At 34.6% G+C, this 65,009-nt stretch overlaps 3 protein-coding genes across 3 annotated transcripts; all 3 read left to right on the forward strand.

Annotated features, from left to right (window-relative positions):
* Positions 1–8,005: 8,005 nt before the first annotated feature.
* Positions 8,006–9,313, forward strand: LOC109017682 (epoxide hydrolase A-like). The gene is made up of 3 exons (XM_035692762.1): positions 8,006–8,465; positions 8,679–8,922; positions 9,031–9,313. Exons 1-3 carry the CDS (start codon positions 8,006–8,008, stop codon positions 9,311–9,313), a joined length of 987 nt encoding a protein of 328 aa, XP_035548655.1.
* A 30,215-nt stretch (positions 9,314–39,528) lies between these two features.
* LOC108998617 (epoxide hydrolase A-like) lies at positions 39,529–41,483 on the forward strand. Its single transcript, XM_018975218.2, has 3 exons — positions 39,529–40,070; positions 40,229–40,467; positions 40,927–41,483. The coding sequence occupies exons 1-3, from the start codon at positions 39,531–39,533 to the stop codon at positions 41,171–41,173; spliced, it is 1,026 nt and encodes a 341-aa protein (XP_018830763.2). The 5' UTR covers positions 39,529–39,530; the 3' UTR covers positions 41,174–41,483.
* Positions 41,484–52,753: 11,270 nt separating this feature from the next.
* Positions 52,754–56,135, forward strand: LOC108998618 (epoxide hydrolase A-like). The gene is made up of 3 exons (XM_035693545.1): positions 52,754–53,218; positions 53,469–53,707; positions 55,889–56,135. Exons 1-3 carry the CDS (start codon positions 52,754–52,756, stop codon positions 56,133–56,135), a joined length of 951 nt encoding a protein of 316 aa, XP_035549438.1.
* The last annotated feature ends 8,874 nt before the right edge of the window (positions 56,136–65,009 follow it).

Raw genomic sequence — 65,009 nt, forward strand, 5'->3', positions numbered from 1 at the left:
ATGAGGAAAAACAAGCTCGTCCCGTATGCAAAGAGTTGAGGTGGAAGGGTAAGAAAAATATTCCGGTGAAGATTTTGCATTATTTCCTGCTGAAACCCATATTGCAAAAGTTATACATGTATAAAATAACAGCTCAAGATATGAGGTGGAACGTGGAGAAAATGGTGAAGTATAATGAATATATGAGACACCCAGCTGACTCACTTGAGTGGCAAAGGTTTGATGATCTAAAGTTTGGCAACGAAGCTCGTAATGTGCATCTAGGACTAACAACGGATTGATTCAATCCCTTTGACAATCTAAGTACAAGTTATAGCACTTGGCCAGTAATGTTGATTCCGTATAATCTTCAACCATGGAGGTGCATGAAGGCGCCAAACTTTCTATTAATTTTACTTATCCTCGACCCAAGTTCACCTGGGAATGATATTGACGTATTCATGCAGCCGTTATTTGAAGATTTGAAAGATCTGTGGGAAACAGGAGTCGGAACTTTTGATGCATATAAGTCGACATCTTTTCAGATGGATGTTGCAGTAATGTGGTCGATAAATTATTTTCCAGCATATGAGAATCTTTCCGGTTGGAGTACTAAAATGAAGTTAGCATGTCGCAAGTGTAATAAAGAGACTGCAAGTGAGTGGCTAAAATATTCACAAAAGATGTGCTTCATGGGCCATCAACGGTATTTGTCAGCAAATCATGCGAAGCAAAAGGAATGTGCTAAATTTGATGGGAGAGCTAAGGACAAAACTGCACCAAAGGAGTTGACTGGAGACAAGATAGTTGAACAGTGACTGGAAGTTAGAGCAAACAATTTTGGCGAAGGTTGAGGAAAGAACAAAAGAAAATGAGGTGCTGCAGAATTAAATTGGACAAAGCATAGTATTTTATTTGACTTGTCGTATTGGCCATCATGCATTTGCGATATAGTTTGGATGTAATGCACATAGAGAAAAATATTTGTGATAATATTCTGGGGACATTGATAAGCATAAACAAAAAGACAAAAAAGATGAAGGACATTATTAAGACGAGGAACGATATTGAGAGAATGAGAATTCAACATAATTTGCATTTGCGAATGGAAGGCAACAGGGTGGTTATGCCCCATGTATGTTTTACGATGACAAGGGATGAGAGGATGGATTTTTGCAAATAGTTGCAAGGTGTGACGTTGCCAGATGGTTATGCGTCCAGTCTTGATAGATGCATGAGCCCTGATGACTAGAAAATAACTAGATTGAAAAGTCATGATTGTCATGTATTGTTGAATAAACAGTTACCGGTGAGAACTCGTGGCAAACTGACTTCTAATGTACGTGTCGCTGTAACCAAACTTTGCATGTTTTTCAAGTATTTGTGCTCTCAGATAGTAAATCGAGATATGTTACGAAAGATGGAAGAAGACATTGCTAATATACTATGTAAATTCGAGCAGATCTTTCTACTATCATTTTTTGATGTAATGGTCAATTTAGCAATACATTTACCTTGGGAGGTATTGTTAGGTGGCCCGGTGTAATTCCGTTGGATGTATCCAATTAAAAGATATTTGGGTAGAGAGAAGTGCACTGTTGGGAACAAATCCTGAGCTAAGGGTTCAATAGCAGATATTTATATACACGATGAATGGTTGACATTTTGCTGTCTATATCTTCATGGTGTTCAAACACCATTTAATTGTGAAGAGCGGAATGCTGATTTTGCTACTCCTCATCCTTGTGACCTATCAGTGTTTTTCTAGAATGTATGGCTCTTGTGTGCATAAACGGGATACGACTTATTTGGTGGAGAGTTAGGAAAAGTTCGGTGATACGTGTTGAATAATTTTCAGGAGATTGATGATTATCTCAAGTATATTGCTGCATACTTAGAATTATTCTAATTAAAAATATTATTATATAACTCATATGTTCAAATACTCTATTCTTTTATACTTTCATATAGTATGCATATGGACAAACTTGGGAAAAAAGACGTAGAGAATTTAGAGGCAAGACACGAAGAATAATTTCTCGAATGGTTTGAACAACGCGCATGCATTTTAAATGTCTCATGAATTAAAATCACTTTGAACCATTTTAATTCTTGTTTACTTTTAATAATTTTGTTACTATTTTAATTGTTAGATTTTGGAACAATGTGTTAATGATCCCGTATCAGTTTCTTCTGAATTGTATGCATTGGCCCGTGGTCCCTCACACAGAGCACTTCGATACACTGCATGCACGGTTTGAGGTTATAGATTTCATACTATGGACCGTGAACGTACTCGAAAGATGCAAAACTGTGGTATGTCGGTCACGGGAAGTCATGGAACAGATGACATTGATTACTATAGTGTCATATGTGACATTATTGGATTAAAATACCTGGATTGGAATATGACATATGTTTTTAAATGTGATTGGTAGGATATACGCAGTGGTTGGGTTTCGATACATAGGGATAGTCACTTTACGAGTGTCAATACTGCATGTAAATGGTACGAAGATGATCCATTTGTATTGGCTTGTCAAGCTACCAAAGTCAAGCTACCAAAGTCTATTACCTGGTTGATCCAATGAAAGGGGCTAATGAAGATAGTGGAGAGATAACTTGGCGAGTCGTACAAAATTTTATGCCTCAGAATATATATGATGCAGGAATGGTAGCGGATCACGATCATAGTGGAGATGAAGATAACACTCTGGTTATAGAGGCCTACCAGGAAGATGAAGAATGTATTAATTTATTTGTTGACCTCGAAGCACTTGAACTAATCCCCTTGTGTAGAGATGACGTCCCACCCATACTTCTAGACCCATCTGTATTAAATGATCGTTTAGTTTATGAAGTAAGTGAAGAAGAAGAGTCCAAAGATGAAGTCGATGAAGAAGACAAAGAAGAAGATATTGTTGATGATGAAGTTATTGAAGTCGATTCTGAAACAAGTATGGAAAATACATCTGGAGATGAAGAATAAAAGTATTAAATACTTTATTTACATAGGTGACAATACAATACATTTTTTATAAATTATTCTATACTACTTTTTTTTTTTTAAATATTATTCATTTCCAAGGATGCTACCAAAACGACAATGAACAAATGTGCCTCCTCCTCCAAGTCCCGAACCCGTTCACGACTCCCTAACTGAGGATTTCGCTCCTGAACAAGTTAATACACAAGAGACAGACAGCCAGTTGACACCTACCAGTAAGAAAATTTTGTTGATAATTAAACATATTTCAATACTTTGGGGATTGTATTTAGTAATTTTAAAAATATTAGCTGGTGTCTTATCACGTATCGGACGTGTCTACACATGTGGCCGTGCTATGGAAAGAAATAAATGGCACGAAAAAATAAAGTCAACATTCCTGATAACTTCATTGGAGAAATTAACAAAAGTGCAATATCGCTTTCCTCCAATGTCAACACACTAGTTCGAGCTTATGCCACATTTTATGTGCGATCACAGAGAGATGTTTCGAATGAGGTAAATGATCACATTCGGAGTCATGTACTAGTGAGCTTGTATATGAATGTAAATTTCTTTTGACATGTTTTGATTTCATATTTTCGATGCAATTCACTTCTTAGGATGAATTCGAGCTCAATTTTGGCTGTAGCGTGGATGTGCGAACTATGAACGAGTTGATGACTACATTATTTTGGCGTCATAAGGGATGATGTCATGACCACTTCAAGAAATTCGAGACATTGGAAGAGGTTGTTCAATCCCCTTTTCAAAAAATGAAGTTAGATGATTGGAGGAAGTGTTGTGATCTTTTCGCAAGTTTAGATTATCATGTATACCATATTTATTTCCTATAAGTTTTTTGACATCTATATTGCTTTCATATATTATATTTAACATTGTTAATTTCTCCTGCAGTACTTAAGTTCTATTAATGTACAAAATAGAATGACTTTGACAATCCACCATCGCACCGGCTCAAGGTCATTCTAACGTCTTATTGATAAAATGGTAATTAATAACTTATTAATTTTCACTCATTTTTAACATATTATTTTATTTAAGTACTAACATTATTTCTTAAAATTACTAATGTGGCTTTCTTACAAACGTGATGATCCAGAAAATTTCTCCCACACTCATGTCTATGCTACTATTTACACCAATGAGCACAATGAGTGGGTTGATCCTGTCACTAAAGATAATTATGTAAATGAGGTTATTTTCTGTGAATAAATTATGTAACATGTGAATTTATATTATGTTTGATTCCTCATTTCTTTTAATATGTTACTTATTGTGTATTTTTGTTGTAATTGTAGGAAAAAATGATTGAGATCCAATCAGTCTCTGAGGAATTCTCTTCTAGTGACATAGATATATTCACGTATGGGCTCGAGACCAAATCTGGTTTGGTAAGAGGTTTGGGACGTTATTTCAAGTGTGTCGGTTCAGCCTCCACGACCTCGGTTTCGAAAGTTAATAATCTTACTAAAGATTTAGATGCAACACACCAAGAAATTGAGCAGATGAAGTCGAGACAGCAGGAGTTGGAATTTCTTATTGTAACAGTCTGATTTAGAGACGCGTTTGCAGAAGCAACAAAAAGACCGCGATGAGAAAATACATATTGAAGTCCAAGAGAAAATACAGAGGGAGATGATGGTCTAGATGGAACGAGTTATGTCAATTCAGCAGGATCGCAGTGGGGGAGGAAAGGAGAAAAATAATCAATATATCATTATCATTATCATTATTAGAAATCTTTATTATCTATTTTTGCAACTCTGTAAGACATTATTAGATGTTACATTTTTGGTGTAATATGAAACAATTTGTATGCTTTTTAATTTTATGAAATTACTATTTCTGATCATAATGTTTGCATGTAAACAGCAAACGTTCAAACTTAGCTTCATGTTCGAATCAACGTTTGAACAAATACCAGAGAATTTGAACCAAACATTCAAACGTAATACACTACGTTCACACATTTTAATGTACAAACAATCTAAACGTTTGAATGATTACAATAGATATGTGCAAACGACAAACTAATATCCAAACATTAAAAATTTTACGTTCAAACTCTTCTCCTTAAATATCCGAATGCTACATTCAAACATCTCCGTGTTAATGTTCGAACTTAACATTCATGCGAAGCAAAAACAACAAATGCAAAAATTTTTACGTGTGAATGTTAATCAGTCGAGTTAACGTTCGAACGTCAGTTTATAAGTGCGAACGTTACTTTTTGTGATAGTTTTTAACTGTCACAAAAAATATCACGTTTGAACGTTAAATCTCATGGAGGATTTGCAATCATTACTAAAAACAAAAAAGTGACAAATTAACAGTAAACCATCACAAAAAGCATTCTGTAACGCATTTTAGGTGACGATCGTGGTAACTGTCTCAAACAGTCACAAAACATTTTTTGTGATGGTTTGCTTATTTTTGTAACGGTTTCGTCCATCACAAAAGCCAAATTCTGTTGTAGTTATATAACTAGTTGAGTTAATGTCAATGGATGAGCACTAAGCAAGTGATATTGTTGGTTAACTAGTTAGTGATATTGTTGCATAACTAGTTAGCACACACTCTTGAAACAAATATACTACTCATATTCTATGAGACAATATACAAAAAGGAAATTCTTCAAATTTGTAAAGATAAAAATACAATGCAACTTTCTAACCTTATTAATGTATTTAAAGCCTCACAATTATAAAGGGAACCATTCTAAGTGAAATGCAATAAAAATATCATGCATTTGTCTTCCTGGAATATGCACTTATCAGAGTCCTACCACATATGAAAACAGAGCACATTATGTTGCTTTCTTTCTAAGTGGTGTATAAGGCTAATTCAGTCCAACCACACAGAATTATAATTGAGAATTTATGGATTTATATTTTAAATCTATAAGTATAACTAACCCTTCTACATAGCTGTAGATCGCACTAGACATCTTGAAAAAGAGCTTTTGTTGCAGCCCTTGGCAGAAACCATCTTCCCAGACCAATAGATTTATATATTAAATCTATAGCATTTACATATTCAAACATTAAGTACACCTAAAGCCAAAGATTAAACATTAAATTTGTCCAAATTCATACCATCCACTCCATTGCAATCCAAACCAACACATCTAATACATGAAATCTGCCCATACAATTTATTCACGTACATCACACAACCACAAAACTTTAATAATTTTGTACTAACTAACATCATCTCACCCCAATCTTTCATATACACAACTTAAATTCATAAAAAAATACTAACATACTTGTTGCTCATATACATTCATCCAACACGAACAACCTACCAATTTCTTGCATACTATCAATTTCTTGCACATATAAACTCAATATCCAACAACCTACCAATTTACAAAACTTTGCAAGTTCAACTACAAACTTCCTCAGTTCATGGAATTAGTACCATATCATGCAACTACACACATATAATTAAACCCGTTATCCATTTAATTAAACTCCATATACAACACTAAAGACGAATCGGTGCCAGTTCTAGGCCATGGATGCATCGGGTGTGAAGGAGTGGCTTGCGACGGCACTCTGTGTTTGGGGAGATTGCAAGGGAAAGGTAGAAATCTAGATAGAGGGGGTTTGAGAGTGAGGCGGTCGTGGTTGATGTTGGTCTGGTGGCACACGGCGCAGGGATGGCGGCGAGGGAGAAAATAGAGACAAAAACAAAGTCGAAGAGAGAGAGGTTGGTCGATGTTCGATGGTGACTACGTGGAGGGTGGTTGGTCATGCATGAGCCTTGCGGTGGCTGCTTTTCATGGCAGCTCGGTGGCTGGTGGTGGTGGTGGTCGGTGCGAGAGAATGGAGGGAGAGGGTGCAGAGCACGGGCTGGAGAGGACAGCGCAGTGGAAGGGGGAAGGTAAAAAGAAAGAGAAGAGAGGAAAGAGAAGAAAGAGAAATTAGGGTTGGGAAATTAGATCCTAATCCTACATTTGGGATTGATTTAAATCCAATGGTGGAGATAAATCCAACTGAAATAAAAAGATTAATAGAAAATAAAGAGTAGAAATAATTGTAAGAAAAATACACTATGCCTTTGAGAAAAAGCGCTTGTAATTATCTTCAAACTATTTGTTGCGATTCATTCTCGCCACAACACAGTGGCGGAACCAGAAATTTGTTGTAGGGGGCCGAGCAAAGTTAAAACTATAATAAAATATTATTTATTCTATTTTTGAGTCAAAATAATTTATAAGATCAAAATAATTTTGTAAAGTAAGCTAAGATAATTTTTTAGAGAAAAAACCAACACAATATGAGATAATATAATCCTATTAAATCATAAAAGGACTAATGCATATTATTTTTTTTCAAACTTTGGAGGGGCCATGGCCCCCCTACCCCTGTGTAGGTCCGCCACTGCCGCAACATCTAATAAAGTTGGGCTTCCACTTTTTCGGCCGAAAAAGTTGCCACAAAAAACTATTTTTATTGATGAAATTTCGATCTTCGGATGTGATCTCGTTGCAACACAACCTAATTCACTTTCCACGGACATCTTTTGTGTGATCAACCCTAAATTTTCAACTATGGTGTGCCTTGGGAAAAATATTCATAGCAAAACGCCAAAGACTAAATTTATTGTAGTAGAGGAAGTCATAAACCCCGTTAATCTGAATAGGAAATGAATTGTCCAAAGGCTGCTTTACCCAATTAAAAACTTGACTAGTAATAGAACTTGCTAGAAAACTTCGCCCCATCTCATATGAAAGAAAAAAAATGTATAAAAGAAATAGAGTTAATACGAATTTAACTAGTAATACGAATTAGACTGAGCTGGGAGTTGAAAATTAAAAGGATTGAAAACAGAATAAACCTTATTATTACGGCTGCCTTTGAAGTCAAATTTGTTTCTGTTTTCTTTTTCCACTAAAAAGAAGATAAGAATTTGAGAAGCGCTAAGGCCACACTAGTTCACTATACAAAGGAACAGAAGCTAGCAATAACTTGAGCAGAGTGAAAGTCTGACATATCGTAGACTTTAAAAATGGAGAAAATAGAGCACACGACTGTCGCCACAAATGGCATAAACATGCACGTAGCGTCGATAGGGAAAGGCCCAGTGGTCCTCTTCCTCCATGGCTTCCCTGAGCTCTGGTACTCGTGGCGACACCAGCTTCTCTACCTCTCCTCCCACGGCTATCGCTGTATCGCCCCCGACCTTCGTGGCTATGGCGACACTGACGCCCCTCCCTCCCATGCCTCCTACACATCTTTACACATCGTGGGAGACCTGGTCGCCCTTCTTGACCAGCTTGGTATCGACCAGGTCTTCTTGGTCGGCCATGACTGGGGAGCTATGATGGCCTGGTACTTTTGTTTGTTCAGGCCGGATCGAATCAAAGCTTTGATCAACCTGAGCGTGCCATTTTTTCCCAGGAACCCGGCGTTTGATCTGGTGGATGGCTTCAGGGCTTTGTTTGGTGATGATTATTACGTTTGCAGGTTAGGTACATTAATTTGCTTTATCTTTTTAACTCCATTTTTTGGGTGATTTTCGTCTCATTGATTCACTTTGACAATGATCAACATCGATCAGAGTTTATATATTGGATTGTATTTATGAGTCGATCGAGGGTAATACGAGAAATCGTTTAGATCGCCGTAATACAACAAATTCGAAACAGCTCGTTGCATTAGATTAATTAAATTGTGGTGCATCCAGGAACATGGAGAAGCCGAAGAAGATTTTGCTTGTGTCGATACCGCACGACTAATGAAGAAGTTCTTTTCAATATTCGGTCCAAATCCTCTGATGATACCTAAAGAAGTGGGAGTTAGAGGATTGGCAACACCAGATGCATTGCCTTCTTGGTTGTCAGAAGAAGATATTAATTATTATGCCACCAAATTTAAGCAGACAGGTTTCACCGGAGGATTGAACTATTATCGAGCTATCCACCTGTAAGTTTCAAGCATCTTTGTATTTATAGAATTTAAATTAAATAATTCTTTCTATTTATAAGGAACCGTAGATTTACTTGGGAGCGTAAACTTTATCTTAAATGGAAGAAACTGGGAGCTCACAGCGCCATGGACTGGATCACAAGTCAAAGTGCCAGCCAAGTTCATAGTGGGAGACCAGGATATCGTCTACAATATCCCAGGTGTCAAGGACTATATAAGCGGCGGCGGCTTCAAGAAAGACGTGCCGTGTTTGCAAGACGTAGTTGTAATAAAAGGAGCATTTCATTTTATCAATCAAGAAAAGGCAGATGAGATTAGCGCACACATATATGAATTTATCAACAAGTACCGAGTGTGCGAGAAAGTATTTTCAGGTCGAGGACTATGAGCTGCATGGGTACTGTTTACCGTTTAGTTCCCATGGATCATCTATGATAATGGATCGAGCCAACGAATTATTAAATAAGCATGTAATGTTGATTGTGTGTACTGAACGTACAAATCAACAACATAATGGTGTTATTTTCTTATTATGTTATTTATGCCTTTTGCATATGCTTACTTACAGTTAACAGCAACGTACGTAAGCTCTGCCATGACGTGCAAGTAAACTAATGTCCTTTGTCATTAATCTTTTCGTATCAACTTATAAGTATAAGTTTTAATTTATAAAAATAGATGTATAAATTGATATAATTTTATATGATACGTTAGATTTATTTTATCAAAAAATAATTCTAAAATTTAATATAGCATATCAAGTTACTAGTACAAGAAATATGAAGAATTATTTATAATGAAAATGATTATTTATAAGGAGAATAAATTTATTTTAATAAAAAATAATCAATTTAAAAAGAAATAAATCAATCCAAATAAGTCGAGTTCGTTTGCAGAACGGTAAAAATAATGTAGGGTCTGATAACGTCAGTTGAAGAAGATTTTGCTCGCCGGGATGATACTGCAATAATAATAAAGTTGTTGATAATGCCTAAAGGCTAAAGATGTGGGTTCCTTTTCTCTGTCTATTTAACTTTTGTGTAGTATTTTTGTTTTATTTTGTGTTTTTAGGCCGAATAAGGGAGGATCACCGTTCGAGTCTTTCCGGCCACCACATCTCTACATGCGCCCCACCGGTATGACGCCCTGCCGCCGATCCTCAAGACCTCCAAATCCGGCATCCATTGGAGTGGCGTGTAGCCCGCACGCGCGGGACGAAATTCTGGACAGCGTTGGCGCGTGGCCTTCACGCGCCACCGAGGAGCCCTCTCCCGACACCACGCTCGGTTGCTGTGGAACCTCTGACTCCGGGTCTTCCAAGTCTGACCCTCGGCTTTCCTCCCAGCGTGAACAGTTTCTGCACGAAACAATGCCGACCATTGTGTACTGTTCATCCGTTTTGTATTTTTTGTTCTGTTTTTTTTTTTTTTTTTCGTTTCTTTGTTGTTGTCCATTTCAGTGTTTTGTAGTTGTCTTGTTTCTGATGTTGGTGTTGTTTTTGTTGACCCGAGTGAGGTTTAGGCCTTTAGATCGGACGTAATCCGGGGCAAGGCTTTTGAGAGTGTTGGGCGATGCCACGGCTGGTGGTTATACGGTCGGGCTGTTGTGGTCCGTATGTACGCTGGGTGCTCGTTCCACCAGAGCTCGAGATGACGATGCTTGCGGTGGGCGTGACGTCTGGGGTCTAACCAGAGCTTGTGGTCTTGTAATTGTTAATGTGGTTACTTGTAGTTGTTTGTTAGTTTAGTTTTAATAAAATAGGAATCGGCTATAGGATTTGATGTCCATAGCAGTGTCCCGTACTCTTCTTCCCTGGGAGGATAGAGAGGACCATTAAGTTCTGTTTTTACAAAGCGCTTTCTCTGTTACGAGAGAGTTTGATTAGAAGTTAAAGACAATGTCCGCCACAAATGTATTTGTGTGTGGGGAAGCCCCAGAGCTGTTGCGTTAGTTGGCTTATAGACTAGATTTCCTATATATTGGAACTTCTTGTATTGATAAGTCACATTTGTAACTTCGGTTTATTAATGAAATGAGTATGTTTCATTCAAAAAAAAAAATTGACCATTCCAAAATTCCAAATACTATTCCACCAAATTTAAGCGCACAGGTTACTGGAGGAGTGCTCAACTATTCTCGAGCTAGCCACAGTGCATTTACATTGGTTTCTTATAAATGTTTTTAACATTTATTTAAAAAATATAATTCTTAAGATTTTATTATAAATTTTAATCATTTTTAAAAAATTTTATACATCTCATTCCCTATCACTTTTCTATTGTATTAAAATAATATTTCTCTATTATCTATTTATTACTTTTTTTTATCTCACTTCTATTTACATACTTGACTACTCACTCTTTTCTCTTTTTTTCTTATGTTTTCAACTACCTTCTACTTAATTCTACTTAATTTTGTCAACACAAATCCGATTTTTTTCCCGGATACAATTTTGGACTTTTTCCTAATGGCTATATTTTTTTAAACGGTATAATTTTTGTGTATAAGTAAAAGGACTTTTGGTTCCATTCACATCTCTAGCAACCTAAGTCTCATTTCATGTTAAGAAAAATTTCTCATTCCAACCTCATTTTCCACTTGTTTCTTAAATGGATAGTTCGTTCTTCCGCAAATTGCTACTTAACTAACCCTCTAGAGATGAGTTTGAGGCTGTTCTTAATGAAGATGGAGGATCAATATTGACTCATCGTGGCAATCGTCAACGTCGTAAGTATATTCGGTGTGATCATATTCAAGGGCATGAATTGCTATTTCGCAACTATTTTGATAGATGTACCAGTATATCCCTCGAATTGATTTCGTATAAGTCATACTCTATCTCTTCGTATTCAACATGAGGTTGAGGCTTACGAGCCCTATTTCACTTAACTTACTTAAGGGCATGCTCCTCCATTAAATTATTTAATTAATGGCAATAAATACACTATGGGATACTACCTTGCCAATAGTATTTATCTGAAGTGGTCAATCTTTGTGAAGACTGTTCCATCTCCATAAGGGAATAAGAAGAAATATATTGCAACAACAAAGAAATCAATAAGAAAGGATGTAGAGCGTGCATTTGGTTTCCTTTCAACAACGTTTAGCAATCGTTCATAGAACTGCTCGAATGTTCAAGATCAAGGATCTAACAAATATAATAAAAGGATGCATTATTCTACATAAAATGATCATCGAAAACGAGCATGATGATAATGGGGGTCTCGAGTTCGAGTATGCATGATCAACTTGATGAGGATCTTCCTCAACTGTTGCACAATCCTACAACTAAATTTATGGAGTTCATTCAGTGTCATCATGAAATTAGAGACACTTCAACTCATCATCAACTCCAATCAAACCTAATTGAGCATCAATGGAAATTATTTTCCCAAAACTAGAATAGTTACAATTCACTAAAATTTATTATGTTATCAGTAGTGACTCAATATTCATGCTTGTTCATTTTCATTCCCTAAAAAATGCTGGCAGATCAACATTGGCCAAGTAAAGCTGTAATATTTCTTTACCTGTAATATTATAAGCATTTTTAATGTTTTATTTATCATTTTCTATCCATGCCCAAAATCATTGTCCAAAATATTAAAATTTTCATCTAAAATAAGAATATGTTACAAAGTATAAAATACTAATATCTCCTACCTCAGCCTCTTGTTCTCTTGTTGTATTTTATACCCCTCCCTTTTTAGATCATATTGCATCTTCTCCTCTTTTCAGACGAAAAAACTATTTCTCCTGAGCGTATGACTCCTCAAGAGTATACTTCATTTGCCTCTCCAACTAAATAACATAATTGTCTAGAACATTCTCCACCTCAAGATCATTTACTGAATCTACAAATTTGCTGAGGTACGAGTCAAGGTTGGGGTCATCGTCAATCTTCGCTTCGGACCTTCCTTTTAGCAATGCAGAATTCATTTTGGTTGGTCTTTCAATAGGTGCCAACAATCCTCGAACGAAAACGAGGTATTCTGTAGCAATTGGTACATAATCTTCGCTTTGTCAAACTTCCAAAAAAGTGACAAACAAAAAATAATTACCAAACTCAATCCAAAATTATATAAGAATAGCAATCTACAAGAGGTTTAAAGTAGTGGATGGTTATACATTGTCTTGCTTGGTCATGCCACTTTGATTCAACCCTTTGACTTGGGCCGGTTTTGCACAACATTTGTTGGTCACATTTTGAATGGCTGACCACCTATGTATTAAGGTCCCAACATCCGCTCAGTTGTACTTTGTTTATACTCATTGAAACTAATTTTATCCTAAAGTTGGGCGTGTTTTTGGTTTGTTCCCTAGATGGCATCTATGCTAGTATTCAGCCATGTCGAGACAAGTAACTTATCTTCTTCTTCAGTGAAGTTCGTACCCCAAGCTATTTTTTTACAGAAAGATTCTCTATTTGGGTTGGCGGTGGAGAGTCTTCAACTATCACTAGAGATTGTTGAGTTTGACTAAGGTAAGTGTGATCAATGCAAGGGTCCTGGCTGTGTAGGGTCGTGATTTACATATGTCCATGATCTTGGGAATCCATCTCTAGCAAATTCTAGATGTAACAATAGGCAGACATGTTAGAAACTCAAGAACAATAGAGATGAGATTTTCCACACCAGCTCAAGAAAGGAATGGAAACATATAGGAAGTGACAACATCTTCAATGGCTACAATAATCAGTTGCTAGTAGTGATTGGCAATCTGTATTACCCTATCATGGAGTACATGCCAAATTTCTTATGTCCCATTCAACTTTGTCATCATCACAACAGAGGGAGATAGACAAGGAAAATGAAACTAAAGAAGAAACTAATCCAACCAAGAAAACAGAACACTGGACTCCCCTCCACCGTCTGACCCTTCTAAACCCTTGGTACTGTCACGCAGTCTCAAACTCATCATCCACTCTCAATCACATCCTCAAGCACTACCCATTGACGTCAGTAAGTCCCTACATTGATTGAAATTTAGGGTTTATTACATGTTATGTGATTGATTACATGTTATTTTAGTGTTCAAGTCAAGCAAGACTTGGTTGGTGCTCACTGTTCATGATAATACTTTAGATTCCATTGGGATAGACTCCTTTACATTTAGATTTTGAATAAATCCGTAGATAGCTATATGCTTTATCCTGCCTTCTCAATTACCTTTTCTCTTGTCTGTTTTCACACTTTATCTCGAAATATGTGTTTGGATTTAACAGATGGCACAACTCTGACTATATATCCCTAATTTTGGTGAAGACTCAATAATACTTTCCTCCATGATATTATTTTCCAAGTCATGTTCATGTAGAGAAGCACATGATATTTTTCTTCCATGTCATCTGGAAGAACATGATATAAGAGACCACATATATTCCTAAATACAAACCCAAGTTCCTAATACAATATATACACATGAGAAAGAAGCCATTCGTTTTATATCTCTGGTTTCAAAAAGGAGACTTGAACACAAGTCTTTGGAGTTTGGTATAACTACAAATTAAATTAATGCAGAGTCCCAAAAACTTGTCGTACTTCCATTACAAGATTTAGTCACACTCTAAGTAAATAGAAAAAAAATAGATGATGTTTCTTCAACAACTAGAAAGTTGTTGAACACATGTAAATGAAGGTGATAATAAAAAGTGTCTTCTTACCATATTGTGAGCTTTTAAAGTGGAAGTTTCCAAGAGGTTGGCAACCCCCCACACCTCCAACTACAAGTTATTTGACTCATTGGCAAGAGATTCTTTTCTTGCTCAAGTAACTCTAATTCCTTGCTTGACTCTTGATCAATGCATTTATGATCAGAGCCTTCTGAAAGAAAGGAAAAAAAAGCTTAGTCCTTAATCCTCCTGAAAGAGAAGGTTTATGATTGGGGAGGATTGACAAATATCATCCACACTTTGGGAAGCTATAAGTTTCATTAAGAATGACATGTAATGCTTGTAGGAACGATCAAAACAGCTGAAAAATCATTATCTGATCAACAAGGAAAAACAAAAAAATAAAATAATTGTTTTTTCTGGTTGATGAGAGAATGATTTTCATCTATTTTGGTAGTTCCTATAAGAATTACATGCCATTCTTAATCTATGAAAGCATAACACTCTACCATCCTGCAGTGCTCTGTTCATTTTTGTTTGATGATGTTTGTGCTAGTGAAATCGAACTATATTTAATAAGCTTTGTCAACATTCATGAATAATTATTTTTACGTAGCCATTGTGGCATCACATTTAAATTTTGGAGAAAACACTTCATCTAATTTTTTGCTATATACCTCTCTGATTTTATGGGGCTGTTTTTGTGAGGATGTTTTGAAAGTTTTGTGGGGAGTTAATATTTATGTTGGGCTATGTTTATGTCATACTAAGTAAGTTTTGAATCCTTGGTTGTGAATCTAATCATGAAGTATTTTTGTTCAGTTCTATTGTGTTTTAGTTTTAAATCATGAATGTTGAAGGTGCAAGCACTCCTACGTCCATCTTTGCATCATGTTTAAAAGGACCACAACAGCATATTGAGGCTTCCATTATCAAAGAGTCTACTGAGCCATTAGACTCTTCGATTGGCACTCCTAATACCTTTCGTTCTACCCCCCTCCCTCCACTAGGTAGTAGAACCCCCAAGAATAGGTCTGAGGTGTGGGATCACTTCACAAGAGTCCCTGACTGTGATCCCAATGAACCTACAGCCACTTGTCACCATTGTGGGAGGTTGTGGAAATGTCATCCCAAGAGGCAGGGCACTTCAGCCTTGAAAGCACACATCTCCCTTTGTCCTAAAACCCGTAAGAGTAGATCAGACAAAGGTCAACAATGCTTGATTCTGGAGGCAAGAGCTGAAGGCCGGGACATGTAATGGCACTAAGGATGACGAAGTATAACCATAAACAAATTAAGGCTGCCCTTACTAGGATGGTGATAGTTGATGAGTTTCCTTTTACAGTTGTTGAGGGCCAAGGATTTTGGGACTACACTAAGGCTCATTTTGGATTGAGAAACACTATCAACCAATCTCATGCCATGTCATCTTATCATTACAATTTTCACAAATTCTCATATAAAATACTATAAATAATTCAACTTTTTCAAATATCAAAACAATAATAATATTAAAAACTAATATTATAACAATATTTTATTCAACTTTTAACTTTCATCTCAACCCAACTCATCTCATCTCAACTCACTATCCAAACCTAAGCTAGATCCCTTGATCCTAGGTTTCCTATTCATTCTCGTTTTACAGTAAGGAGGGATTGTATGAGGCTATTCTTGAGAGAAAATGATAATCTGAAAAAAATGTTTTTGACTACTAATCAAACAGTGTGCTTGACATCTGATACTTAGAAGTCTATCCAAAACATAAATTACATGTGTGCCTTTCATTTTATTGATAGTAGTTGGAAGTTGCATATGCGGATAATTTCATTTAATCGAATTGGTCATCACAAATGAGCAATGATTAGGAGGGCATTAGAAGAGTGTATGCTTGACGGGGGAATTGACAAAACTCTTACAATAACAACGAACAATGCTTCCTCTAATGACTCCGCAATTGATTGGTTGAGAACAGTTGAAGTTGGTAGATTGGAGTGTGTTGCGGATCACGACTTTATTCACATGAGGTGTATTGCGCATATTTTAAACATTATTGCCCAATAAGGTTTAAAACAAGTTGATGAGTCAATTACAAAGATCCGCAATCTGATTAGGTATGTGAAGTCTTCTCCCCAAAGACTTGAAGTGGCAAGTTTTGTGTTGAGAGGTCAAAAATTTCATATAATAGTTTCTTATGTCTTGATGTACCTACTAAATGAAAGTCGACTTTTCTTATTTCGGATGTGGCTGAGAAGTATAAAAAAGTCTTACAACTTTGGTTTGATGAGGAACCGTACTCACGGCTTTATTTGTTTGAAGATGGGCATGGGAGAAGAGGATTAGGAGCACCCGTACTTGTTGATTGGGAGGCTATAAGAAACTTTTCGAAGTTTCTAGGATTATTTTATAATGTCACATTGCGCATTTCTGGTACATTATATGTCATTGCGAATCTGTATTTTCAAGAGCTCATTAATATTCATGCCAACTTGAATAGTTTTTGTGACAGTAATAAATGATACTTGAGTGCAATGGCCTTTAGAATGAAAACAAAATATGATAAATATTGGGGGGATCTTGGGAAGATAAACAAGTTGTTGTTTGTTGCTACCATCCTTGATCCATGGTACAAGTTGGTTACTCGAGCATATTGATTCAATGAAACATTGGGCGATGAAAACCATGAGGAATTTGTTGAAATCCTTAAAAGGGATATGAAACTTGTGTATGAAAACAGTATGTTACATTTTGTGGTGAGTACAAATATGAGTCTAAGTCAAGTATTTCTGACACTCATAATGAGAGTAGTATTTCTGACACTTCAACAGATCTCTAGTTTTTTTTAAAAACATCTATAAAGAGCAGAAATCAGCAAACTTGATGGACTGTAAGTCAAAACTAGAACGATATTTGTTGGAGGATGTTGAGATCCCTATAGAGAGTTTTGATATTTTAATTTGATGGATGGTCAACTCCACCGAATATCCAATTCTTGCTATAATGGCGAGAGATTTCGTGGTCATTTTGCTCACCATCGTAGAATCTGAGTCAGCATTTAGGACAGGAGGCCATGTCCTAGATCCGTTTCGAGTTCTTTGGCTCATATAACTGTGGAGGCTCTTGTATGTACGCAAAACGGGTTGAAGTCCACTCCCATATGCTTGAGTCAAAATTGTTTGTATATAAATGATGATGCAGAGAACTATAAGTTAGACTCAGGTAATATATTTCAAATTTAATTAGTTTTGTTTTATATCTTGATTTGTCATTTTTTTACACTAATTTCTTATAATTTAACATCTTAATGTAAAATTGACCACCAGTATAGCAAGTTTACTACATAAAGACGATTGAGGTTTCAGGTGCATTTGTGAAATTGTGTAATTTGTTATTTGTTCAATTTGGTTTTCTTTGTTTTTATAAATTTATGTGGTATGTTATTTCCTCACTAATTTTGTTCTTTTTTCTTTAGGTACAGCTTGGAATGGCACTCACTTTATTGGTTCCTTTGTTGGAATGGGAACAACTTAGTTGTTTGTTTTGTTTTTTTTTTTTTTTTTTGTTGGAATGAGAACTTCTTGTTGATGGATGATGGGTTGGTTGGATAATTTAGGATGATAGATGATGGATGATGAATGGGTTCATGGATGGTAGATGATGGATGTTGTTGGCTTTGTTTGGTTTTGTTTGTTGTTGGAATGAGACAATAACATGGAATTTAAATTGTGTTATTGGTTGTAGTTGGGTTTTAGTTTTGGCTTGTAAGTTTGTAACTTCTTGTTGTAGTAAATTATAACGGATTAATTCTAGATTTGGTTATGTTTTTTCAACTTGTAGTGAGTGAATGATTTAGTTTTATAATTTTGGTAATGTATTTTTAATTTGTATGAATGATTTAGCTTTGTAATTTTGGTTATATATTTTTAATTTTTATGAATTATTTATTTTCACAATTTTGTTATGTATGTTTACTTTGTATGAATTATTTATTTTTACAATTTTGGTTATGTTTTAATAAAATTGAAACTTGAAAAAATATTTTAAAAAAAACTAAAATATGGAAGCTCAAATTTGATTAGTAGGAACTCAAATTTGTCAAATTAAAATTCCAAATGGGCTAAGAAAAAAGAAAAATAAAAAAGTTCAAATTCTACTCCACTCTGACAAGTCGTAGTCAGAGTCGGATCAAAGGCTATAAGACTTGGAGTTAGAGTCGGAGTTGGAGGTAGGGCACTCTGACTCCAAACATTAAAAATAAGAAAAAAGAAACATATTTTTATATGCAAAAACCACGAATATAGCTAAAAATATTGCATATGCTATTCAAATATGAAAAAAAAAACTTTTAAATATATAGTGGACACTTTCCCAACCATAATAGTGCCAATTTAAATATATATTAAGCTCTGACTTCCAAATCAATTAAAAACAATAAAATGATTGTTCAACCATCTCATTGATGAACCAATCCCATTACGCGTGTGAGACATAGTAGACCTACACCCACTTGCGCACTCTTCACCAAACATAACATACTATTCATACGAGAGCTTCATATCCCTCTTAAAGGTTTCAACAAATTCTTCGCCCTTTCCATTGCCCAATATTGGATTAAAACAATATGCTTGAGTAACCAACTTGTATCGTGGATCAAGATGGTGGCAATAAACAACAAGTTGTTTATCTTTTGAAGATCTCACCAATATTTATCATACTCTGTTCCCATTCTATAAGCCATTGTACTTAAGCGTGGATCATTATTGTCACAAGATCTATTCAAATTTCCATGAATACTAATAAGCTATTGAAAATAAAAATTTGGGGTGACATATAGTGTATCAGAAATACGCAATATGACATTCTAAAATACATGTAGGAACTTCGTAAACTTTTTGATATTATCCCAATCATAAAAAAAGGAGCTCCTAATCCCTTTTTCCCAGGCCCATCCTAAGACAAATAGACATATATAGGTACGGATCCTCATCATGCAGAAGTCGGAATGCCTTTTAATATTTCTCAGCTATGTTCAACATAAGATAAGTTGAGTTTCATATAGTAGGCACATCAAGATACAAGAAACTACAATATAGAACATTTGATAGATCAATACAAGACTTAAAAGTGGCAAATCTTTGGGGAGAAGGCTTCACATACCTAATCAGATTGTGGACCTTTATGATTAAGGTCTCGTTTGGGAACCCATCTCATTTCATCTATTTCCATATCATCTCCATCCCAAATATCACTAAAAAACAAACACTTTTCAATTTCAAATATTCAAATCTTTCATCTAATTATTGCAACTTTTCTAAACTTCCAAATAAAACACAAAACACAATTCAAAATTTCAAATTCCAAAAAAAAAATTATATTCAAAAATAATATTCTAACAATATTTTAATTTTATAATATTTTTATTCAACTTTTTTCTCTATTTCCCAAAACTCAATAAAACATTTTAACTCAAACTATTTCACTACCATTCAGAGATTTCTCAACTAATCTCATTTTCCAAACAAGGCCTAAGTCATCAACATATTTTAAACATTCACTCACAATAAGGTTTAAAATGTGTGCATTACAACTCATGTTTAAAATGGTGATCCCCTAACACAATCTTCACTTCCTATTTTCTTTTTTCTCAACCAATCAATAGCGGGGTCATTAAGGTAGCATTGTCTACTGTAATTGTAAGAATTTTTTTAATACCGCAATGAAGCATACACTCATCCAACTCCCTCCCAATCGTTGCTCCTTTGTGATTGATAATCTAAGTAAATAAAATGATCCACTTATGCAACTTCTAACTACTATCAAAACCCTTAAGCCTCAACAATCATAAACAGTAACTCATCCACTATCACCATCCTAACAAGGGTAACCCTTATTTTTTTTTTCTCATTATACTTGGACATTCATAAATTCTCCTCCCCTTTTCCTCCAACTATTGTTTCCGAGACCAAGAATTGTTGACCCTTGTCCAATGCAATTTTAGACTTACTTTTTTAAGACAAAGTTGGATGTGTATTCTCATGGCTGAAGTGTCTTGCCTTTTGGGATGGCATTTTCACAACCTCCTACAATGGTGGCAAGTTGTTATAGTTCATCAGGACCACAACCAAGCACTCTTGTGAAGTGGTCCCATACCTCAAACCTATTCTTGGGATTTCTACCAGCTGCTGGAAGGCGGGAGCTAGAACGGAAGGTAGCGGAAGCGCCTACCAAAGAGTCCAGTGGTTTACTAGGCTCTTCGGTTATAGGAGCCCTGACAAGCTATTATAGTTGTGGTCCTTTTAGACAAGATGTAGAGGTGGACATAAGAGTGTTTCTACCTTCAACATTCAAGATTTAAAAACTAAAACACTACACACAAACGACAAACAAAATAGCATGGTTAATCATACCGCAACTCATTTCTTATTATCTAGCAACATATAAAATTATTTGGCATGCCAACCACCACAATAATTATAGATATCTCACTAGGATTGAACCTTTATCTTCATTTTTAAATAAGTAGACTAATTAATTAAATGGATGTGAAATTCTTCATAAAAGCCTTACACCACACATCTCCACCTAATAAACATGTGATTTATCATTTTTGTCCTTCTATCTTAATGCTTAAATATGTGTGTGTTTAAAAGAAATGACAAAAATGACAAATCACATATTGATTAGGTGGAGGTGTGTGGTGTAAGGCTTCCTTGTAGGATTTCTCTAAATGGATGGGGAAAGATTATCCATCCTTGTGTGTCCCATGTATCCATGACTGTGTTCCCAAACCAAAATAAAGTCCTAAAATGATTAAAATTCAAACGCCAACATGTCCAATTTTTCCTTATATTCTTGAATAGAAGAAAGGAATAGAAAAGAAAGACAAAACAATAGAAGGTACATCTTGTGCAGAGTGGTTTCGAACTAAACAATATAGCACGAACGCCTAAGATCTTCTTGTGCAAAGGAGTATAGAGAGGAGGTCACAAATTTGTTTAATTTTCCCAGGCATTTTAACAAACTATCTAAGTATATTTCTCAGTAGTATAGTAGATATTGAAAAAATACCGAGAGGGGAGACGTTAGGGACACCTGGATGAGAAGGAACCGACGATGAGTGGCAGTGGTGGCTGGCGACTAAATGGTGAGTACAACTTGGCTGAGGCAAAAGAGAGGGCCTATGAACGTGTAGAGAGATGAGATGAGATGAGAGGGAGAGGGAGAGGGAGAGAGAGAGAGAGAGGTGAGACAAGTCTGAAACTCTAGGGACATCGCACTTGGAGGGGGGGTGGCTTAGAAGTTAAGGTTACATTTTAGCACTACTATAAACAATGCCCTTTTTCATCTAAAAATGACACCTTTTTACTTTAAATGGGTTGGGCAATGGATATATTGATCCAAACTACGCCGTTTTAACCATGAATTTGGGTTAGGTTGGGCTTCCATTGGGTTGTTGTGGTTTTAGGCTTCTAAACCCTCTTTATTTTTCCTAAACCTTGTTTTGGGCTTTTATTTTTTTTTCCATAAACCCTAAACCAAAACTTTTTTCTTACCCTTAATTTAATCTCAATCTTCGTTTTAACCTCAAGTATATTATTTCTATACCGGATTGTGTATTGTAGTAATACTATGATGTTTACATGTACTAGACTATTAGTCTATTTATATTATAGTATAAGTATACTATTTTATAATAATTACACATACTAGTATAGTATTGAATTTAACTATATAAGTTCTAGTCATTTTAAATGAGTAATCATGATCAATATATAAATAATACATATTCTTATAACCTATGTATACTAATAATAGAGTCGAAGGTATAAATACAAAGTTGTAGTCAGACTCGGAATTGGAGTTAGAGTCGAAGTCAAAGCAGAGTCAATCAGAAAACAGCTTCGACTTCAACTCCGACTCCGACTAGAAAAGCAATAAAAACTTCGACTCCAACGGTAAAATCGAGCAGAATCTAACTCAGACTCTGATTTTGGAATTTTTGCACAGCCCTGGCTTCTGCCCACTTTATCCACTACAATGGCGTCATCTTCCTCTATTTCTTTGAGTATTGAAGATTCTAGCTTGTATCACTTGAAAACTGAAGATTCATCTAGTTATGTGTTGGTTTCTATTGTTCTTACAGGAGATAACTGTCATAGTCGGTGCAAATCAATAGAAATGACTTTAAAAGCCAAGAACAAAATGGGATTCATCAATGGAGTGATAACTTAATAAGTCAACATGTTGATGCAAATCCCTTGTAAGAAGTGTGGGAGCATTCCAATAGTATGGTCTTGTCCTGGATTCATAATTCTATCTCTAAAGATATTTGAGGAAACTATCATCTATGCAAAAACAACAAGAGAAATGTGGGAAGATTTAAGAGATCAATTCTCTCAAGGAAATGGGCCACGAATATTCCACTTACAGAAGGAACTTTTATCTATAACTTTAGTTCAATTGTCAGTAAGTATCTACTATTGAAAATTAAGTGTTTGTGGGATGAGCTACTTAATTAAAATCAAATACCTATTTGTACATGTGTAGAATGTAAAAGTTATACTTGTGGTGATATGCATATGCTCTTGAAGTATCAACAATGTCAACATATCATACAATTTCTTACGGGGTTGAATGAGAACTTTTCACACATTAGGAGACAAATCTTGCTAATGGATTCATTACCACCAATCACCAAAGTATTTTTTTAGTGATTCAAGAAGAAAAAGAGGGGGAAGTTGGGTCTATGAATGGAACTAGAATGGAGACTACAACTTTTATGAGCAAGAAAATAGAGAATCCAAGATCAAGTCTTAGAAGACAACAAAATAAAAAAGACAAGCTTTTGTGCACCCATTGTAGAATGACTAACCACATAGTGGATAAATGCTATTAACTACATTAATATTCTCCTAGTTTCAAGCAAAAAGGGAAAGTCCCATAAGCAAATCAAGTAATGGCCCAACCTACAAGTACACTCGTTGAATTTCAAGGTTCCATACCTTTCTCTCAAGAAGAATATCAAAATTACTTCCTCTAATTTGCCCACAACCATCTAATATAAATGGTGTCAATCATCAAGCTACAAAATATTCTAGTTTCTCATACAACACGAGTTTCTAGATCTTTCTTCATCTACTTTTTATAACACATACAACACGAGTTTGTAGACCATATCATTCATTCGGTTAAATACTTCACTATAGTCACATAAAACCTAAAGACATTTGTCAAACTTCCAAATGGTGATAATGTCTCTGTCACACATCTTGAGACTGCTCAATTATATGATAGTTCAGTCTTGAAAGATATACTATGTATACCCATTTTTTCATATAATATTCTTTCAGTCACTAAAATTAATTTCACATCAAAAATATTGTTTTATTATTATGCCTGATATTTTTTATATTCAAGGCCTTGCCCCATGGAAGATTACTGGAAAGGGTACAAGAATAGTTAGGCTATATGTTTTGTAACAATCATAAGTTAGTGCAGTTAGTGACTTGGTTCTCTGGTTGTCAATTTTGTATCATATTCGAATTTCAATCTTTGCCATAGTAGATTAGGGGTCATCCATCATTGTCTGGTTTGTTTGTCCTTGCGAAGTCTGTTCCAGAAATTTTTGTTTCAAATAAAAATGCACATAATAATCTTTGTACGGTATGCCCATTAGCAAAACATAAATGTTTATCCTTTCAAGATCATTCATATAAAACCCACGTTTCCTTTGCATTTAGTTCACTATGATATATGAGGCCCTATTTCAACATCTACTCACGATGGTTTTAGCTATTTCCTTACAATTGTTGAAGGTCACTCTAGATCAACTTGGGTTTACTTGATGCAATCCAAATTAATTTAAGTGAAACCTATTTTCATCTCGTTTTATAATCTGATTGATACACAATTTCAGGCAAAAATACCATATGTAAGGACTGATAATGGTTTAGAATCCATAATAATAGATTTTCTTTTCTTCCAAGGGTATCATACACCAAACTTCTTGTGTAGAAACCCCTCAGCAAAACTCAATTGTCGAGCATAAAAGTTAACACTTACTTAATGTAGCAAGAGCCTTAAAATTTCAGTCCAATGTACCTTTTCAGTTATATGTTGAATGTATTCTTATAGCAACATACATAATCAATTGTATTCCTTCTCACATCCTAAATAATAGATCACCACATGAGATTCTCTATGGTAATATTCCATCTGACAATCATTTTTGTTGGTTATCCCTTTGGAACTAAAGGATACAAGTTGTTTGATCTTGACTCACAAACATTTTTTGTTCCTCGGGACGTTATCTTTCATGAATATATATTCCTATTTCATTCTAAGACATAACCTCTTCTTTTTTACCATCTGATCTTGTTTTGCCCAAACCCATTCCAGATCTTTCTTCTAAGCCTCATAGTTCTTCCATCCATGTTCATTCTTCATTAGAGTCTTTATCTTCTTCATCTACAGGATCTACTATGTCTTCTTCATCTGAAGATAATATTCCTTCATTACAAGATAATGTTCATTTTCCTCCTCCTCGAAAGTCTAGTACATAACACAAAGCTTCTGGCTACTTGTAAGATTATCACTACAACCTAACATTCTACTTCTATCTTCTATGGGTCCAAAGTCTACACAGATAGGTAATAAATATGATATTTCTGATTTCCAATCTTACGAGATACACAAATCTATATTCCTTTCATCATCCCTTCAGTATATCCATTTCATCTCATATAGAACCTGAGTTTTATCACCAAGCATTTCAACATCCTCATTGGAGAGATTCTATGTTTGTTGAATTAGATACATTAGAATCCAATAAACACATGGATCTTCATTGACCTACCACTTGACAAAGTTCCCATTGGTTGTAAATGGGTCTATAAAACTAAGTTTAAAGTTGATGGGTCAATTGATAGCTATAAGGCAAGATTAGTTACCAAAGGGTATACTCAAATGGAAGTCCTTGATACTAAGAAACATTTTCTCCTATTGCAAAAATGTTTACAATTTTATTTTCTTATCACTAGAAACTATTTATAATCGGCACCTCATCAATTTAGTTGTCAATAATGATTTTCTGTATGGAGAATTGGAAGAAGATATCTATATGAAACTATCTCTTGGGTACCTAGACAGGGGGACACTAAAGTTTGAAAATTACAGAAATTTCTATATGGCTAATAGGCTTTTTGACAATGAAACTCAAAATTCACTTTAGCGTTGTTGGGTCTAGGTTATACTCAATCTAAGGCCCCATTTGGATGTTGGAAGCATCTTAGTGCAATTCAATTTTAAACCTACTTCAACATCCAAACACATGGCCAAACCTTCACTGAACCTCACTCAAGTTAAGACCGACCAAACCCACGGGACCCACAAATGACAAAAGTAGCACAGATGTTTGTAACTTTTTCTAACTCATTGCGTGTTGTTCTATCTCTCTATTTATCTTTCCCCTAAAAAACCATCTCCTTCCCCAATCTCATTATCCCTAACAAGCCCGCATAAAATTGAAAAAAATGTCCTCATGAAACTGAGCTCGACTCAAGTTATTGTAGACACCAGACTTCTCTCTTGTACCAACCCAAGTGTGGGTGAGATTTTTTTTTTTTTTTTTTCTCCAGTACAAAATTTTTTATACTAATTAAATAATATGTACACAAATAATGGAATAAAATGTGGGCATGATAATCTTGTCTTTTTCTTGATAATTGTTTTATTTTATTTTTTATATTTTGAGTAAGACCAAGAGGGTTGTTCATTTCGACTTTAAATAATCATTTCATGTGAATAGACTTAGGTTTAGTCAAATATTTTTTAGGCCTAGGGATTGCTTGATCTAAAAAGGGCATTTCTTTATGTCAACGGAAGATAATATTATAAAAACCACAAACTTGAATTGAGACAAAAATAAAAAATAAAGAAAAATAAAAGAGTAGACAAATTATTAAAAATAAAGATATTTAAAAAAAAAAATAGAATGAGGGAACATATTTCAAGTTAAAAGAAATTAGGATTATATAAATACCTTTTAGATTTTAGAATTAATTAAATACCACCTAGATTTGAAATTTACAAAAATATCATCCAAACTCAAGAAAATTACAAAACTGCCATTAAAACAATTCGGAACGGAATAAGGTCCAGAATGCCAATTTTGGCTGGACATTGGCCGAAATAGATGAAACATGTCAGAATTGGCTGGAATTTGAAATGAAACAAAAGGTATAGTGTACCTGGTACTACACCAAAATAGAAAATTCCAGCCGAAATCTCCAAAACGAAAACGGAATTAAAAACTATGTTTCACTGCAAATTGTCTAAAGATGATGGTGAATTACTTGAAGATATATCCAATTACAGAAGACTCATTGGTACGTTATTATACCTCACCAATACTAGACCTGACATTACATACTTAGTACATCATTTGAGTAAATTTCTCGATTACCCTCGAATCTCACATATGCAAACAAGTTTTAGAATTTTGAAGTACATAAAGATGGCAAGACGATAGGGTCTGTTCTTTTCAGTCTCATCTCCAATCCATTTTAGGGCCATTGTTGATTCAAATTGGACCAGTTATCTTGACACAAGATGATCAGTTTCTAAATATTGCATCTTTCTTGGTAAGCCTTTCATATCCTGGAAGTCTAAGAAGCAAACGACAATATCTCAATCTTATGCTGAAGCAGAATATATATCCATTGCATATGCAGTTTGCAAACTCACTTGGCTTCAATCTTTAATTTGAGATCTTCATCAACAACATTCTCAGCCTTCTTTCCTCTTTTGTGACAATAAAGCTACTCTCCACTTGAGAATATTGCCGGTGGAGAAGATCGTCGGATGTTGATGGCATCAATCTACCCGTATGGCAAGCAGATGCAGACGACTAGGAGTGTGGGCAGGGATGGGGTGCAAAGGTCGATTTACCCATTCCGCCCAGGAGGGACGGGGTGCAAGTGGCACATTTACCCTCTCGTATAGGGCAAATAACAGCCCTATATTTTTTGTGTTAAACATTATGTAGATAAATTCAACCAAATATTCCTTTTTTGAAAGAGAAAACAGAGAATTAGCATTCAATAAAATTCCAATAAATTCAAAGAAGATACTTATTCATACACCGTTGATATAAAAGTGCTATTAATGGTGAGACATTGCCCTTGTCTTATATCTTTTTTTAAAAAAAATGAAACATTTCCATTAATCATAAATCAACAAAGGTCAAGAATACAATTGGGAACATTCCCCACATTAACAAAAGAAATGGGGTTTAACAAAGTATCCCTAGCAAGCGCTTGAGCAGCTTTGTTGCCTTATCTTCTAACATGTGAAACTGACCAATCCTAAAAAAAGCTCAACTAGTTCTTGAAATCTTCAATAATCCTACATGTAGTTGACCAGTTTTCACTACTACGAATAGCTGTTATGACGTCTTTTGAATCCCCTTCTAGTATGATCCTTATAATCCTCATCTGCAAGCCAAAACATGAAGCTTCCATTGCCCCAAGTATCCTTGATGTTGCCAAAGTCCTCCCACTCTAACCTCTGATAATTATGCCTATGTCAATCATGCACTGTACCTTGTCAACTTCTGCTTCCCAGTTGAGTTTATAGACATTCATAGGGGGGATTTCATGTAGTGATCACATTCTGCAGTAACCTTTGCTGATCTGATGCAACTGTCGAAGAGACCCTCAGCTCCTGCAGAGTATCCTTAGAAAATTTAGGTATTGAATTGGGGCACCTCAACTCTTGCTAGAATAAAGATTGGTTTCATCGCATCCAAACTCCCTTTGCAACCACTGCAAATTCCTCCACGAGTTCCTTACTACCTGCTACATCAAATTCCACCATGAGGTCCCCAATGGCAGTTTCGAAAGAAGAACATTTCTAGAGTTTTCTTAAGCACTGGTGCCACACATCTTGAGAGGCAGGACAATTCCATATAGCATGAATCACAGACTCTTCTTCCTTCAAGCAGATAGGGCATAAGGGCTTATCTACTACCTTCTTCTTGTAAAGATTTTGGTAAGTTGGCAAACTTTCATGACAGGCTCTCCAAATGAACATTCTGTTTGTAGGTGAAGTTTGTAATTGCCACATTTTTTTACCAAAACCTTCGTGGATTTGTGCTACTTGAAGCCTGACCTCTATCAACATCCATAATCTCCATATCAAGTGATAGGCACTTCTCACAAAGAATAACCCTTGAGTTGATCCTATCCAAATTAACTTATTTGCACAGTTATTGTAACTAATGGGAATCTGCTTAATCAACCTTGCTTGCTCGAGTGAGAAAATTTCCTCCACCATACTAGTCTTTCACTGTCTTGTGGTTGGATCAATTAAGATATTGACAGTAGCCTCAGGACCCAAACTACTCATTGGACTCTTAACTTTATAAGAAGATAGCCTTAGAATCCATTTATCCTTCCAAGTTTTAATTCATTCACCATTCCCTACCCTCCATCTATTGCCATTATTCAATAGCTCTCTTGTAGCCAAAATACTTCTCTAAATAAAAGAAGATTTACTTCCCAATTTGGCCTGAAAGAAATCACCATGAAGGAAGTATTTTGTTTTCAGTACATGAGATGCTAGAGCTTGAGGGTGATGCAATAGTTTCCATCCTTCTTTAGCCAACATTGCAAGCTTAAAGCTATGTAAATCCCTAAAGCCTAGCCTACCTATGTCTTTAGACTTTCCCATGGAATTCCAAGAGATCCAATGGATCTTCCTTTCATTCTCAATCTGGCCCCACAAACAATTCCTCATTACTTTGTTTATTTCTTTCAAAAGGGACCAAGAGAGCTTGAAGACTACCATACTATAGGTTGGCATTGCCTGCACCACTACTTTAAGAAATATTTCTTTTCCTGCTTGAGACAAAAGCTTAACTCTATTGCTGCTCAATCTTTGTCTAATTGTATCCAAAATGATCTTGAAAGACTAAAATCTTGACCTTCCTATTAACGCAGGAAGGTCAAGATATTTCTCATAAGGTTGACTTGACCTCACCCCTGCAATACTCAAAATAATATCTTGATTCTCCTTTGAAGTGTTTCTACTAAACTGTATGGAGGTCTTCTCTTTATTCAAACGTTGTCCTAATGCACTTTCATATGTATTCAGCAAAAAAAATCATTCTTACTCCATTCTACATAATTTGCTTTACAAAAGAAGAGGCAATCATCTACAAAAAGCAGATGTTGATATGAATTATGCCTCTTGCAATAAGATCACCCGAGATTGCTTTGGTCCTTTCAGCCTAATTCAGAATTGAGCTCAAAACTTCTGCATAGAGGATGAAGAGGTATGAAGATAATGGATCTCCCTGCCTAATCCCTCTAGTAGGCTCAAAGGGTTCTTGAGGTATTCCATTAAGTAAGATGGAATAGGACACTGATTCCAGATACTTCATCACAAGCCTGATCCATTCCTTAGCAAACCCCATTTTTCTCATCACCTCTCTCAGAAAAACCCATTCAATTCTATCATACGCCTTGCTCGTATCCAACTTCAATGCCATGTAACCCTCTCTTCCTTTCATTCTGCTACTCGTGGAGTGTAAGGTCTCAAAGGCCACTATGATATTATTTGATATTAATTTACCTGAAACAAATGCAGATTGTGTAGGAGAAATAATGTCTTGTAGGATAAGCTTCAATCTGTTTGCAATTGCTTTGGAAACAATCTTATACAAGACATTGCATAGGCTTATAGGTCGAAAGTCAGACACTTTTGAGGGAAAATTGATCTTAGGAATGAGTGCAATAGGAGTAGCATTTATACCATCAATCAGGCCATCAGAATTGAGAATGAAAAGGACAGCTTCACATACCTCTTAACCAACTAAGCTCCAATGGTTTTGATAGAAAGCTAGAGAGAAACCATCAGGCCTTCTGAGTTCATCCTAAAGATAGCTTCTTTAACTTCCTACCTCGTGAACTTTCTAAGAAGCTTGGAGTTCATGTCATTAGTAACCTTTATGTCTAAATGCTATAAGCAAACTGGTATGTTATCAGGACAGGAAGTAGTGAATAGCTCCTTGAAAAAAGCCTGGAATTTTGCACTGATATCATCATTTGTCACTACCACAGCACCAGTCTCATCAGCTACCTTCCTTATGAAATTCCTCTTTCCTCTTTGAGTTGCACACTGGTGGAAATACTTAGTATTCCTATCCCCCTCTCTCAACCATCTCTGCTTAGCCCTTTGCCTCCATTTTGTGTCATCCTCCCCTACAAGCTTATCTAACTCTTACTTTGTGACCCTAATTGCTTCTGTCAAGTCCCCATTGTTAGACTTTTACAAATTAGACAACTGATTCATCTTAGCTTGGATCACCTTTTTAGAGTCACCAACTGCTGCTTTACTCCAAACTCTAAGCTTATCTTGGCATCTAATCAAGCCTACCGTTGCCAGTTCCAATTTGTTCATGGCAATCCTTGGTCTTTTCCAGGCCTCTTCCACTACCATGTGACACTCCTTCTTACTTGCCCAGCAAGCCTCATATCTAAAAGGCCTCTCCCATTTAACAAAAAATTGGCCCCCTGAGGAAATGGAAATGACTAAAGGTCTGTGATCAAATTTGTAGGCAACTTCTAATCTCACTAGGGTCCCCGAGAACATCTTAATCTATTTTGCATTGGCATAAGCCCTGTCCAACCTTTCCTTTGTGAAATGAGACCCTTGTCGATTATTGCACCAAGTGTACTTGTCTCCCTTGTAGCCCAGGTCACTCAAACCATTGTTAATTAAAGCTTGTCTGAAAGCTTCCATTTGAGAGTAAGGTATGACCCCACCTCCAAACTTCTCTCCATTGTGCAAGATTTCATTGAATCCCCTACACAAAACCATGGTAAGTTCTCCTCAGATTTGATTGCTTGTAAAAACTCCCAGCTATTTTTCCTCTATGAGGCCATCGGATGGCCATAGAAAACTATCAGGATCCACTCTTCCTTCCTTCCCTCTTAATTCATTTTGAGAGAAATGTGAAATTGAGAGTAAGATTCCAAAAACACATTAACTACATCAGTCCACATGAAAGCCAGTCCACCACTAGCACCCTTGCAGTCCACCACAAAACAATGTTGCATGCCTAGCTTATGTTTCACTTTCTCCACCTTATACCTATTGCATTTAGTCTCAATTAAGAAAATGAGACTTGGGAACTTAGACTTCACCAAAAGATGAAGTTCGTGAATTGTCCAAGGGTTCTCAAGCTCTCGACAGTTCCAGCTTATACAATTCATGGTTGTTGGTGGTGCTGCCTAGCAGCCACCACCAATTGTTCTTTCTTGACACCCCCAATTGAAGGCACATTAAGTTTCTTTTGATTATGAAGTTCAAGAAAACCTTATACATCTTGAGCAATATGAACCTCCCTCTTCAAAGGAGTTAAGACCTGACCCTTCTTTCTTTCGTCACAGTCACTATCAATCAGTTGCAAGTGATGTTCCCTTTCCCTTCTCTTCGATTTTGAGTTCTTCTTAGCTAGAGATAACTGTTGAATTTTATGGGATATAAATTGGTTAAAAGAATTGACCTGAGAGGCTATCAAGGACCCAAGTGCCACTTTATGAGAATCTTTTTTACGACCACTAGATAGCATAACCACATCAGCAGAATCACCGGAGGGCCCACAACCCTTATTAGCAGCATTCAATCTTGTAACAGCTTCTCCCAAATTTCCTCCCTCAGAATATTCCTTCTCAATCACCTTTCCACTAATTGGGACCCTTCCTGAAAAATAGCAGAAAATGAAATCTCTGTAGTCTTATCCTCGAGGATTTCTTTATATGGAAAGTCAACTTGCCTTTTCTGTAAAGGAACCTCTTTGAAAACTGAGCATTTTAGCTTAACAAAAGGAGATTCCTGATAATTAGAAAACTAATTAACATTGCCAAAAAGGCCTTCCGCCTCTGCCTGTTCCTGTTGTTGTTGTTGTTGTGGCGGCTCAAAATTTCGGCCACCTCTCGCATACCTCTTGGTGGTAGTGCTGCCTGCCTTTGGTGGGATTAACTCGAAGCCAAGGGCCATATTCATTGCTTCTTCCTTGAGGACCCTTCGAGCAGCCTCCATCTTTGTGTTTGATGACTTCACATTGAAAGCAAAAAGAGGGGAGTCTTTTGTACTTTATTGGCAAACAAATCTGCTTATTATCAATCTTCAACATCCTACCTCGAATTAGAGGCCTTGTGATATCCACCATCACTTTCATATGTAAGAAAGGTCCACATGCTCTGCCAGTGCCATCAGTGTTTATCTCTAGCACTTTTCCAACTCCAAAATCAATCTGCATTCCAATGTCACGGGACATACTCACCCATTGCATATTGTGAACTTGGATCCAGAAAACCTCAGAAGAGAAGGCAATCTCTCTTGGTGCTATAGTCCCATCAAAATCCTCCATGCAAACCAAAAATATATCAAACATCCAAGGTCTTCCCAGAATGACCTTAAACCTATCCTGTTCACGTTGAAATTCAACCAAGAACTTGTTATTGCCCATCTCACTGAATTGAATCCATCACGCAGTGTTCCAAACCTTTGACATAGTCACGCGAAAAGCCTCTTTATTGATCATTTTCTCAAAAATGACCAGTGCCATAATGCATAGTTTCCCTTTGCCTATTCCTCTGTCAGCATCAGTTTTTGGAACCTCCTCTTTGTCTCTCTTTATCAGTTAACGAGAAGCCTTGCCACAACCTCTCCAGTTTTGTCTCCATTGATCACCACACCACTCTAGCCAAAGACTACCTTTGCTTTTGCAAAGACAATACCTCACTCTCTAGCCGACCGAGAGGACCCAATTTCATGGCCTTGTCTTATAAAGCTCATAGTAATGATACTAAGGATCTTCTCACAACCAATCAAAATTCCAATATGCTTAGTGCAACAAAAATAACACACACATATATATATATATAAGATCTTTAAAAAATAATGATCACAAAAAAAGATATAACATTTTAGATTTACTTTATATAAAAAAAACTTTATCATTTCATACACTACAATTAGATCAATTTTATATAAAATATATTTTTAAATTTACTGGGTCCTGATACAATTTTTTTTTATTTAATAATTAAAGAAATATTTTTTAGTAATGTTGTGATTTTTATAAAATATTTAAGGGTATAAGAAAAATGGTAATAGGGTTACTACCCATTTACTCCTTATAATTTATTTATTTATTTTATTATTTTCTTTTTAAGTATTTTTTTAACATATTTAATTATTAAAAAAATTAAAAATTAAAAAATAAATATAAAAATAATAATAAATAGATAGTAAGAGGATATATAGTAAGTCAAATAACCTTAAAACGCCATCATCAGCAGCCGGCTCATTGTATGCAGGATCAGGAACCTTCATAGACCGACAATGACAGGATGGGGAAAGAGTAAATTCACAATTCCACTCTGATACTCTCCTTGTATTCTATATTAAGAGCTATCGCCTCACAACTCACAAGGGTTACTACTTAACTAACAGCGTAACATTGGGCACTGACTTGGTCCTAAATTGACATCATGAGTACCCCAATTCCTGCCGCCCCTCTCGTCTGTAGCCTTTGTCTGCTGGCGTGTAGCCTTGGAATTCCAAACTGTTTGCTGGCTATTTTTTGTCGCATTCCGAACTCAACTTGTACGCTATTATAAGTTTTTGTCGCCTTCTTTTTTTATGGATTGTTGTGTTTTTGGAACCATCAAAATCCTTTCATCGATCTTTTCATCAGGGTAGCAGACAGTAGGAAAAGGCGGTAAGGCAAGCGATAGGCCTTCCGGTAATCGGACATTGGAATTTGGAATTCACATTCCAACGTATAATATTTACATCTGAACGATAAATAATTTAACAAGGCGCACAAGTGAGAATTTTTTTTGCCTTAATGAGAGAAGTTTTAAGTGAGACAATGACATTTCGTGCTATTTGAAGTTATTACAACGACATTTTTTATTGTAATAACTTGAAAATTTTAAAATTTTACTTCAACCTACAAAACCCCTTATTCTCGTTCAAAACTTCAAAACGTCTTCTCCTTCAACCCCAGCGTCGTCTCCCTCATTTTCTCTTCCAAAATCTTTTATTCTTCTCCTCACACTCATTCATTCTTCTTCCATTTTGATTATATAGAGAGACAAAGAGTGAGGTAGAGATATAAATAGAGTGAATTAGATTGAACTCATATGGCAAAGACTGCACATGAATTTTTCAAAAGTATGTTCTTTGTTCACTAAGTTGTTTGGATTGAGTTGTTCACTGAGTTTATTTGTTTACATATTGCGTAGGTGTTTTATTATGGGTTGAGTTGTTTGGAATTGCATTGAAGGTAAATTTCGTATTTTATTGTTTGTAGTTTACTCATTATAATTGATGTATTTGTGTGTTTGTCGATATTCTGCATGATTTACAAGATTGTATTTGAGGATTGTAGTTCTTGATATTATTGTGGGAGTGCGTCTGGAATCTGTATTAAATCCATTTGAATGTATATATGTTATCATTCGAACGGTTATGTTTTGTTCGAACATACGTTTTATACATTTGGACATTAGCTCCCATTGAATACAAATTACATAATAATAATTAATAGTTAAAAAATAAATGTTAACATAATAATAATTAATAGTCAAAAAATAATAGTATAAATAGTTAAAAAAATAATTAATAGTTAACATAATAATAGTTAACGTAATAATAATTAATAGTGAAAAAATAATAGTATAAATAGTTAAAAAATAATTAATAGTAAACATAATAATAATTAACATAATAATAATTAATAGTTAAAAAATAATTAATAGTTAACATAACAATAATTAATAGTGAAAACATAATAGTATAAATAGTTAAAAAATAATTAATGGTTAACATAATAATAGTTAACATAATAATAATTAATATTAAGAAATAATAGTATAAATAGTGAAAAAATAATAGTATTCAAAATAGTTAAAATAATTATAGTATTCAAAATACTTAAAAGAACATTAAAAAATACTTAATACTTAATGATACTTAATACTTTAGAGAATATTAAAAAATGCTTAATATGCGAATCTTAGACAATGGACTAAATCGCCTTAACTATTGAGCGGTCTATGTATCACGTAGCATAATGAATGTTAACAAAGAATCTATTGAGAGTCTGAAATGGCAGTGCTTGTTTAACCGTGCAGTGCCTGTGGACATTTTCTTTTGGTGTTTTTCTTTTTCTTATTGTTGTATCTGGCCTATACTTAAAAAGCGCCTATAATTTATTGTTTATTAATGTTTATTGTAAACAGTAAATTTAAATCAGTTTTTTTTTTTTTTTTTTCGTGTGAATGCAAATGTGCGATGTAATACCGCAATCGTGCGTAGAGAATGAGAGAGAGGAAGAAAGAAAAAGTAGAAAAAATATTGATTTTTAAGTTTTAAATAAATAAAGAAGCTGTTTTTTTTTCTTCGCATGTTTTTTTCACATAACTTATTACTGTTTATTATATCATATACTAAAAATTAACTTTAATTTATAAAATACTAATTTTTTATCATTAAATAAATGATGAAATTTTACTGTACAATTTTAAGAGAAAAAAACTATCTAATTAATTTGAATTTTTAATATAATTTAAATTTCATAATAAATGATGAACATAAATAAATAATAATTTTATTCTTATACATTAGACTATTTTAATATTTGAAATTACACTTTATTTTTTTCTTCAATTTGACAGATATGACAAACGTGCTTTTTTTTATCAATTAGAAAATCTTACGCCATACAGGATTTTACACAAGTACCACTAATTTTAAAATAACCAAACTATTTATAAAATACTAATATTTCATCATTAAATAAATAATGAAATTTTGTTAAATATTTTTAAAAAGATATAACTATATAAATAATTAGAGTTTTAATATAATTTAAATATGATAATATTCTTAATTAACTAAAGAGAACTGCTACAACTAATAAAAAAGTAACCTGAAAATATGTCATGAATGTGTATTTTATTTTTTTATTTTTATTTTCTTTTTTTCAGGTATTTTTTTTAACCATCATAAACCTTTTTAAAAAAATAAAAAATTTACAACATCATTGGGTCAGGAAGGAATTGACAATCTATCCATTCCCAAACAAAATTATTGAGTTCGAGGAAAAGATTAATAGATTCTTAGGTTTTCAGAAATTTTTATATATTTTTTAAAATATTATTTAAATATAAAATATTTTTTAATTTGTTAATCTAATCATTACAATTTTCTTAAATATAAATTTTTTAAATTTTAAAACAAAAATTACATTAAAAAATTATATTCCAATAATATTTTAATTTTTATAATATTTTTATTTTAACTTGTTTTCTCTCATTTTCTAAAATCAAATAAAACATCTTAATCCAAATAATTTTATATATTACTATTCACAAACCATGTCACTACTATTAATACATCGATCCAAATCATATCTAAGGATATGATGTCTACGTGTGTTATTTTTGAAGGACGAGGCTGCTGCTGGTACATTAAAATTTTTAAGATTTAAATCCAACCCTTCATTTTACCACTTCTCATTTTTTTTTTCTTCAGTTAGATTGCTTCGATTTATGTAGTGAAGTACTATCACTATCACAAAAATTCTCTATATCTCTTTTCACTTGTTAGGTGTAGAAATTGAGTTCATAAAAAATTCTCTATATATTACTTATTTTACTTATGATTACGTTTTTTTTTTAACCTAAAACATATTTATATTTAATAAAATAAGTTATTTTTTAACCGGATAAATGTGCCTCGCACATTGCCCATCCGCTAGTATAAAGATAACTGCTTCTGCCCTTCATACCAACCTTAATGTTAAGAAACAACCTTAATGTTCACGTGTTTGTGAATTATAGACATTGGACACAAACTATTACATGTAACATAATTAGCAGTGCTACTCTGCATCTCCCACTGTCTTATGTTTCAATAATTCCAAGCCACAAGTCGTAGAGCGTGATGCATATAAATTTGCATTCGGTTATGGAAACTAATTACCTTGAATGATAACTTTTCATGTGTACTCTCTCTCCCAATCCGAAATTCTAAAAGATCGAAACCTTAAATTAATTTAAAATCCTTTTCCCGTATGATGTCGGGCGGTGTACGGAAAAATTTTTAAATAGATAGTATGCCAAATCCTGCCACTTATCTCGTTATTAAAGAAAATGAGATGAGATGGTAATTTTATAAATAATAATAAAATAATTTATTAATAATAGATAAATAGTTTGAGTTAAATATTTTTAAATTTAAATAAAAGGTAAAAAAAAATTTGAATAAAAAATATTATAAAATTAAAATATTATTAAAATATAATTTTATAATATAATTTTTATTTAAATATTTGAAAAATATTGAATTATTTTTTATTTAAAAGTTTAAAAAAATTATAATGACTGGATTTCAAAAATTGTAATTATTAGTTTGAAAATTTTATATTTAAATTATTTTTAAAAAAAAGATAAAATGAGATTAGATAATATAATATAAAAATTTGAGAATGAAATCTAGTTTTAAAGAAGCTCTAAATCATTTTTGTTTTTTTTAAATTTTGTTATTGAGTGGAACTGTGGAAGATTAGAAGACGGTGAGCTGCCTCACGAGTCTCAAAGCCCATCTCTAGTCACGAAAGTGATCTCAGTCAACCGGAATACTTTATCCATGCCCCTGCAAATACAGATCCCCTGAAAGTTGAAACATATGGAGGTAGAGTCAGAGAAAGATACTTATTATTGGAAGCTAAAATCAAAGTTCAAAAGTTTTTAAACCAAAGTGGTTGGAAAAGTGTCAAACCTGATATTTGACAATTGACAGTCTGCCTGCGAACCATATAACCCTCAAATTCCTTTGTCAAATTCCTTGTTTGAATTTATAGAACATTTCAATTTATTTTAATTTATTTTATTTTTATTATTATAATTTTTTTTAATTTTTACATAAAATATAATAAATAATTTAATATTTTAAAATTTTAAAATAATTTTATTAAATTTTTACATAAAATATAATAAATAATTAAATTTTTTTAAATTTTAAAATAATAATAATATTAAAAAATATTATTTTAAAAATATTATATTTTACTATTTATAAACCATCTCAATTTATATTTAAATCTAAACGGGTTCAATTTTTTTACCCTTTGAAAGTCAAAACATCAACTCTCAATTAAAGAAAGAAACGTTATTGTTTGGAAAATATTAATATATTCTTAAATTTGCTCATTTTAATCGTTTATATATTTTATTTTATTTTTTTATATTTTTAGATTTAATAATTAAAAAAGTAATTTTTAATATATTGTATATATTTTTTTTAATTTTTAAAAATATTTAAATATGTTAAACAAATATGAAGAAAATAAAAAAAAAATTGATAAAATGGAAAAAGAAAAATATTACTATTACCGTTAGTTTCTACCGTTATGAATTTTTTCTTTATTTGTTATTATTTTTTTACTTAATAATTAAGTAAATATTTTTTAATAATATTATGATTTTTTTATTTTTTTAAATATATTTAAATGTGTTAAAAAATATATTTAAAAAATATATTTAAAAAAAATATAAAAAAAAAGTACATTTTAAAAACACTAATGAGAGCTCCAACAAGAACTTTCAATGGTGAGAATAGCTCCGCTCATAAAAAAAATAAAAAGGGAAGCCTAGCACGACTCTTTTTGATATAAGGAGGGAGATTCATCTTGATTCTTCAATGAGAAATTAAAATATTATTAATTGATTTAAAAATCTTGACAACACGATTTTTATTGTTTATTATTCCTCTCAATCTTTTTATTAAGTAAAAATTTAATAGAATTATAATAATAAAATATGATAAAACGAGATAAATTTATATCTCTTCAATCCAAACGCACCTTAATAAATTGGGAGGATTATCATGTAACCAGAGGCTTCTTTATTTAATGCAGAGCACAGCACAGACGTGTATAGTTTGCGTCTTGAACAAAGAAAGAGGTAAAGATCGTAAGAGTTCAGAAATGGAGAAAATAGAGCACACGATGGTCGCCACCAATGGCATAAACATCCACGTGGCGTCGATTGGGACAGGCCCAGTGGTGCTCTTCCTCCATGGCTTCCCTGAGCTCTGGTACTCTTGGCGACACCAGCTTCTCTACCTCTCCTCCCTCGGATACCGCTGCATCGCCCCCGACCTCCGCGGCTATGGCGACACCGACGCCCCGCCCTCCCCTGCCTCTTACACAGCTTTCCACATTGTCGGAGACCTCGTCGCTCTTCTTGACCAGCTTGGCATCGAGCAGGTCTTCTTAGTCGGGCATGACTGGGGAGCTATGATGGCCTGGTACTTCTGTTGGTTCAGGCCGGATCGAATCAAAGCTGTGATTAACCTGAGCGTGCCATTTTTACCCAGGAACCCGGCGTTAGATTTTGCTGATGGATTCGGGGCTTTGTTTGGTAATGATTATTACTTTTGCAGGTTTCAGGTAATTAATTATCATCTCAACTCCATTTTTTTGGGCGATTTTCGTCTCTTGGATTCAATTTGACAATCGGAAAATACAACAAATAGTACTTTAGATCGCCGTAATACAACAAGTTCCAAACTTGTTGCATGAGATTAACTAAATTGTGGTGCCTGCAGGAACCTGGAGAAGCTGAAGAAGATTTTGCTTGTGTCGATACCGCAATACTAATGAAGAAGTTCTTTTCAATATTTGGTCCAAATCCTCTGATGATACCTAAAGAAGTGGGAGTTAGAGGATTGGCAACACCAGATGCATTGCCTTCTTGGTTGTCAGAAGAAGATATTAATTATTATGCCACCAAATTTAAGCGGACAGGTTTCACCGGAGGATTGAACTATTATCGAGCTAGCCACCTGTAAGTTTCACCGGAGGATTGAACTATTATTCACAAATCTCAAGAAACAACTTTGTGTCTTTATAAATATATTCATATAGTACAAATATACATATAAATTATATATATATATATATATACACGAGTTTATATATAGGAGTCGAGTTTGTCTATGGTTTCGTTTGGTTACTAAACTTCTCTTAACTCATCATTACAACTTTTTTAAATTTCAACATAAAATATAATAAATAATTCAACTTTTTCAAATCTCAAAATAATAATAATATTAAAAAATAATATTTTAACAATATTTTATCATCTCAACTCAACTCAACTCAATTCACTTCAACATCCAAACACAACCTAAATTAGTTTGTATAATGGCTTCTAATTGCTAGGGCTGTAAAGTTTTACCAAGAATATAGCTCCATCCGAGAATATTCTACTTACTAGGGACCGTAAACTTGTCTCAAATGGCAGAAATTGGGAGCTCACAGCGCCATGGACTGGATTACAAATCAAAGTGCCAGCCAAGTTCATAGTGGGAGACCAGGATATCGTCTACAATATCCCAGGTATCAAAGAATATATAAGCGATGGCGGCTTCAAGAGAGACGTCCCATGCTTGCAAGACGTGGTTTTGATGGAAGGAGTATTTCATTTTATCAATCAAGAAAAGGCAGATGAGATTAGCGCACACATATATGAATTTATCAACAAGTTCTGAGCGTGCGAGAAAGTGTTTTCAGGTCGAGGCCTATGAGGGTCATGTTTTCTGTTTGGTTTCCATGGGTGAGTGTCCCATCTATGAAGCCAATTAAGGGATTAAATAAGCATGTAATGTTGATTATGTGTACTGAGCAAATCAAGAATGGTGTTATTTTATTATATTATTTATGCCTAACGAATTAAATAATATTGTAAAGTATCTGGTAGCTAGCTCGGCTCTGCTGGTGTTTCTCCAGAAAATGGCGAACTATTTCTGATAGCTGCTTGCAAGTATTTAATATATGATCAACATGATAGACTTTTTTAAACATTCAGCTCAACCTTCGATTTACGGAGAGATGTCAACATAATGGGCTGTTTCAGCTGTTTCCAAGGTGTTTAATAAAGTCCACATCTAATTCCAACATTGTAAACTAGTAAAACACTCTCAATGATGAATGAAATTTATTGGAAAGGACCAAAATACTTTTTAACAAAATGCAAAAGCATATATAATACAACTTCATTACAAATGGCCGGCGATCAGGGGGCCGGCGATCAGGGGTGTGAGCAAAATTCCGATGATTCCAACTCTTACTAGAGTCGGAAATTTTTGAGTTTGAAATCGGAATCGGGATTGAAAAAAATTTTAGGAATTAGAGTTAGGGCAGGTTTGGAATACAAGATAAAATAAAAAATTTTCATTTCATCTCATCATTACATATTTTTTAAATCTTCGTATAAAATATAATAAATAATTTAATTTTTTTAAATCTTCACAACCTTTTAATAATCTATACTTTATATTATTTTTATTTTTTATTTTTTTATCAAATATTTATTATATAAATAAAAAATAAAAAATTTTAAAAAAATTTTAAAAATTTTTAAAAAATATAAAATATAAAATAAAACTCCTTCCGGTAATAGTACATTTGAACCCTAGACGCATCGATGAAACTTTGTGGTCTGTTCATTTACTGGGGAAGAGCATCCCTCATCCAAGGTAAAGCGGAGTAATTTTTTTTGACATTGACAAGTCGGTAGAAAAGTCAACTCTGAGCAGTGTATCACAAATATTAATTAGTACTGTAGATTGATTTTACATTTTTACCGTTCACAGCTCAAACTTGATGTGGACACCGTACACAAGAATATTTTTAAAGAAAGGGTGCGACTATTATGCCGCCGCGTTGACCGCTGGCGTACTGCTCAATGTAAAATTTTTTTTAATATATTTAAGTATTTAAAAAAATATATATTAATATATTTAAAATTATTTTTTTAATTATTAAATAGAAAAAAAGTCAGCCATCCAATAGAGTGGATAAAATAGGGAGTTAAAATAGTGTTTTTCTTTAGGAAAAATACTAATTGTCCCGTTGGGCTTCTCCTGAAGCACTCGTTCGGCTCTAATATTTTTTTATGTGTTTTTTTAATTTTTTTATATAGATATTTATAATAATTTTAAATATTTTAAAAAAATAAAATAAAAATTATAATATTATTAAAAAATATTTTTTTAATCACGAAATAAAATAAAAAATTATTTTTTATTTTATTTCGTGATTAAAGAAATATTTTTTAATAGTTTTTTTTATTTTCTGATTAAAGAAGTATTTTTTAATGATATTTTAAATTTATTTTATTTTTTAAAAATATTTAAAAGTGTAAAAAAGTTTATATAAAAAATAAATTAAAAAAATACACATAAAAAAATATATACTAAGCCCAACGGGAAGCCCAACAGGACTGTAGCATGATCATTTTAAATATATTTTTAAAAAAAATCATAATATTATTAAAAAAATATTTTTTTAATTATGAAATAAAATAAAAAATTATAAAAAGTATTTTTTAATAATTTTTTATAATTTTTTATTTTACTTCGTGATTAAAAAAGTATTTGTTAATATATATTTTTTTTACTTTTTATTTAAGAAAATATTTTCTTAACCATGTTTTAAATTTATTTTATTTTTTTAAAATATTTTAAAATATTTAAAGATTACTTAATAAAATATATATAAACTAATATTACACCCTTAGTGAGAGCTCTCAGCAGTCAGCAGGAACCCAGCGGGGCTGTAGTATCACCCTATTTTTAAATATAGAAAACTTCCTACTCTATGAAATGGATAGAGATGCAGAGAATTGGCGTGGCTTCTACTATCCTTTCATTGGTTTTTATGAACAAATAAATAAATACATTTTTTTCTGTCCAAAGTGTTTCTACTCTCACTCCCTCTCTCTCTTTAATAATCCTACCATACTGTGGGGATCTCCTAATATCTAAAATAATAAATAGTTTGCAAACTTATCTTGGTAACATGATATTGGATCTTCCGAAACTTTCAATTAGGTTGAATGAATCAAATGACGTTAGCTCTATTTAATATTATGAAAAATACTGGAGGTAATTGCGGGAAGAAATCGAGCGTAACAGCATCTCACGTGGCATTAAATAGAAATGACAGTTCCATTTCTTCTATCTCAACACCATTCATTAATCTTATTTCCACATTTCGTCTCAACGTCTTCATCTTTCCCAACCATTCATTCATCACAAAATCGAACAAGCACATTTGTTCCTGCATCTTCCAGCTCATCTTCCAGCATAGAGGTTCATTCGTCTTCTACATCAGAGGTGTTTACTTCAACGGGTTTATTCTCCTCTTTCTGAGATGGTGAGGAGTTAGGTTTTGGATTTTGCGTCAATTTTCCCGACTCAAGCTCCATTATCTCAGGTTGGATTATTCTTTCATGTTCCTAAAGCTCTTAGATATATTCAATGGCATCTTTGATTATCGAAGTCTTATCCATCTGAATGTCAACCAAATGATATTTGTACTAATTAACATACCAAAAAGGAAAATTTTTCATTTTAAAAAAAGAAACGAAGCCTGTAATTCAATAAGTGAAGTGACGAACAGTAACAAAGCCCCCTTCGTCTTCCCCACGAGCCCAAACTAAATAAAAAAAATTCAATCTTGTTAGTGCTTAGCAACTCGGTATTCCATTTGTGGTTAACTAATTGTGAAAGAAGAGAAATCTTATGCAACAGATCGATATAAAGCAAGAAAATGGACTAACCTCAACAAAGACTGTTTTCACATGCCTCCAAGAAAAAGCGGTGATGTTTGTTGTAATGATTTTGAGCTTCAAACATTCGAAGACCTCACAAAGTTTCAGCATTGTATATGTTCTTTTACTCTGCATGTTAGACTCACCACCACAATTTTCTCTCCCAAGTAACTCGTTCTGAGTTGCACACCCACCAAATATTTGACCAAAATATCCATCTCCAAAAACGTATCAACTCGCCCTGGCAAGTCGATAAATCTTCTTCGGGTTTGTTGTGAGGATCATGGCTGGGCTGATGATGCAACAGAAGCTGCTACAGCAACTGGGATGACAACAAGAAGAGGGGGCCTAGGGTACAGTGAAACTGATAGAGAAATAAATGGGGGTATAGAGAACAACTTCTGAGTTTCCATTAACAGACAGAAAAATGAAAGAGAGAGAAAGAGGGAGGAAGAAAGATGGAAAAAAAAATTGGACCCAGCTGTGTCAGTCGGTTGCACGACAATTGCACACACCGGTTGTACGTAGCAAAGTTGTAATATTATATATTCAAAATATTTCTTTATCTTTAAATTGTGTATGATGTACAATTATCTGCCAGATATAGATCTTCACCAATCATATTAGAATTGCACAACGCATCAAAAGAAACCATATCTCTTTATAAACCAGAATATGTATAAAATTTTATTAATGTAAAAGAAAGTTTAACAAGATATATTGAAAGATAAAAAACTCAACATAATGTGATTATATAATAATGAAATAAAACTAATTGTTATGGTCATATGCATCATTGATCAAAAGATCATTGTCTTTGTTTGGATCTACAATGAAATCAGAAATACCAAGATAAGTTAGATCCATCTTAGTAGGATGAGCAAAATAAATTAGATGATCTTCTAGATCCTTTTGGTCGGCAAAATTCATTTCGACTATTTTTTCCTTGACCTTCATAAATGCTTAATATAGGTTCACCAAATGTTTAGATGAACGATATATACATGACCAAATGTCCTTTTCATACCATACCAGTGACATTTAGCTTCATATTTCTTTATGAGTTTATTCTGCAATCCTTTATTTTTATCTTTGTTTATTATAATATGGTTCCACTTCTGGTGGAATGGAGCGTTTCTCTTTTGAAAGTCTTTGACTACACTCCCCTTGATATCAATAGTTTTTTCTACCATGCCCACACCCACAACCAAAATTTCCTTTATTGTAACGAAATGAGAAATGAGATTTTGATAAGTGTTATTTTTATGTGATTTTTATCACTATTTTATTTATTAAAAGTGTCATTTTCTCTTCAATACTATTAATTTTATTTTTTTTTCTACATATTTTTATTTCTTGGATTTGAATGAATGAAAAGATTTAGTGCAAAATGAGAGTATTTTGGTATAAAAGAAGAGACTACGGATCCAAACTGATGAGAGGTAGTGAGATTTGAAGAGAGCCAATGAGATTTGGGCGAGGAGCCTTGTCCCGTGGGCAGGAGGAAGATTTCTCTTGCCAAAGGTGAGAAGACTTACCTTTCGGTAGGCGAGGAAACTCACAACCAGAAGGTTCGAAGATTTGGCAACAAGGCTCTAGGCGGTTAGATTGGGCGACTAGTCTAAACAACCAACTTGAACGACATCGTGGACAACAACTAGAAAAGGCGAGAACAATCTTTCATCTTGGTCTGGAGTCTTTCCACTTGGTAGGCGAGGAGAGGGTTGTGTGATCTTTGTGACCTCTACGCCCGTTCATTTGTGACCTGCACGCCAGTTATATTTAACGCACACAGCATCTACTCAATGGGATAATTCATCCCGACTGAGATCAATCTACAGTTGACCACTAAATCCGAGTTCCGCAATCAATCTATTGGCGACCAAATCCTTCCAAGCTCCAATATTCAAGCCACATATCACTGAATCTTCCATTTTAGATAATCTCGTTATTCTTGAGATAATTCTTTTTTTGTTAACATTTATCTTTAGAAACTAATTTCTAAATCTTTAGGTTAGATAATAGCCGCAGTTATCTTGTTTTCAGATTTGAATTTCAACATCTATTTAATCTCGACTTGTGGGATGAATAGAGTTCTGAATCGGATTCGAAAGTTTTTATCTTTTAGAGTATAAATCTGAATTTAGAGTTCTAGAATTTATTCTCTAAGTATTCTTTCGAGAAGGCGAAACTGGAGGGCAGAGGCAAGAGCCGCATGCTTCATCAACTGACTTCAACGAAGAACTCTAGTTTTATTCTTTTTCTTTTTAATTCCATTATGAATTTTCTAGAGCTTCGATATAGTCTAGCATTGAACACACAATTTATATTCCAAGTTATTTTATTTTTAATATTTTCATGATTGAGTGTTTATTCCTTGTTCTTAATGCTTATAATTTTCTAGCTAACTATTGTTTGATCTTTTGGATTGCACTGAAACCGAAATGTGATTTGTGATTAAAGCTCTAGGATTAAACACCATTAGTTGAGCGAAAGCAGAATTGCTTTACCGCGACTAGTCATAGAGATATGGAGTTATTAGTTTAAGATATTTTTGGTATTGTTCGAGAGAAAATATTGAATAGTTAAGAGATTTTTATCATCAACTTAGGATAATTATGATTCTATAAAAAGGAAGAATAAATTGTGTGGGATTTGCTAGGTAAAGTCAAATGCTCTAGATCTATTCTTATTAATTTTTAAAATCTTAATTTCAATGTTCTTTTCTTCAGTTTAATTTAGAAAAATTATTCTTCAAATTTCGGTTTTCCAAATAATAATTAATTTAGTCAATTTCAATATTCAATAGCATAATTATTTCATGTGAGTTCAATAACTGTTTTCTTTAAAACACTTTACTACTTGTTAAAATTTGTGCACTTGCAGATATATTTTTATGCGAACAAATTCCATTTAGTTTAGGGAATTGAGTAGAACCAGTTAGACGACACTAGTGAGGTTTCATTAATAACTCATTGTTTAGTCCAGTCACTAGTAAACAATATATTAGTTCAAAATACTTAGTGAACTTTCGCACTCGATATTGTTGTTGCAATATCACATTTGAGGCATTAATTTGTTATATGTTTCATTTCAAACGTATTCTCATTAGTAGCATTTTCTTTACACAATTTTAATAGTGAACTTATTCTTTTAAAAACAAAAAAAAGTGCAAAGCTGTATTCACTAATAATCTTATAACTTCGTGTGCATCCAATCATAATGAGCTTTAAGGTACTTATATTTTCACAGAGATGGTGGCAAAAACAGTCGTTGCTTTAGCTAGATCCTAGAGGGATGCTTCATTTCCTTCCTTAATAGTATTTCCAAGATTTATTCCTCAAGATGAATCTCAACAACAAGGGTCCATGATAATAATTGTTGAAGAAACATCGAGGGGAACAAATTTTGGGTTTTATAAGATTTGACATAATCTATATAACAAACATATTAAGTATTGAATAAGAAAGAAATATATTTAAAATCGAACTAACTTATAAAATACAAGAATATTCATCCTATTGATATGATAACATTATACACTATACATAAATCATATCAAGATTTTATAAAATTATTTATATTCCAATAAACGGATATCAATATTTATATAAGAGAAACTTACAATGGCCAAGAGATGTTTTCGAAAGTATCTTACCAAAGATCAAAAGCACATAACGGTTAGCTAAAGTCTGGTGCTGATAACATGTTGTGAAATTAAAGAGAAGTGGCAAGAGAATAGAATGATTGCAATATAACCTTAGCTATTCAGGCTCTCAGTATCATTCACTTCTAGCTTAATTCTTGTGTTATACAAATAATCCTCAAGGCATCCATCTTTTATAGGCATAGGAGGATACAAAATATGAAAGAGTTATATATGAATTAATGAGATACATTGATGAATTTAGAAATTCCAAAGGTTTATACATAAATGGGCTAGGATTCTAAGATATGGAATCTAAATGATCATCAACCAAGTTTATATATACATTTATAACAATTCTCAGTTTTTGGTCTACAGTCTAATTTGATTATACCTAAAGATCATGTAGGATTTAGTGGATTGCCAACTCCAAGTACCTTGCCCTTAGGGGGTTCTGAAGAAAGTATTCAGTATTATGCCATAGAATTTAAGTACATAGGTTTTACCGGGCGAGTACTGAATCGAACTATGATCGAGCTAGCGACTTGTAAGTTGCAACCATATTTTTGTTGCTTCTTTTATAAGTACTATTGCGCAAGAATTGCTAAATTTGTTGATATTACAAATGAACTTATAAATTAACGTAGTTTGATGCAAAATAATAAATATATTTACAATAAAAAAAGGATTTTATAATTTGACGTCTTACATAAAGTCATGCATGTCAGTTTGTAAGTTCGGTACTTTTATAAGATTTTTGGATAGACCAAATATTTCTCTTATCTGATGCATATATAGCTATTGGAATTGGAAGTGGAGCGGCACTCCAGTCAAGTATTGAATTTTTAGATATATTCATTAAGTTTATTTTAACACATGCAATTAAACTTGAACTTATTATTAAGTTACATTTTATGTTCATGACTGATTAATTTGCTTATTTGATTTTGTTAATGAGTTTAAACTTGATCACTCTGAAATCATATAAGCAATCACTATTTACTAAGTAATTTATTATTATTATTATTATTATTAATTAAACTTTATAAATGAAGTTATAAACATTAAATCCAAAAATATTGTATATTTTATTCATGTATACGAGTTTTTTTCATAAAAACATTATTAATACTACCATTCTTGTGATTACTTTATCTATAAATTAATTTTGAGAAATCATTTTTGAGCAGTAGAAAAATATATTTATATAGTACTACATCACTCACACACACATATATATTGTTCATATGTATCCAAATAAAGACTTGGCTACGTTTGGATAGTGAAGTGATCTCAAATAATCTGTAAATAGTAGTAAAAATATATCTGCCATGTATGTCTCAACATGAACTGCACAGACACAAAACATCTCTGCCATGTATGTCTCAGACATGAACTACACGGACGCAAAACATGTCCACCATATATGTCTCAGACATGAACTGCACAGACACAAAACATCTCAGCATGCATATCTCAGACATGAACTGAACGAACAGAAAATATTTTAGCCATGTATACCTCGGACTTACAACTGCACAGACAGAAATCGCTCAGAGAACAACTGCTCGGCCATTGCGGCCTCACCTCTCTCGATCACCTGCTCCACGCTTGCAACCTGCACCGTGCACGGTACATGCATGGGGCACACAAAGACACGCCTGGGACACACATGGTGGGCCTAGGGGCCCGCCACCTCTTCAGCCACAATGCTCCACAAGAAAAACAGAGAGAGAGAGAGAAGAAATAGCAACAAGCAGTGAGCTATTTCAATAAAACAAAATTGGCTACAGAAGCTAAAACACACTGGTTTGTCTCTTTTAAAACTTATGTATATTTCATTTGACTAACATAATTGATTCCTGTAACGCGAAACACCAGCTACACAACCCCAATCGGGCAACACTCGTGAGTCTCAATGTGTCTCCATCGGAGTCAATTTCTTCGTATTAACATACACGCAGGCACCCCAGACCTTCGTCATTGCCGAAACCTAATTGACCACAGGCCTCGCTGGCGCGTCTCTGACCTTTGCCAAACTCCAGTAAAGCGATCTAGGTTTGCAAATTTCACACTTATGATTGGGGTATGTTTATGCTGACCGGTTTGGCTTCTGTAGCCTGGTTAAGTGCCCCAACTACTTACCTCCCTTATACCTACGATGGCCAACGAGGCGAGTCTAGTCTTACGAACTACTCGACATTCGACCGAGTTGCCTCACATTTACGAGAGCTAACGAGGCGAGTCCACTCTTATGAACTACTCGACTTCCGCCCGAGTTCCCTCACATTTATGAGGATCAATGAGGTGAATCAAGTCTTATGAATTGTTTGACCTCTCCTGAGTTCCCTCACATATACGAGGGTCAACGAGGCGAGTTCAGTCTTACGAACTGCTCGACCTCCTCCAGAATTCCCTCACTTCTACGAGGGTCACCGAGGCAAGTCCAGTCTTACGAAATGCTCGACTTCCTCAACTTTCCCCCACTTCTACGAGGGTCAACAATGTGATTTCAGTCTTACGAAGTGCTCAACCTCCGCCATGTCAACAAGGCTGGTTCAACCTTATGCACTGCCAATGTTACTCCTGGGACGACGTCTCCACCTATAAACGATGGGTGTCCGCACTCGTGCCATAACCGCTGCTAGCAAGTTACACTCAAGAATAAGTCAACGGGCTCTAAAACTATCTAAGGTGGACCCAGAGGGTCAATGGGCTCCTTAACCACGTTGCGTGGGATACTAAAATCAAATTCTAACTTTGAAGGCAAAATGGAAACGTTAACAGCAATTCACAACGAAAATGGAAAAGTCACCAACACCTTCAAAAACTAAAACGTCAGATGAATATACGCTTTTCGACAATAACAGATGTTCATACAGAAGATCTACTCGACTTCCCTCACCTCTACAAGGGTCAATGAGGCAAGTCCAATCTTAGAAACTCCTCAACCTCCCTCAAGGCAATAAGTTGAGTCTAGTCTTACGAACTGTTTGACCTCCCTCAAGTCTACGACAGCTAACAAGGTGAGTCCAGTCTTTCGGCTACCTAGCATATAACCACTTTCATAACGAGTCAATAAGTGGGAAATGTTAGGGACCGTCCGGCCTCCTAGGCACCCGAATAGGCGGGCAAGTCACTTGACTGCCCAACCAACCTCGCGCGCATAAAAGCCGAGCTTCGCGATAGCACCTTATGAGACTATGTACATCTCTCGCCAAAGCCGAGCTCTATGCTCGCACCTTACGCGGTCGAACCTATCTCCCGCCTAGTCTTGTGCTTGAAAATCTTTATCACTTAAAGCAAGCGAAACAAAAAACTAGGGACCCACTCCCAAAATTTATTTTTTTACAGATTTCTACGGACTAGCTCTATCGCATATTTTATCTTGAAGATTCTCATGTCCTTCTTTCAGAGCAAATTGGCCATAACAGTAGCAGGCAACTGGATGAGATAAAATATCTCAACCCATGATGGGTCTCCAAGCTGAACCCAAGGTGGGGGGACTCACCAGGAGAGAAGAAAGAGAGAATGAATAAGGGAACAAAAGGTTGAGGGAAGAAAATGTGTCAGGAGGGAAAAGATGAGATGTGAAATAAATGAGAGGGGATGTGACATAAAGAAGACAAGGGGCATAGGATAAAGGAAAGAGACCAAACCACTTCAAATGGGACTTGGGAGAGCTTTTTCGAGAGGACATTTTGGGTGAGACTACGGCTTCAGCTTCTCCAACGACAACATCTCCCTCAGAAAATAGATCTCTGATCTCTATTGTACAGTGAGGATGAGAGACTGTAAAACAAGCATATTCTAGTAGATTTCTCCTTCCTAAACGCCCCATGGACGTAGACCTTAACTACGTAAATCTGAGTATATCTCTCTCTTTGACTTTTCTTGCTTTTATTTTTTGTTCACTGTTATGGATGTACGCATGAACACCTTACAGCAGCATCGAACCACTGCCGGGGGCTCCAAACCACACCAATCGAGGCCCGAGTTGCTATAGCAGGTCGAGAATAACTCTGTCTCCCATTCTGGCTTGTTGTGCTATTTTTAGGCAGTAACAAGACTACTCATTTTATCAGTTTTATTTTGAAATACAAAATTTAAATTTTAAATTTCATAATTTTCATTATATCAATAACTAACATGCAGATAAATTTTTCTTAAATGAAATCACTAGATAGAAGCAATAATTGTAAGATGTGAGGTCCCGGCCGGCCAACTCTTTGTAGTAGTGGAATGTTTCATAAGTCTTGGAACTTTGCTTATGAGGTCCATGGAGCTAGCCGCCATTGATGGCCAAATAGAACTCGCAATTGAAAAGTCTCATGTTCGGTAAAATTTGAAATATTAACAACAGTTTTATAATTTGATATATTTGTAAATATATTTTTATTTCATAAGTCATTAAGCTAGATTTAGCAAAACTTTATAATCCTAATTGATATATTATAAAATAAAAATTTGAAAAAGTTGATAATATTTAGCGAAACAACAGTTTTATATATAATTTGATATATATATATATATATATATATCACAATTAGGTCTATTTTAAATAAAAATATATTTACAAAAATGATGTACCATAATAAACTACCTCCATTTATAAAGTTCTATATTATCAAATATCTTCGTCAATTATACAATTTCTTTTTCAAAAGCCATCAGCAGCCGCGGTTCAAACAGCATCGATCTGGAACCTTCATAGACCGTATAGACATGAATACGACAATTTCTGTTTTTTATTTTTATTTTTAATTTTGTTTTTAAGTGGGAGATAAGAAGCGCAAAGCAAAGCCCAGACGTGTAATTTGTAGGATGGATTTGGATATTGAAGTGAGTTGAGTTGAGTTGAGTTCAGAAATGGAGAAAATAGAGCACACGACAGTCACCACCAATGGCATAAACATGCACGTGGCATCGATAGGGACATGCCCGGTGGTGCTCTTCCTCCATGGCTTCCCTGAGCTCTGGTACTCGTGGCGACACCAGCTTCTCTACCTCTCCTCCCTCGGCTACCGCTGCATTGCCTCCGACCTTCGCGGCTATGGCGACACCGACGCCCCACTCTCTCCTGCCTCTTACACAGCTTTCCACATCGTCGGAGACCTCATCGCCCTTCTTGACAAGCTTGGCATCGAGCAGGTCTTCTTGGTCGGCCATGACTGGGGAGCTATGATTGCCTGGTACTTCTGTTGGTTCAGGCCGGATAGAATCAAAGTTGTGATCAACCTGAGCGTGCCATTTTTTCCCAGGAACCCGACGTTAGATTTAGCGGAAGGCTTCAGGGCTTCGTTCGGTGATGATTATTACTTTTTGAGGTTTCAGGTAAATTATCATCTCAACTCAATTTTTGGGCGATTTTCATCTCTTTGATTCACTTTGACTATCGAAAACTTCTACAAATAGTTTAAATCGCCGTTATACAACAAATTCGAAACAGCTCAGATTAATTAAAGAGTAATTCTATATAAATCGTAAAGTATATAAACGTCATTTTTTTAAAGTGATTATACAATAATTACATGATTTACGATTACAAATATTCTATCTTAATCAAATTTTGTGGTGCCTGCAGGAACCTGGAGAAGCTGAAGAAGATTTTGCTTGTGTCGATACCGCAATACTAATGAAGAAATTCTTTTCTATTTTTGGTCCAAATCCTCCGATGATACCTAAAGAAGTGGGAGTTAGAGGATTGCCAACACCAGATGCATTGCCTTCTTGGTTGTCAGAAGAAGATATTAATTATTATGCCACCAAATTTAAGCAGACAGGTTTCACCGGAGGATTGAACTATTACCGAGTTAGCCACCTGTAAGTTTCAAGCATCTTTAATTTGTGTCGATCGATTCCTTTATGAGTATTATCTAATGCATATCTACGGAAAGTTTATTCAAATATATTAATCATTATTGTTTATTCAAACTTATTCGTGTGTTTTTTTGTTCAAAACAAGTTCAAGTTTATTTATGTGTTGTGCTCGTCTTCTCCCGAGCTCCCGTCCATGGGGAGTTGCCATGAGCCCCCCTATGTCTCCTCTGGCAGTGCTGCTTGGACCTTCGCTTCTGTCGGTCCTGAGGTCGTCCCGGACCACCAGGGCAGGCACGGGAAGGACGGAGAAAGAGAGAGAAAGGGGGGAGGGGAGAGGCACGAGAGATGATGAGAAAGAAGAAAGCAAAAACTTCTCAATGAAACAATTAGAAAGAAGACAAAAGCGGCCGCGGGGGTGGGGGGTGGGGGACAGACGTGGCACCATGTGTAACGCTCTAATGGAAGACCCAAACCACATGACCTATACTCCAAAAGGACTAGTCAATGATATAATTAAAGCCTCATTAGAACCTTATAAAGAGCAAGAACTTCTCATTCTCAAGCAATGTGGGATCTCATACACTACCTACTATTATCCTTGTCATATGGGGTATCACAATCTACTCCCTTAAATTCTCGATGTCCTCATTGGGCTTGTTCATTCTAGGTAGTACGACTCAAGTCTAATATTTCTAGTTGGGATAGACTTTGATACCATTTGTAACGTTCCAATGGAAGGCCCAAACCACATGGCCTATACTCTAAAAGGATTAGTCAATGATACAATTGGAGTCCAATTGGAACTTTATAAAGCGCAAGAACTAATTCTCTTTCCCAAGTAATATGGAATCTCATATACCACCTATCATTATCCTTATCATATGGATTATCCGTATCACACCACATCAGTGTGTGGAATCATTTTGTGTCTATAGTGTTTTCCACATAAGATTTATGATTATCCCATTGCTTTTTGTCTACTAACAGGAGGAATAGGTTTTTCACTCTATATGAGCTGCATTTTTGTCTTCCCCGAGGAGAAATAGGTTTTTCACTCTGTATGAGTTGCATATGAATTATGGCTCCCCCACGGCTTCTTAGGGCGACGGGAAGGCCTTATACTCAGTAGTTCTAGAAATGTGAGACTAGCTCAACCGCTTATGCGTATCTTGGGATACCCACTCACTAAACTTCACTCCAAAAGGCTAGCTACCGTATATTACTGCATTTATGGAAGTAATGAAATTAAGAAATTATTGTCTTTATAATGAACAGGACCGGCCCAATGCAGGCAAGTTAGGAAATTGCCCAAGGCCCCTTACTATTCAATGCTTGCTCATCTTAAGAAAAATATGAGAATTATTACAGACACAAAGATATTACATAAAAAAAAATTCACAAACTGATGTGGTTTCACGTGATGCGTTAGATCTCTTTACATTAAAGTAACCTTACAATCTAATGTACTATATCAATCCACATCAGTTTGTGAATTTATTTTTGTATAATCGTTTTGTGGTTAAAATATTTCTCTTTAGAAAATAATATTTGAAGGCCCCAAGAAAGAAATTCTCTAAAAGAATTAGAAAGACTGTTAAAAAATAAAAAGTTCTAAGAAAACTATTTCTGATTAATAATTATAAATAACTATATATTAACCTTGTTAATTTATATAAAAGAAGAATTTATTAACGTAATTAAGTAAAAAACTAAATGAGGAAAAACCGAAGCAATTACTATAGTGTAATTATTTAGCAAAAAATATAAATTAGTATTTGTATTAACATATAGTTTATTACATTATTGTATCGGAATTAAAAAGGTCTTCTAAAATTTTCACCTTAGTCCTCAATTTAAGTTGGGCTACCTAATAACGAAGCATATATATATGAGTGATCTTTATCACATAGAAATAATTTCTATCCAAAAATTTCAAGATACCAATTTTGGGTCTATATAAAATTATAAATATATTATATAGTACACATATACATTATTGATATATAAAGTTAACTATGAGCTGTTTATACAAGTCGAGATTGTCTACATTTTTTAAACTTAGTTTGTATATGAATAATACTACATTCAGTCGTGGAGTATAAATGACAGAAACTAGGACTACAAAATACAACTCCATCAGAGAATGTATTTACTTGGGACCGTAAACTTTGTATCAAATGGCAGAAACTGGGAGCTCACAGCACCATGGACGGGACTACAAATCAAAGTGCCAGCCAAGTTCATAGTGGGAGACCAAGATATCGTCTACAACATCCCAGGTGTCAAGGAATATATAAGCGGCGGCGGTTTCAAGAGAGATGTGCCATGTTTGGAAGACGTAGTTGTGATGGAAGGAGTATCTCATTTCATCAATCAAGAAAAGGCAGATGAGGTTAGCGCACACATATATGAATTTATGAACAAGTTCTGATGAGTCATGTGCGAGAAATTAAAGCGTTTTCGAGTCGAGGGCTGTAGGGTCATGTTTAGTTTCCTTGGGTGAGTACTCTCCCATGATCTATGAAGCCAACCAATTAAATAAGCATGCATGTAATGCTGATTATGTGTAATGAACATGAACGCCAACGCCAACTCTTGATCTACGTGCAAGTAAAATCATGCCATTTTAATTTCTCCATGCAGTCGACTTACAAATATTCATTTCATAGGTCATTCCTCCTCGTCCAATTTTGAGCATCTGATAGCTGTTTCTCATATTATAGTCATTTTGTCTCAAAATATATTTTGGGATGAAAAAAATTCGAACGGTTTCATTATTAAGGACAAAATATTTCATCTCTAACTATACTGTTCGAATGGTATACATCTTCCGTCGTTTTTTTGGCACGAAATATGAAATTTGTCCCTAAATCTTACTTTTTGGGATGATTTTCATTTCGGTCTAAAACAAAATCGTCTCAAAAGATCTTTTTTATTATGGTGAAGACACATTTACCCAGTTGGAAGAAAAACAATTCTACTAAAATATATATATAAATCCTCCGTAGAGCAGATATATAATATTACAAAACAAATTAAAAAATATAATTATCACATCTAATATATATGGAAGACCGATGTATCTATTCTACAGTAAATATAGCGTAATGATATATATATATATGTGTGTGTGTGTGTGTGTGTGACAGGAATTTTGATTTTATTGGGTTACGGCCTGCTAGTATATAATGAACAAGAAAGTTCGAAAGGTATGCAAAACCGATCAATAAATTATTGGTTAATGTACATAAACATAAAACTAAATACCAGCAAACATTTATATGAATACATGGATGGATAACTGAATATAGATTGTACTCGTAAGTATAGTAAACTTAGGGAATTCATATTATATTATAATTCTTCCTGGCAACAGCATATACCAGGCAAATGATTTTTTAAGTTAATAAAATGTTCTTTTTGCAGTTTGAGAGAAACACATATTTGGAGCTCGTGTTGTTGTTTCAATGACGAGATGGACGGACAGGACGTTGAATCTCTTATACCGTTGTTGCTGGAATTCAACTAGTTCTGCACCAAGGTGCATGATCCAATTCTTTTTCTGAAGCCTGCACCACAATGGTTTGCATATACAGTAATTAATGTTCCTACATGAAATAAATCTAGAATCTTAGGATGGTCATTGTCCTTGTTTCGTGGGCTATGAGAAATAGTGTGATGAGAAGGTATAAAGTTAAACAATCAAAGCAAGTATTAAACGTTACTAAATTTAAAAAAAAAAATGTCGTAATACTCTATGTAATTAAATGCATATCATGAAATTTAATTTAATAAAATATTCAGATATATGCTAATATTAGTAACTACTATTATCATATAATTATTTAAATAGTAATATCATATATATATTTAGTCTTTCAATTATAATTATTAAGAAATATATTTTTATCTAAATCTATAAAATAACAGTAGAAACATTTGGTTCATAAAATAGACTTAATAATACTTAATATTAAAATCATTGTAGTTGATTAATACTTGGCATTCGGCAATATAAGTTGAATAATGCTACTATGATTCCTTATTTTGACCGCTCATGCATTTAAATTTTTTTTAAATATTTTTTTTTAATGGTTAAGGAAGTGATTAATAATGTATTAGTATTTTTTTAATTTTTAAACATGTTTAAAAAATGTTTGAGGAGGCATAGTAGTACCACTTATATAAGTTATGAAAAAAATCTATTCATTATTTATTTTCTCATCATCCTCTCATCATCTTATGATGTGATATTATATGATAGATTTATAAGTAAAATATAATAAATAATCTCTAATCATCTAATGCTACATTATACCCTTAATTATTTTCTGTAAAAATAAGGTGTATGGGCTAATATACTTATTCAAGTAAGATTTGCCCCCTAACTTAAAATTCGAACCCAGCCCAATTAGGGAAAATCAGTCCAGCTTACAACCAAAGCCCACAAGAAAGTCAGCCCACCTAAATATTAAAACAGTTTCTAAACACAATAAAACCAAAAAAAAATCTTTACAACCTCCTAACACTCCACATTTTATATTATTTTTAATTTTTATTATTTTTCTTTTATTAAATATTTATTATATGAATAATTAATAGAAAATTTCAAATAATTTAAAAAAATAAACTCCAAATAAATTTAAAAAAAAATATTAAAAATTTAAAAAATTTAAAAAAATATAAAATATAGAACGTAACGGAGGTTTTGCAGCAAAACTCTAAAACCAAACCTACGTGAAAATCAGTACCCCTGCCCCACTTAAGATAAGTCCAACAAAAGATCAAACCCAACGTGAGAATTAAGCCCACAAGCACAATCAGCGCCCTTGAATTAGTATAGGGCAATAAGGTAATTACACATAAAAGATGCTTCCAGAGACTTTACAGAAATTAAGATTTATAGTTTGGATATTGAGTTTAGATGAGATAAAAAAAATTAAAGCTGAAAATATTTTTAAATTATTTTTATTTTGAAATTTTAAAAAAATTAAATTATTTATTATATTTTATTTAAAATTTTAAAAACTTGTGATGATGAGAATATATGGTTTTAAGATAAAAATCTATTCGTAATCGATTAGGGAAACCGTGGGAGAATAGCGTCCCACGTGGTAGAGTTGCAAAACGACATTGTTTTCATTTTTTACCAAAATTGCGAATTTATTTCCCCCATTTCAAACTTTCATGATTTCATTCATTCGTCTTTCCCCCATGCACAATTTCCCCATTTCTTCCAGTCACTCTATAGCTCTTCATTCTCCAGAACTCACAACAACTCATACCCTTAAAACAGAGAAGAGCAAGGTGGTGCCATCGGGCTGGAAGATCCAGCTTGCCTCCTTGGCGAGCTCCCGGAGAACCTCGTTGATGTTGGAGCGAGGGGAGAGGTGGTAGCGTCCGTGCTTTCGCAAGCCGTGAAAGATGGTGGTAATGGCCCTCCTGTACCTCTCCCTCATCTTCACTTTCTCCTTCTTGCTATCAGTCCTTCCCACTGCTCCTGGTTTCCAACAGATCTCTTCATGATCCCAGCGTGGTCCTTTGTTGTGCACCACCACTCGCGATGGGGGAAGGGGAGACGGCGTGAACAACTAGAGGAGAAGCAACCGTCAAAGATGGGCAGTGTTTGCCAGCGGCGAGGGGCAGGGACAGCCGCTGAAGAAAAGAGGCAATTTCTAAGATTGAGAGTGAGGGATAAGGATGAGGTATTCTAGTTTTGATGTTTGTGAAAATATGACACATGAAATGGTTCTGGAAAAATTCATTACCCATCTCGTTAGCAGAAAATAAAAGTCTAGTTTTAGGAAAAACTATTGCAGGATTGCAAATTATCGTGGCAGGTATGGGATGGCTTGTCAAGTTATGACGGTGGCTGATGCTGCCCAAGTGAAGAATAGGCATTCAAATGGACAAGGGCACTGGCATGTGAAGGAAGAACCTGTCATCATCCTACCATATCAAGTTGATCTTGTCCGAAAAGGAAGGACCTTTGAAGAAAGGGCCTGAGACCCGATTGGCAACTAGAAAGTCTAAAAGCATTCTCGTTGGATTGACCAAATGCATATTCAAATTTTAGCTAATATCACATAAATTTACATTTATCTATTCTATTTAAATTCAATCCCCACACTACATTATCTATTTACTCTCTATATAATAATAAAATATTATTATTTTAATAATTATTTATTTATTTATTTTTATCACATTTTATAGTTCTACCAATTAAATGTTAATAATAATTATATTCTAAATGTTAAATGTTAATTATATTCTAATTAATTTAATTTGTTTGCTTGGAGTGAGAAATTAATATTTTAATATTTGATGAAGCAATTGTAGTTAGCTTTATTTGGTAAAGCATTGTAGCTAAAATCCAAATTGTTTTAGAGATGCCCAATTCAATGTGAGGTTTTTTTTACACAGATTATCTAAATTTTAGCCATCCTTCAACTTTGGTCAAATCAATGATGATGCTCTAAGAAGTCTCAAGCTTTACGTAGTGGTGCTTCATCTTGAGTGGCAGTTTTAGAACGAGCAATTGAACTGGCAGTTTTAAAACCTGTTATGTAGTTGATTTGGATCGCATTTGTCTTATTTCAAATTATGGTTAGTTCAATCTTCAGTGATATTTTTGTTGGATATTTTTTGTTGAAAAGACTATTAATTCAAGAGTTCTATATACAAGACTTCTCTCTGCTTCTTTTCTCCTACCCACGTCGATGACCACTCTCTCTGCTTTTTCTCCTACATGAAGACGAAGATCTGTCTCATTTTTTCAACTCATATTATTTCTTATGTTTGTTGTTTTGTGTTTTTTAAATGAGTTGAGGATAACTACAGTGGACTTGATGTTTTTAACTATAAGAAGAACCCGTTATTTCTTTTGTTTTTCAGCTCGTGTTATATCAGCTGATGTGTCAAGTCGATTCCCTCGGGGTTTCTTATGTCGATTGTACGTAGAAGAATTGTAGTTTTAATAAACAAACCAAACAGAATTGGTTGAAGGGCATCTTTTGTAATAACTAAAGACATGCATGTACTTTTTGGGAAAGTATCGTGCAATACTAAAGGAGATTTCAATGGGGCTCACTAGAACAGTGGAGGACTGAAGGAAAGTGGTTGACCGACGGTTTCTATGAGTAAAGCTGAGCACTCCCTGCTCCCAATGGTGGTTGTCAATGGCAGTCATGTAGGGCTGTAATCTAGTCGAGCCGAGCCGATCTTTGGCTTGTCGAGCTCAGCTCGACTCAAAATACTCGAACTCGAACTCAAGCCCAAGTTCGAGATCTTTTTTTATTCTTTTTTCAAACTCAACTCGATAAGCTAAACTCTCTACTCGAGCTTGTTCCACAAACGAGTTCGAGCCGAGCTCGAGCTCGAATTGTTTATGTTTTTATTTTTGAATAAGACTTCATAATTAATAAATAAAATAAAAGATCTAATATTGAATTTATACAACTAACAAGTAGAACATCTATTGAATTATAAAATTTTAAAAAATTTATAAATAATTAATATCTAACTAGTTTATATTTATGCAAAATAACAATATATTATATGCCTACATATATTATTAATACATACACTTAATATGATAGCATATCTCTATTTCATATATAGTTCTCATATACTAGTATATGAAATTATTAAATTTTATTGACTAACTATTTACAAATTATAAAATATACGGTATACCTATGAAATATATTCACTATATAGATATAAGTAATTAGATTATATGTTCGGAAAACTTTCCTTATACGTAAAACGCTCTGCTAGGGTTTTGCGTTTTTGGTTTTGCGTGGTCTCCTTCTACGTTAGCTGCATGGCGGCCTCTGGCTTGCCGTCCATGGCAGCCCCGGCTCGGTCCTTTGCAGATTTAATCTCAGCAGCGCCACAACCTTTACCAGAGATGGAGGTTTCGTTCCGTCAGCCAAAGATTATCGATGGTGAACTGGTGTTTTCGTTCTCTACGGAGGAGATTGCAAAATTGGCTCAGCCTTTCCGTTATTCCATTGTTCTGAAATTCATCAGGCAGCGACCCTCCTTAGATGCGGTTAGATCCTTCATTCGAACACGCTGGGGGCTGTCTAGTATGCCCATGGTGTCTGCTATGCAGCATCCTCGTAATGTATTCGTGCGGATGGCTAACGAAATGGACTTCAACAAGGCCTTATCCAGAGAATCATGTGAGGTAAACGGTGTCTTCTACAGACCATTCGCATGGACGCCTGAATTTGATGAAAACCATGAACCACCGTGTGTACCTGTATGGGTATTTTTACCCGGACTTCCACCCAATTTCTTTCAACCTTCAGTCTTAAAAATGCTCACAGCTCCTATAGGACGTCTCATCAGATGTGATAATTCTACGATTTGCGCGACTCGCACAGATGGGGCGAGAGTTTGTGTCGAGGTTGACTCGTCTAAGACTCCGATCTCTTCATTCTGGATAGGCAAACCAGGGGTACCCAAAAGTAGGCGGCAAGAGATAGTGTATGAGACGCTGCCTGCTTACTGCTCTTTGTGTAAATGCCAGGGACACAATTCTCGCACATGCCGCAAGGGAGATGATAAGAAGAAGACAGCTAAGAGTGAATTGAAGTGGGTTAAGCAAGTGTCAAAGCCTTCGGAGGAAAGGGTTGATATGGCTGATGCAAAAAATTCGGTTCAGCAGGAGATCGTGAATGAGAAACAGGAAGATGTGGTCCAACTACTAGATGAGGAAGGGGCTGAGAAATTGGTCGAGTGTAATGAGGCAGTTGCAGAGAAGAATCATTCGGAAGAGGAGCTCGGTTTGGGCCTTGCTGTGAATTCGTTGGGGCTGAGGGAGGTTATCCCACAAAACCATCCATCTGCTTTGGATAAAGGTGAACCGAATTCCTTCAATGGGCCTATGGGTAATAACCGACAGAGTGAATTGGCCATGGTGCCGTGTGTTGTGCATCTGGGCTTGGAAGCTTCGGGTCACAAGGGGCCTAAGGTGCCTTCTTTGGTGATGGTCACGGACTTAGATGTGGATGGGGCTAGCTTGGATGAAGAGTTGAACCTTTTGGCAAATGAGGGTGATGTTGCTGCTGTGTCATCTCAAGGCTGTGAGGTTGCGGGGGAAAATGTGCAGGCTGATGAAATTCATTCCGATTATGAAGGTGAGCGAGATAATCTGAAAGAGGATTCACGAAAAGATTATTGCACCGATTCGGAAGGAACGACCAAATTTATTGGTAAGTTCCTGAAAAGAAATTCTACAAGGGCTATTACCCGTCCTAATAAACTGAATTTATGATTAGTCCTATTCTTTTCTGGAATATAAGAGGAGTGCGCTCTTCTAAATTGAGGTTAAAAAATTTGATAAAAAAGTTCAGGCCTAATATTATTGCTTTGGCTGAGCCTTTCTTGATGGAAGATAAAATTCTGACTTTTCTAGCAAACTTTCATTGTGATTTTTTTGTCACTAATGAAAGCCAAAATGGGAAAATTTGGTTGTTGTGGAATTCCATGATCTCGGTCCAATGGCTGGCAGGTTCGAATCAATTTGTTTCAGTGAAAGTTGAAGAGAAGGGGTTCGCCTTCATTCTTACTATTGTCTATGCTAAATGCAACCCAGTCGAGCGTAAAAAACTTTGGGAAGACCTTATAGCTCTCAGAAATGGAAATCTTCCGTGGCTTCTTTGTGGCGACTTCAATATCATTAAAGATGATTCTGAAAGAAGGGGAGGTCATCCTCGGCCTTTTAATGCTATGGAAGATTTTAATCTTTGCATTCAATCTTGTGGTTTGCTGGACATGTGTTCGAAAGGTGCGCTGATGACGTGGTGCAATGGTCAAAGAGGCTTGGCTCGGAGTTGGGCAAGGTTAGATAGATGTTTTATTGATTCTATTTTTCTTAATTGTTTTCCTAACGTTTTCTCTCAGGTTTTGCCTCGTACTACGTCGGATCACTCTCCTTTAGTGATTCAAACTGGTGATGACCCATTCAGGTATGGGCCTAGACCTTTTCGTTTTCAATTTATGTGGACTGATCATGTTGATTTTTTGAGCTTTGTCAAAGGGATATGGATTCAACCTGGAGTTGGCTATGGGCTGCTTAAGCTTTCTTTTAAGCTCAAACGGCTGAAGGTGGCTCTTAGGGAGTGGAATCTGCGTATCTTTGGGAGGACTAATGTGATTATTCATGAGTTAGAACTTCGTATTGAGAGCTTGGAGAATAGTCTTCAAAATTCTTTTTCTTCTGCGGATGATCATGATCTTATGGATGCAAATCTAGAGCTCTCAACTTGGAAGGGTCGTGAAGACACTAGACTTTCTCATATGGCTAAGAAAAGTTGGCTTCAAGATGGTGACCAAAATTCCAAATTCTTCCATGCTTATTTGAATGCCAAGAATAGTAAAAGGATCAATGACATGCATCTTCCGGACGGTACGTTTCTTAATAATCCTCTTGATATTCATAAGGCTGCCGTGGTTTATTTTCAGCAGTTCTTGAGTGAGAGTAGTGATTGTGATTGTCCCATCTTAGGGGATCTGATTTCCCCGGTGATTAGTGAGGAGGATAATTTGATGTTATGTCGTACTCCGTCTTTTGATGATATTAAGGAAGCTCTGTTTAGCATCCCTATTGATAGTAGTCCTGGTCCGGACGGTTTTAGCTCTGGTTTCTTCAGATATTGCTGGGATATTGTTAAAGAGGATTTAATGGAAGCTGTTTCTGAGTTTTTTCAAAAACATTTGCTTCCCCGATATTACACGGCGTCTTTTATTGTGTTAATTCCTAAGGTTGATTCGCCTAATGGATTTGATAAGTTTAGGCCTATTAGTCTGTGTTCTGTGGTTTATAAGATTTGTGCGAAGATCATTGTGGGTCGTCTGACGAAGTTGCTTTCTAAGATGATTTCTAATGAACAGGGGGCCTTTATCCCGGGTCGTAGTATATTTGAGAATATTAGTATCACCCAGGAAATGGTACATTCGATTAATAAAAAGACTAATGGGGGTAATGTTTTGGTCAAGTTGGATATGTCTAAGGCTTATGATAGAGTGAATTGGAATTCTCTCATTCATGTTTTGGTTGCTTTTGGCTTTTCTCCTCAGTTTTGCGCCCTGATTAAGTTATGCATCTCTTCTCCCTGGTACTCTATTATGATGAATGGTACTTCTATGGGATTTTTTAAAGGTGAGCGTGGTTTGAGGCAAGGTGATCCGCTTTCGCCCTATCTCTTTGTCATTATGCAAGAGGTCTTATCTTGTATGTTGAAGAAAGCTTTTGATATTAGTAAAATTGGTCGGTTTACTCAAGCTAGAG

The sequence above is a fragment of the Juglans regia genome, chromosome 8 (assembly GCF_001411555.2).
Source record: "Juglans regia cultivar Chandler chromosome 8, Walnut 2.0, whole genome shotgun sequence".
NCBI lineage: Eukaryota > Viridiplantae > Streptophyta > Magnoliopsida > Fagales > Juglandaceae > Juglans > Juglans regia.

Bases quoted from the DNA above. Each gene is read 5' to 3' on its own strand.
- LOC109017682 (XM_035692762.1), top strand. From the start codon at position 8,006: ATGGAGAAAATAGAGCACACGACTGTCGCCACAAATGGCATAAACATG. The intron at 8,466-8,678 runs TAGGTACATTAA...AATTGTGGTGCA, and splicing joins TGATTATTACGTTTGCAGGT to TCCAGGAACATGGAGAAGCC. The intron at 8,923-9,030 runs GTAAGTTTCAAG...CTTAAATGGAAG, and splicing joins TATTATCGAGCTATCCACCT to AAACTGGGAGCTCACAGCGC.
- LOC108998617 (XM_018975218.2), top strand. From the start codon at position 39,531: ATGCAGAGCACAGCACAGACGTGTATAGTTTGCGTCTTGAACAAAGAA. The intron at 40,071-40,228 runs GTAATTAATTAT...TGGTGCCTGCAG, and splicing joins ATTACTTTTGCAGGTTTCAG to GAACCTGGAGAAGCTGAAGA. The intron at 40,468-40,926 runs GTAAGTTTCACC...CTCAAATGGCAG, and splicing joins TATTATCGAGCTAGCCACCT to AAATTGGGAGCTCACAGCGC.
- LOC108998618 (XM_035693545.1), top strand. From the start codon at position 52,754: ATGGAGAAAATAGAGCACACGACAGTCACCACCAATGGCATAAACATG. The intron at 53,219-53,468 runs GTAAATTATCAT...TGGTGCCTGCAG, and splicing joins ATTACTTTTTGAGGTTTCAG to GAACCTGGAGAAGCTGAAGA. The intron at 53,708-55,888 runs GTAAGTTTCAAG...ATCAAATGGCAG, and splicing joins TATTACCGAGTTAGCCACCT to AAACTGGGAGCTCACAGCAC.